General features: G+C 44.5%; 2 protein-coding genes across 2 annotated transcripts in view; both read right to left on the reverse strand.

Annotated features, from left to right (window-relative positions):
• Nucleotides 1–25,264: 25,264 nt before the first annotated feature.
• LOC308156347 (intestinal-type alkaline phosphatase 1-like) lies at nucleotides 25,265–37,833 on the reverse strand (the record flags this gene model as incomplete). The annotated part of the gene is made up of 11 exons (XM_080529685.1): nucleotides 25,265–25,560; nucleotides 25,958–26,074; nucleotides 27,673–27,857; nucleotides 28,293–28,431; nucleotides 28,841–28,910; nucleotides 29,595–29,720; nucleotides 31,232–31,404; nucleotides 31,837–32,011; nucleotides 34,381–34,496; nucleotides 35,650–35,766; nucleotides 37,806–37,833. 11 exons carry the CDS (start codon nucleotides 37,831–37,833, stop codon nucleotides 25,265–25,267), a joined length of 1,542 nt encoding a protein of 513 aa, XP_080385811.1.
• A 14,447-nt stretch (nucleotides 37,834–52,280) lies between these two features.
• Nucleotides 52,281–60,000, reverse strand: part of LOC308156358 (alkaline phosphatase-like) — a gene marked incomplete at both ends in the record, with an annotated part of 24,043 nt that continues 16,323 nt past the window's right edge. The window contains 6 exons of the mRNA XM_080529696.1: nucleotides 52,281–52,361; nucleotides 56,363–56,775; nucleotides 57,505–57,621; nucleotides 58,689–58,873; nucleotides 59,193–59,331; nucleotides 59,782–59,857. Coding sequence (XP_080385822.1) covers nucleotides 52,281–52,361; nucleotides 56,363–56,775; nucleotides 57,505–57,621; nucleotides 58,689–58,873; nucleotides 59,193–59,331; nucleotides 59,782–59,857 — 1,011 coding nt within the window. The remainder of the gene's footprint in view (nucleotides 52,362–56,362; nucleotides 56,776–57,504; nucleotides 57,622–58,688; nucleotides 58,874–59,192; nucleotides 59,332–59,781; nucleotides 59,858–60,000) is intronic.

Below are 60,000 nucleotides of genomic sequence, written 5' to 3' on the forward strand. Positions count from 1 at the left end.
CGCATGCTGCTGAACCACCGATACCAAAGGCTGCTCTCTCAGTGCGATGTTGTTTACCAAAGAACGGTTTCTCTCCGTGCGATGTTGTTTACCGAAGCCAGAATGAGTCAGGAGGACTTTCGAGATGAGTCTTCCTCCGTCTCTCGACCGCTTACCCAGAGCAAAAACAAGATGTTTTGATCTACGATGTCGTCTCCACCCCCCCCACCGCCACCCCCACGCACACACACACGGGATTATGAAAGTGCATGACTGTGTAATGTAATGTCTGTGAAACAATTAAACAAACGTGTTTGGGGTGTTGAAGACTATGGGCAGAATGATTATGAAGGGTAAGCAGAGTGTTGTTGTTAATATCTAATATATCTTCATCGGTGGAGGACAGGACAAAGGGGATGTCGTTCAGCGAGCCGGTAAATTGTGCGTTCACAGTAGGTTTGGACGTGAGGTTAATTTAACAGTATGATGAGGAAATTGCTCTATTAGGAAAAAAAACTTGATATATGATATCTCGTTTTCGAGGGGGTCCTAAATATGTGTAACAACACGTCCATGTTGTTTCATTTTAAATGGTATGTATTACCCAGCACGGGTGTTGTTGATGTATTCATGAATTCAGTTTTTTACCGATCAGAACAGAAGATAATATTTGAATCCTTAATTTTTTTCCTTTGGGACGAAGTGTTCTTTGATTCACACAACTTGTCTGTCTACACCTTCACCACGGAAACCCAATACGGGCTGGTTTAAAATTCATGAATGAATTTATTTATTGAAAAATGATAGAACAGTTTTTTTTTCAGAAATGTGTTTTATGTCGGCAAGTTGTGCATACTCGTCCTTTGAAGACAAAACTAAAATGGAGCAGTCTGACTTAGTTATCATGTATAATGGCCTTGTCTTTGTGGTGTCCTTGTAAATGCTGAGAGACAGATAGAGACTGTGAGAGAGAGAGAGAGAGAGAGAGAGAGAGAGAGAGAGAGAGAGAGAGAGAGAGGGGGGGGTGGGAGAGAGAGAGACAGACAGAGAGAGGGAGGGAGAGAGAGGGAGGGAGGGAGAGACAGACAGCGTGGGAGGGAGAGAGAGAGACAGGGTGACAGAGAGGCAGAGAGAGAGGCAGAGAGAGAGAGACAGAAAGACAGAGAGAGAGACAGAGAGGCAGAGACAGAGAGAGAGAGAGAGACAGAGAGGCAGAGACAGACAGAGAGAGAGACAGAGAGACAGAGAGATAGAGATCGGCAGCCGCCCACCGCGTTCCTTGTCTCCAGTGAATCTTTAAGCAGCCTGTCATCCCGACTCACCATCAGGCCCGCGCTCGCCCCAGTGAACATTCAACGCTGTCGGTGAGTTTGAGCTAAATTGAAAAAACCATCGACCGTTGATTGTACCCTGTGGTCAGCCCCTCGCCGCTCGCTAACTCCCCTCCTAAGTGCACACGGCTAACTGAACACACAGTCCCTCAGCCCGAGCCGAGGGAGGGGACAGAACAGTGAGGTCCTATCTCTCTCTCTCCCTCTCCGCCCCCTCCACCCCCCCGTTCCCCCTCTCTCTGCCCTCCATCTACCCTTTCCTTCCGTCTGAAAAAGTCACAGAACTTCAAGCCCTGCAACCACAACCAAACAAAGGTCACAATCAACATTCATTGCTGTCGGTGGGTTTCACTGTGGAAAAGCTCGCTGAACAATGAATGCAACTGTGTCCCCGATTATCCGCGGCAGACTGTCACAGAGAATAGCATCCGGATATGCTGATTGTATTTATTATTTATCCCCGCCCCCGCCCTCCCCCCATCCCCGAGATGTAGACAGATAACACACTCAGAATGCATCTTGATCTTGGAGCTCGTGGGAGGTTTCTCATGTGGCTGTGGAGAGAAGGTAAATAAAGATGATATTTCAAACGATGTGTCTGATATTCAGAGTCTGTGTGGTTTTCTTTCAACGAGGGTGAAGGGGGATGAACTAGGCAGCCTATCAGCGAGGCTTAGAGGGACCGAATAAACTTCAAAGAATCAAAAGGTTGAAACCTTATTTTACTATTATTAATTTTTTAGACAGATGCTTAAAATCATGTTTGATCGGTGTGTGTGTGTGTGTGTCTGTGAGCGTGTGTGTGGTGTGTCTGTGTGTGTGCGTGCTTATGTGTGTGTGTGTGTCTGTCTGTCTTTGTGTGTGTGTGTGTGTGTGTGTGTGTGTGTGTGTGTGTGTGTGTGTAGAGCTAGGTAGCACATCACATCTCCCCAACGTGGGTGACATATCAAACGTCAGACACATCTCTCAGGCAGCTACTCTAAGATGACACGGTTTGACAGATTGAGAACAGTTTGTATCCGGAGGACAGTAGGCCCAGTGAGTCAGTGAGATACACAGTAAGTACATCGGCCCACCACCACCTCCCCTTTAGCATCATCTCCTTCAAGATGTTATGGAGGATTCTGGGTATTATAAGACACTTCATGACATCCTTAAATGATGACAAGGTCATGTTTAAAGGTGCACCACGCCGCATTGAACAATAATGTAGATTATTGTAGTTTTTCCTTGACCTTTGATGAAAACAATTTATAAACATTTGCCGAAGCTAAGTTGCTACGGTATTGACTGTATGTGGGCTCTGTTGCCTTGTTAGATAATCCTTAGTTTTAGACAAACAACTTTAGCATTACTTTAACATAGGCATAGGAAAGTGTGCCTCTATATTATTTCAGTCTATTTAGGGGACCCCTTTTAGCTCAAGAGCACCCCCAGAGGTGAAACCTCCCTAATGTACAGTAAGTGTAACTCAATAATAATAAAATACAAACACAAACACAAAGTATTATTTCATGGGACACTATGTACCAATGATGATCTTGTATGGTAATCTTCTACATATTGTAATTACAACATTAATTTCAAAATCTATCTCCAAATTGCTGAGGCACAGTCAAAGAAAAAAAGCAACAACTGTTTACTCCTTTGTCTAACGACTTTTGAGAGGCACGGCATGTTTGGTTGTTGTACCAAATGTCTCCACAAGAGGGCACTCATACACAAAGAAACAGTTATGTTGGGGTTTGGCACAGAGGTGCTGTATTAGACAATACCACATTCAAAGAGTCTCTGGCACAATAGACTTGTTGTTACACCTCTACATGTATGCCAACTATCAGTACTACATATAGTATTAAATATATATTATTAATATGGATGGGTTACATGGTAGACTGGTGATGTTACCAGAATAATTTCTATGCACAAAGCACTTTTAGTGCCAGACAGTGTTTGAAATGAAAGATGGCCGACACAGTTAATTGCTTGAAATATTTTCTTAGAAAGAGCACATTGACAAACAGTGAAGGAAAAAGGCAGGCAACAACATAATGACGAATGTCTAATGCTACTCAGGTCATATCATTTACAACGTAAATATACATACTGCTGCTGAGATGAATGGGAAGATGTTCTGGTCTCAATCACATTAATTACTGGAGTATCCACAGTACTTCTCATACACATGGTTAGGGAATTCAGAGGACCCAATCCTCATGTTATATCTTACACAACAATTCTAAACCTTTACACAAATCATTGCTTGACATCAACGCATGATTTGTATATATTCACAGTGTTGTACTACAATATGGCAACCAAAAGGAAACCATTTCTACACAATGTTATACATTTTAATATGGAACATGTTTTCATGAAGCCAAAACATATAAAAACACTTTTTTGAGTGTTTTAAATTGACCATACCAGTGTTTAATTGATGCTCTGTAAGATATTCATATGATAGCTGTGTGTATTGTTTTGGTGGAAACAATCCGTTTTGAGAAGAGATTTGGGAGTGTTGTTAATGGTTAACTCTTTTCAGTTTTGAGAAATTGAGCTATAGTTTCAGGAAATGTGTTTAAACGATTGGGGGAAAAACTGTAATAATCATAAATAAAAACGACAACTAAAACATTAGCTCATACTAGCAGTACATTCTCTAAAACTTTACACAGAATTATCGTTCTGCTAAGATAATGATGCTGTTTATTCCACTAATATAACATTTATTTTCATCATGTGGCTACAACCCTACAGCTCTTCCAAGGAACATATTCTGTGGTTGGTGAGTAAATACTCACAGCCATAAGTATAAAATGGAGAAAAAAAAGGAAAATCTTCTGCAACAGTGAGTAAATATGACTATTTGTGTCTGTACAGAGGGAACCAGTCTCTGAATGATATAATACAGACCCAGTATAAATGTAAGAAGTGAAATAAACATTACAAAATTGGACGTAATACCTGATTGCTCGCAGTTCATATCAAATTAATCAATCAAATTCATATCAACATTTCAATATTTTCATATCAAGATTTTAACATTTGTGACTACAAACACACCATATACAACTTATTTTCATTGATGGGGCTATCAAATGATGGCAATGGCCTACATGGATAAAGATATCATTTAAAAAAAAAAAAAAACATTCTTTATTCTTTTAAAACATTAAAAATGCTTTTACTGTGTTTAATGCTAAAAAAAAAAGGAATCCCTGTAGTTCTTGATGTCTGTGGGTACACTTTGCGCTCGAGACAGTGATTCATACGCCCAATGATAATAACAATCATGACCATGATAATAACAATTAGCGTTACAATCATCACAATTATAATCACCCTCGTCAGAGCAGCTAAGACAGTGGCTTCTCTCTCTCCCTCTTTGTTAGCCTGTCTGTGGCTAGTGGTGCAGTACCCACTGTGGCCACCGGGGGCTCAGTTTCCCGCCCTGATGTCTGCAGGTCGCAGCTGCCTCTCCCCCTCTGCCAGGAAGATCTGCATGGCGCGGTACAGCAGCTGCACACCCAGCTCCCGCCTCCTCTTCATTGGCCACATGGACGCCACCCCATAATAGTCCCCCCGCTTCTGATTGGTCAACATCTTCACCCCTGAGAATATATTTTTGGAGACTGTTATAAATGATAATGTTGTTGTGATATCTCTCATGGACTTTTAACTTGGGTTAGGCGGGAGGTAGAGACAAACAAAGACAATGGTCCCAGTTTATTCATTGTAGATAACGTTTATATAAGGTTTACGGGATATTTTAAAAATATGGATCTTTGTATTTTGGTTTTTCATATAATTTTTTCATATTTTTTTCACATTGTTTTGTTGAGTACATTAACCCAAACACTCATCACTGCTGCACAGGAAGTATAATGCTTTTGAGTTATCATGTTAACCTCTTAACTGTAATGAGCTGGACTGGGGCAGATGAATATCTCATGAAAGACATGTGGGGGGGGGCGTCTGTGGAGCAGGAGGTAGAGCCGGTGTCTAACGATCGCAATATCGGCAGATCTGCGGTTCGATTGTGACGAGGTGTCCTTGGGAAAGACACTGAACCCCAAATTGCTCCCAATAATGAGCGGGCCGGCCGGCGCCTTGCATGGTAGCTTGTCGCCATTGCCGTGTGTGTGAATGGGTGAATAAGATGCCGTTGTAAAGTACTTTGGAATAAGCCGCTATATAAAGTGCATCCGTTTGCATGTCTTTACAAGGTTAAACATATCAAATCGTTAGCCTCATAGCATAATTGCCTAAGTCATGCTTCACTTGTGGTCAGCCGAGACATCTTTGTATGTAGTGTCAAAAATGCCTATATCAAAGAGATGACTTGGGCAGATAGTGATTTTGGAATGTAACAAGCATTCTGATAGGCTGATGGCATAGTAGGCAATAATGCACAGTGACAGTCTTAGGAGAGTAGAGTTAGGCAGATATCTCAATTTGGTCAAAATATGACTTGAGGCAAATATGCTACGAGGCTAACGATATGTAGATGAGGATGACTTAGGCAATTATGCTACGAGGCTAACGATATGTAGATGAGGATGACTTAGGCAACTATGCTACGAGGCTAACGAGGCTAACGATATGCAGATGAGGGTGACTCACCGATGGCGTCCACCATTGCGGCCTCCCGTGTGAAGGCCTCCACCGGGATCACGTTCTGGAAGCAGTGCAGTGAGATGACGCCCTGCTCCGCCCCCCACACCTGCAGGATGTGCTGCACCTTGGAGCACAGCTTCTGTCTCACCAGGGAGAGGGAAAGGGTTTCACAATCAGAATCACGTTTGTATTGATAACTTTGCCCCTTGCTCTGTACATATCTACTGCATATATCTCACTGTACATATCATACTGCATATATCTTACTGTACATATCTCGCCCTTGTCTGTACAAATCACACTGTACATATATATCTGCTTATGGCTTTTGCACTGCTCGGCTAGATGCCGAATGCGTTTCGTTGTCTCTGTACTTTGCCAATGAGTCAATGACAATTAAATTGAAGCTGCTACATTGACATGGCAGCATACATTGACATGGCAGCATACATTGACAAGGCAGCATACATTGACAAGGCAGCATACATTGACAAGGCAGCATACATTGACAAGGCAGCATACATTGACAAGGCAGCATACATTGACAAGGCAGCATACATTGACATGGCAGCATACATTGACAAGGACCCCAATTGAAATAAGCCAGTGGCTTTCTTGGGTTTTTATCCTGTTAGTTGACCTTGTATGTAATATGTACTTTCATGTACCTACTTCTGCAAATCTTCTAATAAAGTTTTCAATCAATTCAATCAAAAAAGGCAGCATACATTGACAAGGCAGCATACATTGACAAGGCAGCATATATTGACAAGGCAGCATACATTGACATGGCAGCAGACATTGACAAGGCAGCTACATTGACAAGGCAGCAGACATTGACAAGGCAGCTACATTGACATGGCAGCATACATTGACATGGCAGCAGACATTGACAAGGCAGCAGACATTGACATGGCAGCATACATTGACAAGGCAGCATACATTGACAAGGCAGCATACATTGACAAGGCAGCATACATTGACAAGGCAGCATACATTGACAAGGCAGCATACATTGACAAGGCAGCATACATTGACAAGGCAGCTACATTGACAAGGCAGCAGACATTGACAAGGCAGCATACATTGACAAGGCAGCATACATTGACAAGGCAGCAGACATTGACATGGCAGCAGACATTGACATGGCAGCAGACATTGACAAGGCAGCTACATTGACATGGACTGAACTCAGTGGCACTAAAAATGCTGACCACGGTTTGAGAAAGTAACTTGATTCCCTTCAATAATGCCGATAAGTGCATCCGTTTGCATGTCTTTACAAGGTTAAACATATCAAATCGTTAGTCATGCTTCCCTTGTGGTCAGCCGAGACATCTTTGTATGTAGTGTCAAAAATGCCTATATCAAAGAGATGACAGGCAGCATACACTGACAAGGCAGCATACACTGACAAGGCAGGATACATTGACAAGGCAGCAGACATTGACAAGGCATCTACATTGATAAGGCAGCCACATTGACAAGGCAGCATACATTGACAAGGCAGCCACATTGACAAGGCAGCAGACATTGACAAGGCAGCATACATTGAAGGCAGCCTACATTGACAAGGCAGCAGACATTGACAAGGCAGCCACATTGACAAGGCAGCAGACATTGACAAGGCAGCAGACATTGACAAGGCAGCTACATTGACAAGGCAGCTACATTGACAAGGCAGCTACATTGACAAGGCAGCATACATTGACTAGGCAACCACATTGACAAGGCAGCTACATTGACAAGGCAGCCACATTGACAAGGCAGCATACATTGACAAGGCAGCAGACATTGACAAGGACTGAACTCAGTGGCACTAAAAATGCTGACCACGGTTTGAGAAAGTAACTTGATTCCCTTCAATAATGCCGATGTGCTCCAACAAGCGAGCATTGGAGCGAGCATTAAATCATTTCTAAGTCATGGACCTTATTTTCTTCTACAACAACAACAACAACAACAAGTTATCCCACCTTAGAAGTCTTGTCCCCTTTATAGTACTCCAGAGCCTCGTACAGGTGGCTGTAGGGCCGGGAGCGCTTGCCTTTCCCCACGTAGAAGATGGCGCTGATGAAGGTCTGGAAACACTCAGAGGGAGTCATGGAGAGGCTCCTGTATGGCAGGTTCTTTGTCACTCTGTAGGAAAGGCAGAAAGCGCATTTAATAATAATAATAATAATAATAATACATTTTATTTGTACGGCGCCTTTCAGAACACCCAAGGACACCTCACAGGGCAAAAGACACAGTAAAATACAGTCAGGTGAAAAACAGTGGAGGTGACAAGGTGTCAAACACAGTTAAAACTAAACAGAAAGAAAAGAAACAACAGAAAACAAAACAAAAGAACAACAAACAACAGGAGGTGAAGGACAAGGACACAGGATACAGATTAAAGTGAGTATGCCAGTTTGAACAGGTGGGTTTTGAGTTGACTGGCATTTATAAACATTTATTAATGAATTGAACAATCAAATAGTATAACAACCTATAACATATACCATTATCTTCTTTTCTTTCTCTTTGTTATTAAATCTAAATCTAAATCGGCGAGTATTATAAGTAGCTAGCATGTTATTTGTCTTATTTTTTAGTAAATACACTGAACAAAAACACAGCTCGAATTTTTTCACGAGTTGAAATCAAAGACTTAAGACTTTTTCTATGTACACAAAAGGCCTATTTCTCTAAAATTGTGTTCACAAATCTGTTTAAATCTGTATTAGTGAGCACTTAATTAGTGAGAACATTAACATTAACATTAACATTAACATTAACACTTCTCCTTTGCCATCCATCTGACAGGTGTGGCATATCCAGATACTGATCAGACAGCATGATTATTGCACAGATGTGCCTGAGGCTGGTCAGAATAAAAGGCCACTCTAAAATATGCAGTTTTATCACCAGTACTCTTTTCCAAAAAGAAAATCAGGGGGATGGTGGATTTTATCATATGGGGACAATTTTTGCATCCCCACAGCGTCAGTGACTTCAGTGTCAGTGACTTGGTAAAAAGGTCATTGCATGTGTGCGTGCCCCCTCGCCCACAGTATTTTACTCAATATGCGTAAAACTAAATGTTGAAATAGCAGTAATACCACGTTCGTTGACAGAATGACATAAGGGATGGAAAGGGGGGATGGCAGTTTTAGAAGGGGGATGCCCCCTCCCCCTCAACTCTAGTGCTGTTTATCACACAGCACAATGCCACAGATGGCACAGGTTTTGAGGGAGCGTGTTGCGTTTATATTTTTGTTCAGTGTAAACAAATAAATGGAAAATCATCCATTTATTTGTCAGTTTTCCGAGGACCACACCTGGGATCCAGGAGCAGGTAGTTGAAGCTGGACTTGATGACGCCCTCCCTCCACTTCCTGTTCTGATCCGGCTGGTCAAACTGTTGGCACAGCGCCAGCTCGTCCGCCTGGCAGGTGGGCAGCACAAACGTACGCAAGGCAGTGCCGAGTTCTGGACTGTGCCCGGAACCTACGTCGCCAAACAACAACACCAAAAAGTCACTCAAGCAAGAAACAACGGCATTCTCAAAACTCATCATTCCACTTATAGTCATTAAAAGTCAAAGTAATAATAATAATATCTTGTTTTTTTGGCCTTTCACAAACCCCAAGGACGCTTTACATATTTTACAGACAGAAAGTCAGACAGACAGAACAGAAAAAACACAGAGGCAGCGACAGCGACAAAACTAAACTAGGGGCCAAAGTTATGTACAGGGTTCCCACACCTTCTAAAACATCAAATTCAAGCACCTTTCAAGGACTTTCAAGACTTAATTCCCTCAAATTCAAAGACCCAACACGGCATAGTTTGAGACAGATCTAGATGAGAATCTATATACGGTAATAGGAACTATCCGCTCACAGACAACAATTAAAAAGAGAGGCTTGAATGTAGCGGCTTGAACATGACTAGATGGTCTCTATAATTACGTAAAACATTTTTTTGAATATATTTATTTATTTATTTTTAGAGCGAGAGAGAGAGAGAGAGAGAGAGAGAGAGAGAGAGAGAGAGAGAGAGAGAGAGAGAGAGAGAGAGAGAGAGAGAGAGAGAGAGAGAGAGAGAGAGAGAGAGAGAGAGAGAGGGGGGAATTCAAGCACTTTCAATGACCCATGTCTATTTTCACAAACTTTCAAGGCCTTGATTTATTTTTCTCAAATTCACAAACTTTCAAGGATTTCAAGGACCCGTGGGAACCCTGTATGTAGGAAATACATTATAGGCCTACATATTTTACGCTGAAATTCAAAGCGAGCGGGAACCTTACCAGTATGTTGCTGATCCGACTGCTGATGCTGTAGTGGTGGTGGTGGTTGTTGTGTGGTGGGCTCTAGCATCAGGCGGTGTAGCTTCTTCAGGTAGACCGGCCTGGTGCGGCTGTTTACCGGACCCGGAGTCTCCCCCATCTCCACCAGCCTGCGCCTCAGCTCCTTGTCCGTCAGCCCTCTGGTCTCAGACCTAACAACCTCCCCCCTCCGCCCCAGGGGGGGTGGCTTCTGGTTCTCCTTCCCTCCTCCCTTCCTTCCCGGGCCGCCGACCTGCTGCTCCTGTAGGGACCGCCAGTCGTACAGTACCGTGTCCTCGCCTGCGGAGGCGCTGCTGCTGGTGCTCATCACGCTGGAGCTGAGCGACGTGTTGGCCGTGGGCGGGACGTGGGTCTCGATGAGCTCGTGGCCCTGCTCCGTGTCCGTGTAGAGGTACTCCACCGGCTCCTCCAGGTCCTGGATGAGAGGCCGTCCGCCGGGGGTGTAGGAGAGGTTGGCCAGCCTGTGGGGGCTCTTGTGGAAGCCGGAGAACCGGCTGATGCTGTATCGCGGCGTGCATCCGGTGCCGCCCGAGGGAGTAGAGGGAGGCGGCTCCCCCCCGCCGGACGCTTTCGGAGAGAAGTAGCAACTGGAGCTGGACGAAGACGAGGGAGGAGGAGTCTGGGAGCTGGACAGTGACGAGGTCGAGGTCGACTCTGGCTGAGAGTCGGCGCCTTCCGAGACCCAGGATCCCTCCTCCTCTCTCGCCCCGAGGCTGCTGCCTGGCTCCACTCGAGCAACACCTGTCTCACCCCGCTTAGTCGCTGCCACACTTGAGCTGGAGCTGGACAAATCGTCAGTTAAAAAATTGCAACCTTCGTCTATTCTTCTCAAATAAGTAGGCTCTACGCTCCGGTTTTCAGAGTCTGTCGTTGAGGTTTCTTCATGTCTCTCCAGGATCACTGTGTCAGCCAAGCTTTGGGGTATGATGACTGTGTCTGCCAAGCTTTGGGGTATGATGAATGTGTCGGCCATGCTGGGAGTGATAATAAGGGTATCTGCTTGGCTGGCACTAACACAGGAACCTCCTCTGAGAGCGCTGGACTGTGTCTCCTCCTCACCCTCCTGAATCACATAGCTTTGCGAGGCGCAGCTACCTGTCCGACGCCCAGAAAAGACCGGAGAGGCACACCGTCCATCCGGCGTGTCATAGAAGACGTTATTGCTGCCGGGAGACTTGGTGTTGCGGCGGGAAGTCCGTGTTGGCGTGGGCAAGGTCCGATCGAACAGGAACGAGGTGGAGGGAAGGCTCTCTGGGGTCATGCCGGTTCTCAGAGAGCAGCGGCTCAACCGCGAACGTGTCCTCCCGGTGACGAACGGACTCGGGGAACGCGGCAGGTCTTCATCCAGCGCTACGGCGGCACCAGGTATCGGAGTGCATCCGGTCTGTCGCGTCGCCTCCTCTTCAACACTTGAAGGCCTACCTCCTGAAACGGTACACGGAAAAGTTTCGAGACCTCCGTAAACTTCAGATAGATTCACTTCAACCGGGGGTGTTTCTTCAGATATCCTATGGTTATCTACCAAGAGCGGGAGCTCTTCTTCCGCCACCGCCACCGCGCCCGTGGACAACTTTTCTGAGACTTTCTCTTTGAGAGTTTCAGCTGAGGCAAGAGGCAGACCTGAGGATTCTGCATTCTGCCTGAATTCGTCGGAAATTCCAAAGACACAGTTACGAGAGTCCGTACGATTTTGTTGTGGCTCTGTACTTCCCGATCTCCTCTCGTCCTCGTCTTCAGGTGGTGAGACCCGCCGCCTGGGATGCCAGGTGGTCTCGAGGGCGCTGGTGTAATGGTCACTTTCACAGCTGCTGTAGTTACTAGTACCACTGCCGCCGCTGCCGCTGCCAGTGCTGCAAGGCGGTTGTTCAGGGACCGTAACCTCATCATCGACACTTTCATCACCCATTTTGTTCTCCTCCTCCTCCTCAAACGGAAAGAAACTAGTTCTGTCCATGTCGACCACGGTACAGTCCTCTTCACTGCTCCTGGAGAAAACAACGACGTGATCAGGGGAGGTGACGTCGATCCCCTGGTGGTGTAAGACAGTGGCCATGCGTTCTGAATCCAGGAAATCCGAGTATTCGGAGAAGTCGAGGGTACTACTACAGCCTGTAGAACAGTGACCACCACCGCCGCCGCCGCCGCCACCCTCGGGCCGGCCGGGAGGTTCTGAGGTAAAAACGGGGAAATACCCGTCCGCGTCTTTGAAGCTCACGCTCTTGCGGCTCGCGCGCCGCGAGGGACACGGCGGATGAGGGAGGGCGTCCGGCGGTTGAGGAGGAGAGGACGACGTGTTTCCGGTCATGGCGCGGCGGTCTACATCCTGAGGCGGTAGTAGCACACTACTGTGAGTCAGCGTTACTCCTTCCTGGAGCACGGGCAGTGCGGCGGACATGCGTGTGCTTGACAACATGGAGGGAGCCCTACTAGGACCCCATTCCGAGTCTACGTCCCAGGCGTAAGGGTTAGGGTAAGCATCGGTCGGCCCTGAGAGAGGTCCTCCCCCTCGCCAACTCGGCCGGCTGTTGGACGATCGCCGTGTGCTGTTCAGTGCGCCTTCCCCAAAGTCACTCAGCATGGACAGGCTGGAGGTGCCAACGACGCTGCAGTCCTCTGATTCAGTGTAGCTGGTCGTGTCAGCTCGACCAGAGTAAACAGCTGTGGGGAATAACAAGGAAAAATAGTTATAGTAAGACTTTATATGAAGTTGGCCCCTGGGCTTGTAGGGCAGGGGTGGCCAACCAGTCGGAGACTAAGAGCCACAAAACATTGTTGGGGTACCAGAAAGAGCCACATCATACATGAGGGCTCACAAAATCGCTCATTCACACACACACGCAATACATTTCCAATAGGCTATGAGACCAGTGGTGTAATTTCAGCAAAAGCCAAGGTATGGCAAGGTCTGAGTGGGGGGGTTGAATCCCCTCGGTGGATTTTTTTTTCAAAACAGTTGTGCAATAGTCCATTTTGGTGAGTTGTTTCTATACAATTTACTTATGTGACATTAAGGTAATGAATAAAGGAGACAACTACAGTGTGTAGGTAGTAGCCTACATCTTTCCTAGCAGGCAGACTGGTTCAATCTCCTTAGAAACAAAACATAACAGATTTAGCTATTCTCAACTCTTAACAAACTGCACTGTTAAAACGCTAGATTTAGACCTCACCTGTGTCCCTGTCCCTGTCACCTGTTTAGACCTCACCTGTGTCCCTGTACTTGTCTCTGCTGCCCTTTGACCAAAAGAGGTCTTTATGTCCATTTTCCTTTTTTCCCCTGGCATATTTGTTTTACCAGCTCACCTAGTAAAAGTGAGACGATTGATAATATCAAAAACATGCTTGCACACACATATAACTTACTCACACACAAGTCAGTGTTACTGGCCCCAATTTGGTACAATTATTACTGAAATTATTGAGAATAGAGACATTGTTGACATACGTAAACTAGCTCTTGTAATCTTTAATGTTCGCTAACTAGCGAACTCACTAAAATAACATTAGAACATGTTTGTACTGACAGAACATGACATGAACTTGTTCATTAATATGTTACATTTGAACCAACAGTATTATGGCATTTATACAGTTTGTTTAACACACCTGAATGAACGAGAATGGTGGACAAGGTTTTAACATTACGTTAACGTTACTCGTGGCTTGTTTATTGAGGAACCGATGTCCCGCTCCAGTGTTGCCAGATAGGCCTACTTTTGGTCACTCTGGACGGGTGGATTCGGCAGCTTTTAGACTGGTTGGGCTTGAAATTGTCAATCCCGTCTGGCAACCCTGCGCTCCACTACAGCGATTGGCTAGTGGGGTGAGATGGAGCCGGGAGGTTTTGAGTTACCGTTGTGTGTAGTGGATAAAATCACCAAAATGACTTAAGATTTCAGATTTTAAAAAATATTAAGCCAGGTATGACGAGTGCCATGAATTGCCATACCAAAACGACGCCTATTGAGACACAGAGAGCGAGCCACGCATTTTAATTAATGGATTAAAGAGCCGCACAGAGACAGGCAAAGAGCCACACTCGCGAGCCGCGGGTTGGCCACCCCTGTTGTAGGGTAATGCTGTAATTTCTGTAGCACAAACATTGAATTAAGATACATGTTCATCAGGTAATTATATGATGTGAGGAGCCACGGCTGGCTATTAGACTGATTTGATTTAAATCAAATCATCGTCAAATTATCAATCTCCTTCATTTACCACTGCCGCCGCTGCCGCTGCCAGTGCTGCAAGGTGGTTGTTCAGGGACCGTAACCTCATCATCGACACTTTCATCACCCATTTTGTTCTCCTCCTCCTCCTCAAACGGAAAGAAACTAGTTCTGTCCACGTCGACCACGGTACAGTCCTCTTCACTGCTCATGGAGAAAACAACAACGTGATCAGGGGAGGTGACGTCGATCCCCTGGTGGTGTAAGACAGTGGCCATGCGTTCTGAATCCAGGAAATCCAAGTATTCTGAGAAGTCAAGGGTACTACTACAGTCTGTAGAACAGTGACCACCACCGCCGCCACCCTCGGGCCGGCCGGGAGGTTCTGAGGTAAAAACGGGGAAATACCCGTCCGAGTCTTCGAAGCTCACGCTCTTGCGGCTCGCGCGCCGCGAGGGACACGGCGGCTGAGGGAGGGCGTCCGACGGTTGAGGAGGAGAGGACGACGTGTTTCCGGTCATGGCGCGGCGGTCTACATCCTGAGGCGGTAGTAGCACACTACTGTAAGTCAGCGTTACTCCTTCCTGGAGCACGGGCAGTGCGGCGGACATGCGTGTGCTTGACAACATGGAGGGAGCCCCACTAGGATCCCATTCCGAGTCTACGTCCCAGGCGTAAGGGTTAGGGTAAGCATCGGTCGGCCCTGAGAGAGGTCCTCCCCCTCGCCAACTCGGCCGGCTGTTGGACGATCGCCGTGTGCTGTTCAGTGCGCCTTCCCCAAAGTCACTCAGCATGGACAGGCTGGAGATGCTAACAACGCTGCAGTCCTCTGATTCAGTGTAGCTGGTCGTGTCAGCTTGACCAGAGTAAACAGCTGTGGGGAATAACAAGGAAAAATAGTTATAGTAAGACTTTATATGAAGTTGGCCCCTATGCTTGTAGGGCAGGGGTGGCCAACCAGTCGGAGACTAAGAGCCACAAAACATTGTTGGGGTACCAGAAAGAGCCACATCATACATGAGGGCTCACAAAATCGCTCATTCACACACACGCAATACATTTCCAATAGGCTATGAGACCAGTGGTGTAATTTCAGCAAAAGCCAAGGTATGGCAAGGTCTGAGTGGGGGGGTTGAATCCCCTCGGTGGATTTTTTTTTCAAAACAGTTGTGCAATAGTCCATTTTGGTGAGTTGTTTCTATACAATTTACTTATGTGACATTAAGGTAATGAATAAAGGAGACAACTACAGTGTGTAGGTAGTAGCCTACATCTTTCCTAGCAGGCAGACTGGTTCAATCTCCTTAGAAACAAAACATAACAGATTTAGCTATTCTCAACTCTTAACAAACTGCACTGTTAAAACGCTAGATTTAGACCTCACCTGTGTCCCTGTCCCTGTCACCTGTTTAGACCTCACCTGTGTCCCTGTCCCTGTCACCTGTTTAGACCTCACCTGTGTCCCTGTACTTGTCTCTGCTGCCCTTTGACCAAAAGAGGTCTTTATGTCCATTTTCCTTTTTTCCCCTGGCATATTTGTTTTACCAGCTCACCTAGTAAAAGTGAGACGATTGATAATATCAAAAACATGCTTGCACACACATATAACTTACTCACACACAAGTCAGTGTTACTGGCCCCAATTTGGTACAATTATTACTGAAATTATTGAGAATAGAAACATTGTTGACATACGTAAACTAGCTCTTGTAATCTTTAATGTTCGCTAACTAGCGAACTCACTAAAATAACATTAGAACATGTTTGTACTGACAGAACATGACATGAACTTGTTCATTAATATGTTACATTTGAACCAACAGTATTATGGCATTTATACAGTTTGTTTAACACACCTGAATGAACGAGAATGGTGGACAAGGTTTTAACATTACGTTAACGTTACTCGTGGCTTGTTTATTGAGGAACCGATGTCCCGCTCCAGTGTTGCCAGATAGGCCTACTTTTGGTCACTCTGGACGGGTGGATTCGGCAGCTTTTAGACTGGTTGGGCTTGAAATTGTCAATCCCGTCTGGCAACCCTGCGCTCCACTACAGCGATTGGCTAGTGGGGTGAGATGGAGCCGGGAGGTTTTGAGTTACCGTTGTGTGTAGTGGATAAAATCACCAAAATGACTTAAGATTTCAGATTTAAAAAAATATTAAGCCAGGTATGACGAGTGCCATGAATTGCCATACCAAAACGACGCCTATTGAGACACAGAGAGCGAGCCACGCATTTTAATTAATGGATTAAAGAGCCGCACAGAGACAGGCAAAGAGCCACACTCGCGAGCCGCGGGTTGGCCACCCCTGTTGTAGGGTAATGCTGTAATTTCTGTAGCACAAACATTGAATTAAGATACATGTTCATCAGGTAATTATATGATGTATGAAGATCAGCAGTTTGTTTAAATACAGACGTGGAGTGGGGAATAGTCCTCATTCCTCTTGTGTAATAACACACTGCTCAACTCAATTATTATTGTTATTATTACTAATATTAGTAGTAGTAGTAGTAGTATTATTATTATTATTATATTTTATAATAATAATAATAATATATTATATTTATATTATTATAATATACTATTATTAATAATTATTATTATTAATAATAATAATAATTATAATAATAACAACAATATTATTATTAACTATTATTATTAACTACAAAACAAACACTAGCCTAATCCTATCATCCCCTACATGACACTGTGGCAGTGCAGGAAAGCTCCTTTAGCAACAGACTACTACAAATGTAATGTCAAATGTAACCGCATGAAATGAAACAGGTGGGTGTGCAAGTGACGGGGTATGAGGACAATGTCTTACAGTACTGGAACTGAGGTAGATCTTCTTCATCCTCTGAGTCAGGTGACTGGGCCTGGTGGTTCTGGAGGAGCAGAGCACACCTGCGGTTGTCCTGCTGCAGCGCTAGCTCACCTGGCGTGTTCCCGTCCTGGACAGACACAGGACACAGTGGGATGAACTAACTACTAACACACTACAAGCCAGTAATACATTACATTACATTACATTACATTACATTACAATTCCAACAATTACTGTGGATCTACGTGCATGCCAGAGAACGTTTGATTTCAAAGTTTAAAGTTTCAGATTGTTTTAATTTTGAGTTATTTAATGAAGTTGAATTTGCAATTATATATAATCAATATTCACAATTAATTAGTTGTGTTCTTATTTGTCGATAATCCAATGTGACAACTTGTGGAACTTGTGGCAGCAGACATTGACAAGGCAGCCGCAGCATACATTGACAAGGCAGCATACATTGACAAGGCAGCAGACATTGACAAGGCAGCATACATTGACAAGGCAGCATACATTGACAAGGCAGCATACATTGACAAGGCAGCATACATTGACAAGGCAGCATACATTGACAAGGCAGCATACATTGACAAGGCAGCAGACATTGACAACGCAGCACACCTCACACCTCACACCTCGGCAGCATACATTGACAAGGCAGCTACATAGACAAGGCAGCTACATTGACATGGCAGCAGACATTGACAAGGCAGCATACATTGACAACACAGCAGACATTGACAAGGCAGCATACATTGACAAGGCAGCTACATAGACAAGGCAGCAGACATTGAATAGGCAGCTACATTGACAAGGCAGCTAAATTGACAAGGCAGCAGACATTGACAAGGCAGCATACATTGACAAGGCAGCAGACATTGACAAGGCAGCAGACATTGACAAGGCAGCAGACATTGACAAGGCAGCAGACATTGACAAGGCAGCAGACATTGACAAGGCAGCTACATTGACAAGGCAGCTACATTGACAAGGCAGCATACATTGACAAGGCAGCTACATTGACATGGCAGCAGACATTGACAAGGCAGCAGACATTGACAAGGCAGCTACATTGACAAGGCAGCTACATTGACAAGGCAGCTACATTGACAAGGCAGCTACATTGACAAGGCAGCTACATTGACAAGGCACCAGACATTGACAAGGCAGCCTACATTGGCAGAACAACGGCAATGGTGCTGGTGTTTTATCCGATGACATTTAGTGCTGTACTTGTCCCGGACAAGCAGACAAGCCTTAATGTCGAGCCCTGGTGTGTGCATCTGTGTGCGTGTGTGTGTGTGTGTGTGTGTGTGTGTGTGTGTGTGTGTGTGTGTATGCGTGTGTGTGTGCGTGTGTGTGTGAATGTGTGTGTAAAATAGCGAGAGGGAAAGACACATGCTGGACTGCACAACCTACAATGGCTTCCCACCAAATAACAACACAAATCAGAACCAGGCGGCTGGGCGACCTCTAACCTCTGACCTCTCACCTGATCCTTTAACTGGGGGTTTCCTCCGTTCTTCAACAGCAGTTTGAGGTTCTGGTAACACCCCCACAACGCTGCAACGTGCAGAGGTGTCAAACCCTCAGACGACCTGGAAACAAACAACAAACAATCAAATAAAAGGAGTCATGCAGCTTTTACAGTTTTTGGAGTGCATTAACTGTGGGCTCATTCCACTGATTCGAAATACAGAATGTGTGATTAATGTATATGTGATATCATAATAATTATTGTTATTTTATGTTTTTATTTAAAGACACTATTGACACTAAAGACACTATTGTTCCATTGAGATACAGCCACGTTTTTGCCCTTCAACTTGGTAATTCAACGTGATATTGGATTGGTGCAAATGAAGAGACTGTCGATTTAGCCAATCAGTCTTTAGATGTCGGTCGGATATTGTCCCTCTCAGAAAGCTGTTCCCGGTGTATGTAAATGAGAATTTCTTCAAAATAAAAGCAAACAAACAAGCAAACTTGATGTGATCCAGGGGTGGCGTAGCACACTAAGGCGTCAGCCATGTAATCTCAGGATCCCCGGTTTGATTCCAGCCGTCGTCCTATGACTCCTATCCTGCATGTCATCCCTCCTTCTCTCTCACCCATCTCTCACCCATTCTTCCTGTCTATCCTCCTCTCTCTCACCCATCCTTCCTGTCAGTCTCTGCTGTCTCCATCCTCCTCTCTCTCACCCATCCTTCCTGTCATGCCTCCTCTCTCTCATCCATCCTTCCTGTCTATCTCTACTGTCTCTATCCCAATAAAGCAGAAATGCCCTAAAAACATATCTTTTTTTAAAGAACTTGACGTGATGCAGACAGGTTGTTCTAACATGGTAATCACACCATGTGAGGAAAACTGTGTCATATTTTGAGGAAACATTCCGCTGGGACAAAATATGCTGAAACATGAATACACTCACTGCAACGTAAGTCGCTTTGAATAAAAGCATCAGCTAAATAGGGAAAGGGGGAAAGGGATTCAAGCGTTGTCATTGCAGAGTACAACGAAATGTATTCATGCTCTAGGCCAGGGGTCAGGGCTCAGAGCCATTGAAGGTGACCCTGGAGCAATTAGGGGTTCAGTGCCTCGCTCAAGGACACGTCGACACGTGGCCAGCCGGGATTCGAACCGCTGCGAGCTGCCGACCTCGCGATCATTAGACGCCGCCAGCTCTACCGGCTGAGCCACAGCCGCCCCCTAAATAGCATTTATTTATTTTCTCTTACCTGACATTCGTGTCGGCCCCATGTTGCAGGATCAGCTTCAGGCATCGCGTACTCTTCTCACTCTCTTTACCCACGGCCAGATGGACCGCTGCCACGCCCTTCCTGCCCACCAGGTTGGGATTCGCTCCCTGCAACAGAAGATCCTGCACAGTCCTACAGGAGGAGGAAAACACTAATAACACTAATAATAATAATACATTTTATTTATGGGCGCCTTTCAAGGCTCTCAAGGACACCTTACAAGACAGTTTAAAACCACATATCAAAACATTAAAATCAACAAAACAAAATGAGATAAAAACAGCAAAATCAGATATAACAACAAACAAAAACACAACAGATCAAACCAAGTAAGCCATTGTGAAGAGGTGTGTTTTAAGACTGGATTTGAAAGTGGTGAGAGTGTCAATATTGCGTATGTTGGGTGGCAGAGAGTTCCAGAGGCGGGGAGCAGAACGGCTAAAGAAGTAGTAGTCAGGCGGGCATGAAGGGTTTTAGCTTAAATGTAAATATGTTTAGGGTTTGGGCCTGATTGATTGCATGGCAAGATGTTTATAAAGAGGAGTGGATTGCATGGCAAGATGTTTATAAAGAGGAGTGGATTGCATGGCAAGATGTTTATAAAGAGGAGTGGATTGCATGGCAAGATGTTTATAAAGAGGAGTGGATTGCATGGCAAGATGTTTATAAAGAGGAGTGGATTGCATGGCAAGATGTTTATAAAGAGGAGTGGATTGCATGGCAAGATGTTTATAAAGAGGAGTGGATTGCATGGCAAGATGTTTATAAAGAGGAGTTGATTGCATGGCAATATGTTTATAAAGAGGAGTGGATTGCATGGCAAGATGTTTATAAAGAGGAGTGGACATTACCTGGGTTCTGCGTCGTTCACAGCTTTGCACAGACTCTTGGTGTTCCCGTTCCGATGCATGGTCATATAACATGGTCAATATTCGCGCACGTCTCGTATAATAAAGGTTCATAGAAATTGCTCGCCTCCAGTTTCATTATGGTGTGCTTCCTTCCACACGGGACGACGGGTAACACCTCCTTTGTTGACAATATATATATATTTTTATTTGATGGCTAATATGTTTTATTGTTTGAAGTTCCCTCCAAGATTGTGTTTGTTTCTGAGCTGTTCCGTTTTGACAACAAGACTTCCGGTTTCGTTTTCGCGACTTCAAAATAAAAGCGCGAGGTAATAGACCACTGTAAAGTAAAATTAAATTAAAAAAAGAAATATGGAAATATTACGTAACAGAAAGTACTTCTGTTACTTTTCTTACTTACTTGCTTACTTACGATCAAATGTTTATTCCCAGACATCATTAGATATGATGACATGGTTATTTCTAAATGCTTAAACAAGTTTAACTTAGCGGCTTTTATTTTGAAGACATTCTCATTTACATACACCGGGAACAGCTTTCTGAGAGGGACAACATCCGGCCAACATCTAAAGTCTGATTGGCTAAATCGACAGTCTCTTCATTTGCACCAATCCAATATCACGTTGAATTACCAAGTTGAAGGGCAAAAACGTGGCTGTATCTCAATGGAACAATAATAGTGTCTTTAAATAAAAAACATAAAATAACAATAATTATGAATTACATTAATCACACATTCTGTATTTGACATCAGTGGAATGAGCCCACAGTTAATGCACTCCAAAAACGGTATACAGTATGAAGACATCTATACAAATAAGTGCAATACAAATACAAGTTATTATTAGTATTAAGTGTGCTTGCAGTAGCAAGTAGTAGGGGGGGGCAAGCACACTTCACAATTTCCACAGGAAGTGTCGCTGTCTTTACTTTTGTTGTCCAAAATTAATGAATTCTGAGGCAGACTGTCAGCTATACCTCAGTTCTGTTTGTGTGTGTGTATGTGAAAGATCCTGCCAGATTGTTGTGTGATCTTTTCACCCTCCAAAGATAATCATATGAGAGAAAGGAACAATATTCCTGAGATATATAGAAAGTATCCTAATTTTACAAAGAGGGGTGTCAAGATGAATGTGTTGCTGTTGCGTTGCGTTCAAGACCTGTTATTAAGCACTCTTCCTGCAACTACTTCATAACATTAAGCACTATCAGCTTTGATCCTCTTGCCGCTCTGTAATTTGAAATATTGAATTAAGTAGGCTATATATTTTGCTTTGCATGTGACAAGTCTGACATTGTGTCAATATATTGGATGTAAGAAATGCTGATGTCGTCACTTGCAATTAAAAGGTATTTTTAAATGTAACCTTGATGCCTGATCTGTCTTGAATGTGGGGTTGAAATGGATATCTACATGATTGTTGTGTAGCCCAATATGCATCTTTCAAGGCAAGCGATAACATTCGTCTTTTGTTTGGAGGGTATTTACATGTAGACGTCAGAGATACACGTATTGATGGACATGTGCTTGCCCAGCAAAGTTAAGACATGATTGCAAACTAGCATTCAATTAAAGCCTCCCTTATACATTCATTGTAGAAAAATAATTGTACCACCCGGCCTGATAGAAGCAATAAGAAAGACAGACATGTTATGCATATGTGATTTCCATGGGCACTTGAAGGATTTATTTGGGTAGTTTCTGTCTCTGCCCAGATGGACTGCAGTGGGCAGGACTGGGTCATGTAGGGATGGGGGGTGATGGTGGGTAGATATGGTGTCAGACAGTAAGGATGCTATTGGAGGTGGACAGTCTGAGCTCCTCCCGGGGGTTCTGCAGGGTATCTCGCGGGGCAGCATACTCGAGCACATTGGGCAGTCCGTGCACCACACAGCAGCTAACGTCACTGCGGAAGATCCCCATGTCATGGGCGTCATACCACTCATCTGTCTTCTCATCGTAGCACTCCACATTGAAGGTGGTGGTGGTGCTATTGAAGCCGCCCACCACAAACAGAAGATCATCCACCACCTCGATGCCAAAGTTGCTCCGTGGGTTGAACATGTTGGGAACTGCGCGCCAGGTGTTGGTCTGGGGATTGTAGCACTCTGCGTTTCGCAGACAGTTGGCTCTATCCCAGCCGCCCACCTAAGAGAGGACAGGAGAAATGTGGGTCAATAACAGAATATCAGAACTTGAGCATAGATTTATTGTGTATTTTTATGTAGGTCTCACCGCATAGACCTGCTCCCCATAGGCGATGACCCCCAGCCCACTGCGTCGGCTTCTCATGGGTGCGATCAGAGTCCATTGGTTGGTCTCAGGGTTGAAGCACTCTGCTGTGAACAGGCACTCATTCCCTTTGAAACCACCACTATGTATACCTAGAGTTAAGGCAACTCGTAAATTCATCCATCCTGGCTTTTTAATAGATTCATTGTACAATAATTACCAAGTTGTGTTCCAGGTACAGTTAGTCTTACCTATTCCTCTGTTCCACTTACCTTTCCAAAAAGTGTGGTGGCACTGGCATAACTTCTCTGCTCATGCATGGGTGAGATGAGTGTCCACTGGTTGGTCTCAGGCTCATAGCGCTCAACAGTGTTGAGTCGCACATAGCCATCAAAGCCGCCCATGGCGTAGATGCAGCCACCCAGCACAGCCACACTGACGCAGCAGCGCCGTGAGTGCATGGGTGCCACTTGGTGCCAAGTGTGTGTGACTGGGTTGAACTTGCGCACACTGTTGAGGTAGTCAACGCTGTCAAAGCCTCCCACGCAGTACACAAAACCATTGAGGTAGGCAGCACCATGGTAGGCCCGTGCGCTCTCCTCCTCTCGAGTCACATTGACCCAACGGTCAGCCCGTGCATCATATGCCTCAATGCCATTGGTGGGGCTGCCACCACTCCTACCACCGATGGCCAGTAAGATGGCATAGGGCAGGCGAGGGCGGGTCAGAGGGTTGCCAAAGTCAGAGCTGGAGGGCCCATTCATGTTCATGTCATACATGGCCTTCAGTGCGTTGATGATGATGGGCTTGCAGTCATCATTGTCTCTCACCAGTGGATTATTCTCGAGTCTAAGTTTGCGTGACATTGGTGAGACGTTTTACATGTTTTTTTCCCAAAAATAACATATTAATACCACATATACATTGTAGCACTTAGCTCCTAGCTCCTAGCTTCACTTAGAAGACACACAACTTGTTTAAAAAGTGTTCTTTCACAAATGTGTTTAATGTTGGTAATAGTAATGGTAATAATGGTCGATACACTGCCTTCACACCAGGCCATGAACACGTAACGGTTTGGCTGGATATTAACGCACGCACAGTCCTTTGTATCGTTGCATAATTAAAATGGTTTATTGTCCAAATATCCAAACTTAATGAAAAACAGCTTACAAAAACAGACAGTAAGGAAGAGTGTGATAAGGAAGTGTGTGATAAGGAAGAGTGTGACAAGGAAGGGCATCATAAGGAACAGCGTGTGGTCAAAATAGTGTTTGTGACCAAACTACCAGTTTCCATCGACCCACCTGCAACTAAATGTCTTCCTATGCCGTCACCTCAAAACGTGACAATCATTTAGTCATACAAACATTAACCATGAAAATCACGAAAATATAAATATAACTCAAACGTGTTCCACATAAATCATCCAAAAGCAAAAGTCCAAAGTAAAAATGGCTGGAAAGCGAGAACCCACCCCTGTTTACAAATCACAATATGTGGCAATATTTCCATTTCCTAACCCTAACCCTTTTCCATTCCACCATAACAAACATGAATATGTACAGGGTTAGCAGTTAGCGGTTACAGTACAGCAAGGAAGACATGTAATCACAAGAGAACATAAACAGGAGAATAAAGTGTTTGAGAGATTATTAAAGGACACAAGAGGGAGAGAGCTATGTGACACAGTCTGATCATTTGGTCCGTATGTCGGCAACCAATCAAAATGTTCAGACTTTTCTTTTGAAACACGGAACTACGTTTCAACGTCGTTGAGAATCACAACACAAACTCTCTAGTCAATCCAAAATACCGCGACAACGCAATGGATTGGGTGAGTAATCCCCCCACTGCTACCTAGTTAACTATAACACTACTTCACATTATTAGCAGGCTCACAAAACAAGCTGTGTTAGTTAGACTAGCGATGTGTGTCACTGATTTTCAACAACACGGAAACGACTTGTTCGCATTTTCTGAAAGAAAAGTCACGTCACAAATCTCACAATCATTACATCAGATCCCGACATGAGGGCCAAAGCATTAGAACGTGTCACATGTCACAGTTTCAGTACTGTATATAAGGTCCAGGCAGGAATCGAACCCATGGGCCCTCCATGAGGTCTGTTACCAGACAGATATGAGAGTGTGGTGGGCAGCCCCTCCCACCAGCCCCAGCAGCAGGACCCCCAGGCTGGGGAGGAGGGCCCCGGAGCGGCTAGGGGGAGGAGGCTCCACCAGGAGGCAGTCTGTGTAGGGCTCGATGCAGCCGGCGAAGGCCATGGCGTGGGCGATGTAGCTCTGCTCCTGGACCCCGTGGAACAGGTGGCTCATGGGGCCTTTGGCGAAGATGGCCACGTCCTCCGAGGCGTGGCTCTCAGTGTCCAGGTACACGGCGGACTGCTGCCTGTAGTTGATGTCCGCTGGAGGGAGGCAGAAGAAGAAGAATTTAGAATTTAGAATTTAGAATTTAGAAGTAGACATTTAGCAGACGGCTTTTAATCCAAAGAGATTTACAATGAGAGATTACAGGGACATTCCCCCCTGGAGTAACTGAGGGCTGAGTGCCTTACTCAAGGGCACACTAGTGGTGGTGTGGTTCCCAGGTGGGATTTAGAACCTTCCGGAGGAGATCTGATATGTATTTTGGTCCAAGACCATCATTTTATGATTTGTATGTAATTAGGAGTACTTTGAATTCAAGTACCCATAGGTACTCTCACGATACTCTCAAGTGAGAATAATTTTTACACCACAAGGGGGTGCTGGTGGTGTATTACTGTTTTGTGGCAATGAACCCTTTTAAAGAACAACACTTACTTTGAGCTGAGGCATCAACTGCTGGTCGAGATCCGTTCACCAGCACGTAGCCTGGTCCGTTTCCATAGAGGATAGTGGTAAAGTTCTTACCCTCGTCAGTCAACACACGTGTCACTCCTTCAAATCACAACAGATCCCAGCACAGTACATTAGCTGTTGTCACTGACCTTGCTCAAATAAATTGATTTAAAAGCGACTTTTGATATATATATAGTCTGTGTATCTGCTCTTGCTCTATGTGTGTGTTTTTGTGTGTTTGTGTGTGTGTGTGTGTGTGTGTGTGTACCTAAGACAGGGTTCCCCCTCTCTGCGTAGTATATATATATATATATATATATATATATATATATATATATATATATATATGTGTGTGTGTGTGTGTGTGTGTGTGTGTGTGTGTCTACCTAGGACGGGGTTCCCTCTCTCTGCATAGTATATACAGTGGCGGGCGGTGCATTTCACACCTAGGCCTTCAGTGATGTCCGACACATTCCTACCTGAATTATTCTACCTCTTAATACCATCGTTATGACGCCATGGCTCTAGAAACTAGACAGAAACACAGTATAATCGGGCGTTGCATCACCTTAACATAGTCAGACAAGTACAACAGAGTTATATTAATATTTCCGAAGCATTTTTAATCAATAAATCCGCATTTACAATGAAGAGTGTTAAACTAACATCTTTAAGATCGCTACGTTACCCACGTCTGTCGTCTCGTCCACCATAATAGCGACAAAGGGTGCCTTTTTAATCTCCATTTTGATCTCTTCTCCCATCACTTAAGCAATAGCAAAAATCAGGTCGTTTTGTATTTTGCCTGACGTCCCAGTAAACACTTTGTTTGTGGACAGGTGGTAATGTAAATCTGGGTTGTTTTCAGCCAGAAAAGAACGAAGCTCAACGTAGTTTCCTCTGTTTGTGGACTCGGTGCTTTCATCGTGTCCCCTAAATGAAAGTTATTGTTTACCCAAAAACAGGACACAATCGATCAGTATTATCGATCAGTCAACGAAAGCTTTCGTTGTGATGCTCTGTTTCCCTGCGCACTTTCAAAAGTTTCACATCTACCGGCATATACGCATCTCAATAGTGAATATCAATAGTGCGTATCAATAGTGCGTATCAATAGTGCGTATCCAATCAAAAGACGTGCTGGGTGCTGACATCATTGAGCCTTCCAGCAGGCGCCGTTGTTGCTTTTGCTCGCATCTACGTAGGTTTACTAGGAACGCCACAGGTTTTCTCGTTCCAACGTTAAGTTACAGGTCGAATCCGCGGCACCGTTTTTCGTGCAGGCTGGGCAGATTTTGGAGCCCCCTAGCAACACATTTTGATTGGATAAAAGCTCTAACATAAAGGCCAGCCCTCCAAATCTCAATCGGAGACTGGAAGCAGCGCAACCAAGAGGAAAGCTATGAAATGAAGAGAATAGACTATGGGGAATCATTAATACATATTTGTGGAAAAAATATATTAAAATAAAATGTATATTCTGATGATGTTTAGGCCAGCAGAGAAGGCCTTGCTGGCCCTGACGGCACACCACTGAGTATATATATGTGTGTGTGTGTGTGTGTGTGTGTGTGTGTGTCTACCTAGGACGGGGTTCCCTCTCTCTGCATAGTATATATATGTGTGTGTGTGTGTGTGTGTGTGTGTGTGTGTGTGTGTGTGTGTGTGTTTGTGTGTGTGTTTGTGTGTGTGTCTACCTAGGACGGGGTTCCCCCTGGCTGCGTAGCCCCCGAAGGTGAAGACGTGAGAGTGGTCGGCGCTGACCACAGACAGCGTGTCCAGCTCGTTGGTCAGCTCGGCCGCCCGCTCGATGGCCCGGTCGAACTGCACCGCCTCGGTCAGGGCCTTGTGGGCCCGGCTGCTGTGGTGGCCGTGGTCGATTCTGCCTCGTGTCGGTCAGAACACAGAGACTGACAAGTCAGTAGATGTTACAGTGTACAGTTGCTGACTACCAACTGCTGCTGGAGGTCCCAAGAACTAGACTCAAAACCAGAGGGGATAGAGCTTATTCTTCAAAGTAGCCACCTTTAGCTTTGATGACACCTTTGCACACTCTTGGCATTCTCTCAATCAGCTTGCTGTGTGTGTGTGTGTGTGTGTGTGTGTGTGTGTGTGTGTGTGTGTGTCAGGGGAAAAAGGAAATTGTGAACACCGCCCAGCATTCTCTTCTCTAGAATTACGAACACAAAAGGTGGCTACTTTGAAGAATCTAAAATATAAAACATATTCTGGTTTGTTTAACACTTTTTTGTTTACTTCATAATTCCTTCTCAATGTGTTCTTTCATAGTTTTTCTCCGAACCCTTTTCATAAATACTCATCTTCAACAAAGAGGTAGAACCCCTTGGGGTTCCTACGGAGGATCTTGATGGCCTTGTCCACCATGTCAGTGAGGGAAGGGTCCGTGGTCGCGTCCCGTTCCACCTCGTACTGGAGGTCACTGGGCTCAAACAGTCCTGGAGGAGGAGGAGTGCATAGAACAGACTTACTTATACAGCGCCTTATTCCCAAGCGCTTTACAACGGCCTCTCATTCACCCGTTCACACACACATTCACACACCAACGGCGGCCAAGCTACCATGCTACGGCGCCGGCCCGCTCATTGGGAGCAATTTGGGGTTCAGTGTCTTGCCCAAGGACACCTCGACATGTGGCCAGCCAGAGTTCGAACCACCGATCTGCTGACTTTGCGATCATTAGACGCCAGCTCTACCTCCTGCGCCTCTCAGGAAATTAGGGGCGCCTCTCAGAGGCATGTTAGGAAACATATCAATATGACAACAATCTTATAATCTGCACAACTCTGTGCAGAATCAGGGGATCTGGAATGCACCCCAAAGTCTACAGGGTCCTAATCTTCTTACCCATTAGGAAGTCTGTGTTTTCGGGGTTCACTGCGTCAAAGTCTTTTTTGTTCCACACATACTTGGCATTCTGTGAACGGGACAGACGTGGGTAGGATTAGTTCATAATTCACTTCAGACAAGAGGCAACATTACATTAATAACAAGCACATTGCAATTATCAATCATTGAGAATCATCCAAATCAATCAATTAATCTAGAAAATCAAATACCATTATCCATTAACTATTATCTTATTACATGTTTTATCTATTTATATTAGCTTTGCATTAATTGTAATTTTTATTTTCTTACTTCTCCATCTCTTTATTATTATTTTTTTATAATGTATGTAAAGCACTTTGAATTGTCCCTGTTGTGTGAAATGTGCTATACAAATAAACGTTGCCTTGTCTTGTGAGTAAAAAATGTTTTATATCTTTGCACTCGATAACATTTCAGGACCCTCCTTCCATGACTTTTCCTAGATATGTGCGTTCTACCACCCAGTATCCTTACATTTTCAAAATCACATCAGAATAACCTAGTATAAAGCTATTTTGCAGTTTTTCTGTGTAGGAGGCAGGCTAATTTACAAGCTGGCCAACTAGTGGTCTTTGTGTGTCAGAGCAGCTTCCCATTGTAAAGACTATGGTCATTTGACCCCTGAGGCAACTCTTATAGTAGGTAAAAAAAAGACACGGCTGTTCTAGTGTTAACAACTACTCATTGCTGTAATCATCCATATTGAGTCACTGCAGGCGGTATTATTCACCTTTTTGTTCTTCAGCCATTCGGCGGTGAGGTCTGTGTTGTCAAGGCGATACCCAAAGAATGATGGGTACTCTGGGTCCACGGTAGTTTTGGGGAACATGTACCTCCTTCCCCCGCCGAGGACCACCTGTCACAGGAGACGTGGGGTCAACCCTACAGACAGCATCTCCTTACCCTAACCATCTATCTATCTATCTATCTCTATATCTCTATATCTCTCTCTATATATATATGCCATTTAGCTGATGCTTTTTTTCAAAGCGACTTGCATTGCAGTGTGTAGAACAAACAATGTGTTAACTATATCTGTATTAGTCTAAACTATAGTCTTAACTATATCTGTATTAGTCTAAACTCTAGTTAGGATGATAAACTGAAGAGGACATTCCGTGGGAGAGCAGACTGCAGACTGTCTCCCCTTGGCTCTCATGCCCTCAGTCTGTCGATCTGTTTACAGAGCAGTGCTTTCTGGGATTCTGGTGGTATACTGAATGTTAAAAAGAGTTTTGGAAGTGTGGAATCACGTATTAACTCTCACCAGCACCTCCGTATCGAACACTCAATAATCTAACTTTATAAATAAACAAGTTATTTTATTTTATATCTGATAGATAGGCCTAAAGGTTATAACTATATAATGAGACTTCTTGACATTCAGAGCTACACCCATCATTGTCCCACACCATCCTTCTTCCTGAGCCTGGTTAGGAGGGATCTAACAGACTGTCTGAGTGGGAGCTAAAATGGTAGCCAATCAAAATCAGAATTGCATTTATTACATCCCAATGTACAAGGACACAGGAGTGAACATTCTTTGGCTTAGGTTCTTCAACATTGGCATTGCAGCAAGATGCAAAATCACGATTGTGATCAGTGATAATAAAGTAGTAACAGAGTGATAAAATGATGAAGGGGTTGTTTACATTGATCTCAGTGTTGTGGCCCAATGGATCTATCACTAAGCCACGCCCCCTTTGAAAACTCCGACAAACAAACAACGCTTCACTGACAGTGACTGACTGACCGACCGTGACTGAATAACATTCAATGACTTACAATGGCGGGAGTTGGCAAATTTCTGATTTCTGATTTACCACAGCAAGTAAAATACATGTTTTTTAAAAGATGACAAGAATATTTAGTCTAGAAGCTTTTCACCATCAGATATCAGCGAGTTGTTTGTCCGAGTTTTCTGCCTGTCGTGACTTTTGCTGTGATATGATTGGACAATTTCTATTTTGGGGCGTGGCTTAGCGATAGGTCCATAATCCGCTTGTTAAATCGTGACGTATTTCCGGGTCCAACGTTGGCTGAGGCGCTGTCTTCGAAATGCCGAAATAATAATAATAATTCATTATATTTATATAGCGCTTTTCCGAGGCTCAAATACCCTGACAATATGGAGAAAACGGGAAAGTGCTGCTGTGTCCCTTGTTGTATGAATAGATCCGAGTCTAAAAAACGATTAAACTGTCATTCTACCACTGTAGTTCACAGGTACTCTGGTGCGGGGAATTTCTGGTTTGGACTCGGAAATGGCTAAACGACACTTTTGACGTCAGACTTAACAAGCGGAGTAAAGTAAGTAATAATAAAGTAGTAATACTAGTGTGGTAAAGTGATGAAGGGGTTGTTTACGTCGATCTCAGTGTTGTGGACCAGCTGGTAGGCGATGTCTCGGCAGCCATCTCGGGCAGCGTCCGCGCTGAGGTCGGCGTCGCCGTACCATCCTCGGTCGGCGGTGTGAGCGTAGTTAGCCCCGGGCGACGCGTGCTGCACGCGCGTGGTGGTGACGATACCCACCGACTTCCCTGAAAGGCACAGAGAAGCACAGAGGTTTGATTTGATTTGATTTATTTGGAAGTTAAAAAGAGACACATACATAAAATGACAGTGTGACACTCGATAACTAACGAGGATAAAAGTAAACACAGAAAAGTCAGAGACTTATTTCCACCGTGGTCCTCTTCGATGTGACAGACCTGACGGACCAGGCATCAACATACACAGCGGCAACGATCAAAACAACAATATAAAACACAATATGAAACAATATAAAACACTATAAAACAATATAAAACACTATAAAACAATATAAAACATTATGAAGCACTTTAAACAAGGCCTCCAGAAAACAAAAGCAGGCTCTCCCATGGAAGGTCTCTACTGCTCCAGGCTGCCAACAGACACCTTTTCACTGCCACTTTAAACTGATTTGCAGGGCCAATAATAAAAATCTTTACCTGCCATCTTGGCGCGGTGCAGCACGGACGTGACCTCGTTGCCGAAGGTGGAGTTGCAGTCGTAGCGGCGTGCGGCGGCGCTGATGCCCATGGTGCCGTAGTTAGCCTTCACACCACACAGGTACGCCGTGGCGGTGCAGGCGCTGTCTGGCATCTGCTGGTCCACGCTGTAGGTCTGCAGGGGTCACACACACGGACGCACGGACGCACGCAGACACACACACATACACATACACAGACACACACGCGCGGACACACACACGCATGCACGTGGACACACACACATGCACACACACGCGTGGACACACACATGCATGCAAGCAGAAACACACACACATACACACACGCACGCACGCAGACACACACAGACACAGACACACACAAGCACACACACATACATACGCAAGCAGACACAGACACACGCACACGCACAAGCACATGCACACACACACACACAGACACACACACGCACACATACGCACGCAGACACAGACACACGCACACACACACAGACATACACAGACACACACAAACACACGCACGCAGACACACATTTTAGATGCTTTATTTATGTCCACATACAAAGTACAATTCTAAAGGACATAAATACTAACAGTGCATTTTGATATCATAGAAACAATCTGTTACAGTAATGCTGAGCCAACAACCAGTTCTGCCACACACAGGATGTTATTCGCACCAGATGATACCAGTGGGTTGACAGATACAGTATCAATACAATAAGACAGACAGTATCCCGCTCATGGGTACAGGAAGCACCGCCTTCTCCATATTGAGCGGCTACCAATAATAGCGGATATTGAGCAGTATTTTGCTAACTGTTTGGCCCTTCTCTTAGGAAGACCAGCCATATGAAGGCCTCTAACAACAGACTTATGAACATGGCCCAGGCTGCCAAATATAAAAACTAAAAGTTGACATCTGTAGCCCAGTTGTGATATGGCCTGCTCCAGCTGTTGGTATTTTAAGATTTTGGTTAAAAAGGCTTCCTCTAGGCTATGGTCAAAGGTGCAGCCAACTTCTAAAATAAGCACCTCTCTGTGGTTTTCGTTGACAATTACAACATCAGGGGTGTTTGCTGAAATATTGGAGAACACTCCTACTGACTCTTCGTCGCTACACAAACTGAACATGTGGGGCTTTACAGTGGAGTGCTTGTACAGCGTTGCGGCAGGCCTGAATATGGAAAAGACACCCTCTGAAATCAGATCCACAATTCGATCATGCCTACATATGTAGAGCCCTTTATACGCATGACAACCATTTAAGATGTGGGGCATGGTTTCAGTTATCTGCTGGTGACTGTGATGTATGCAGTGTGAGCTATGACTGTCAGGAAGCCAGATGGAAAGGTTTAGCTTCGTTGGTAAAACCTGCAGCCTAGCTTTTAGAGTGAAGGTGACAATACACTCGTCAAGAGTTACGCTTTTGAACACTGCGTGAGAGACAGAGTGATCAGCAGCAGGGAGACATGCCAGCTTCCCTTGCAATTTCAGTTCAGTCCAATGCTGTCGTTGTCTTTGTCGTAGCGCCATCATAAGGTGTCCCCGGGTATTGACTGGTGGGAGAAGATGATCTGTCCCACAGATGTTAATGGTTGCCCTCACTGAGATGCTGGGGTCAGTGATGATCCCCTCAGAGACAGCCACCGCCACTGAGTTTGACCCCACCCACTCCAGGGCCACGTTGTTCCAGCCGCAGAGATCGTTGAGGTCAGGCCAGTCAGACCACACTCCGAATCCAGGGGAGTGAGTGTCCAACTTTCCACTGGCTTTCCTCTTAAATCCCAGGAAACTAGACTCTGATGGACGCGCCATGGGGACCTTGCGTCTCCGTAAGTCCAAGAACAGTGAGGCTCTAGCCATCTCCCTCACACACTGGTCGTCACTGTTCAGCATGTTCAGGAGATGGCTGAGTCTGGTGGCAAAATAAGTCCACTCAAAGTTAGGAACTCCGAGTCCGCCCTCCTGTTTGCTGTGGAATATGATGTCACGTGTGGTATGAGTGTTCAGTCCAGTCCATTTTCTAAACAAAAGTACGGTCTTATCGTTCATTTCACGTAGAGACTTGCGTGGAATGTGTACATTAGAAAACAGATGCTGAACCTTGACCAGAGCTATTTGTCTGACTGCTTCTAGTTTCATGATGAGTGGCACACACACACACACACACACACACACACACACACACACACACACACACACACACACACACACAGGTATGCATCAGATCAATAGGTGGAGGCCTCTCCTGTTTAGGTGTAGCCAGTGTACACTAGCATTGTAATTCAGGTCATGCGTAATCAATTGGAGTAGCCACTCAGTATTGGAATCGTCGAAGGGGAGACCTTGGAACCTTGAAACAACGGTTGATAAATATCTCTAGTAGCCTACATTGTCAAAGGGAAACCTTCCTTGTCCCGCCGTGCCTAGTCACACCGCTATCTACAAACATGAACCGACCGTGACGGGTTCACCTGATAAAACAGACTAGAGACGAGATAATGGACGGGTCGGCGCTGACCTTAGATAAGGCCAGGTGAGGGAAGGTGTCCATAGCCAGGCTGGTCTCCTCTCCCGTCTTCCCCGCCATCTGCCCTTTGAGGATCCGCGCCGCCGTCACCGTGGAGATGCCCATGCCTGGAGATGGGTAGAGCCAACACAATCTTTATATACGACCTCTGACCCCTGTACCCCTGCGTGCGTGCCTGGCACATGTTGGCTAATCAGCTATACGACAGCTATGAACGTCGTTTTTAGGTCGATCTAAATTCAGGTCATTTGCATCTGTCTTACGACAATAAAGAAGATGATTCGTAGATCAATCACAGATAGAACATAGATACTAACATAGCTAGATACTGACATAGATACTAACTTAGATAGATACTACATAGATATATACTAACATAGATAGATACTAACATAGATATTTAGATATATCTATCACAGACTGTAACATAGTTACTACATAGATATATACTAACATAGATACATAGATAGATACTAACATAGATACTACATAGATAGATACTAACATAGATACTAATATACTAACATAGATACTAACATAGATACTAACATAGATACTACATAGATACTAACATTGATAGATAGTGTAACGATCCTGTATGAGGCCCCGTTAACAGCTCCTCCAAGGGAGTTAACTCTCTTGGTCTGATGGTTAGCGCGGCCGTCGGTTATGTGGGAGGTCGGGGTTCGACTCCCGCATGGGGCGAGTTACACTAGAAGATTCCCGTTCGCTACACTGGTGTCAGAAAGTTGGGATGGAAGGAAGGCCATCAGAGAGCGTGTCCACGTGAGGGACTTGACATAGTGAAGCGTGAGGGCACGCTTTCCCGAACGGTGAGGATAGTGTAACGATCCTGTATGAGGCCCCGTTAACAGCTCCTCCAAGGGAGTTAACTCTCTTGGTCTAATGGTTAGCGCGGCCGTCGGTTATGCGGGAGATCGGGGTTCGATTCCCGCATGGGGCGAGTTACACTACCAAGTCTCCGTTCGCTACAATACTAACATAGATACTACATAGATAGATAGATACCACATAGATACTTAGATAGATCTATCACAGACTGTAACATAGATACTAACATAGATAGATACTAACATAGATACTACATAGATAGATAGATACCACATAGATACTTAGATAGATCTATCACAGACTGTAACATAGATACTAACATAGATAGATACTAACATAGATACTACATAGATATATACTAACATAGATACTACATAGATATATACTAACATAGATACTCTCACTCACCGTCCCCCAGGAAGAGGATGAGGTTCTTGGCCTTGTGGAGGTTAGGCTTCATGTCCAGGGCGGTCTTCAGGGCCTGCATGCCCTTGTTGTTCCAGTAGCTTGGGTACTGCTCCTCCTCTGAGGAATTAGCATTAGCATTAGCATTATATCACATTATAATATTATAATATTATTAACAAAGACACAGCAGGCATACTGTATACCATGAACTGTTAGGGCTTTCACACCGGCAAAGAACCGCTCCGGTTCGCGTTCGCGTTCTGAAATAACTGAAGGAACCAGAACGGTTCTTTGCCGGTGTGAAAGCCCTATCTATGGTCTTGTTTAATTACTATTAATTACTACTTAATCTATTTTTCCTCATCTCCTACCTGTTGTTTTATTATGTCTACAACAGTTTGGTTACTGGATTCTGATTGGCTAGCAACAGTGGTAAATACCCCAACTGCCTTCAGTTCAGCTCCAACTGCATTTCCAGTATCAATGCGCCTCCCAATCAATCTGATTAAGAACACCTGTGCTGACTCCGGCCTAGCCTACAATGCAATTGTTGATCTTGTTTATGGGACTATATTCTGTGGCGGAAGGATATATGTATTCTGAAACGATTCATGATTGTAAATAAATGAATTTAATGTTACAACTGTGTATTTTTTATATTATGTGGTAGCTTTTGGAGAAAAGCAATTTACCATTCGAGGGCGGGGGTTGTGGAGACATTTACCACTGGTACAGGGTTTTCCCGGCACTCGGCTTCGTCCTGTACCAGTGGTAAATGTCTCCACAACCCGCTTCCTCTCTTGGTAAACTGCTTACTTGTTCAGCACTTGGGGGGTATTCCATCAACGTCGCTAAAGGAAAATCCAGGCTTATTCTGATAAATCTTGCGAGATTATAAAAAACAAGCCTGGGTTTTCCTTTAGTGACATTGATGGAATACCCCCTTGGAGCTGCATTCAATGTATGACTTGTGCTATGTAAATAAAGTTTGATTGATTGATTGATTGATTGATCTTTATTGCGGTGACATCCCATAGCAGATGCAGAGAGAAAACAGTGGTGTAGTCTATGTGATACGCAGGACTACTCCGTATACCCACTAAGAAAGGCCAAGGATTTCCGTATACCCACTTAAAAATGTGTGAGGATACGTAACAGTGTTTTGTGACAGAACTTTCACACTTTCATTCATAAAATTCACCCTGTCTGTGTTACAAAGCACTTGACTTTTGGACCATTGGGATATGAGGCTGGGAGGGAAAAATCACAGTATACCCACTAGAAAAAACTAGACTACACCACTGGAGAGAACAGGAGTCATAATGGGAAATTAGAACCATCAAATGTTCACTACAGCAAGTGCATATTTCCTGCTGGAGACTATCTGGGTCTATCTAAGATGTTATTTCTGTATCTCAATGGGACCAACAGTGTTAAAAACCGTGAAAAAAAGGCCAATTATACAAAAGAAGTATGCCACTTACCCGGAATTATAGATAAACTCCATTCCACTGAGATAATGAGAAGTAGTCCAATAATTATCTGATTGAAGGTAAGATGCATGGCCGTGGTGTGTGTGTTGTGTGTGTGTGTGTGTGTGTGTGTTTGTAATCTCAAAATCTGACCAAAGCGAGTTAAGAAGGTGTTGAAGTCTTGTTTATAGCTGTACGGGGGTTCAAAGGGCTCATATATAAACTTTGCAGCATGCCCACAAACACACACACACACACACAGAAGCACACACGCACACATGCACACACACACAAACGCACACACACAGAAGCACACACGCACACATGCACACACACACAAACGCACACACACAGAAGCACACACGCACACCCACACACACACGCATACACAAACGCACACACACAGAAGCACACACGCACACACACACACACACACATACACAAACGCACACACACAGAAGCACACATGCACACACACACACACACACGCGCACACACACACAAATGCACACACAGAGAAGCACACACGCACACACACACACAAATGCATACACACAGAAGCACACACGCACGCATGCATGCACGCACGCACGGGCACACACACACACACACACACATCTAACCTGGAAATTTTACCCTGGTGATGAAACAACTTCTGGACAATCATAAACAGGAGCGGTTCACGTTGAATGTCATCACAGAACAGATCCATGGAAACATAAAGAGATTACGCCAGGTTTCACGTGATGTTCATGAGGGCTTTATGGTGGTCTCATGATGGATACCCCACCACTGGAAACACTCATAGAGGTTACACAGACCTAGGTAAAACAGCCATCTCATACCATGCACCCTGGGTATGGAATGCTTTACAAGGCCTCATTAAATTAGACATAGTCACACTACAGGAGTTTAAAAAACGGATTCAAGTTGCCATGCAGGACAAATGTCATTGCTTCTTATAGATAAGGATTCCTCTTTCCCCATCTGATATGTTTGTAGGCATTACTGTTTATTATAGTGTTTTAAATGTATTTTATTGTCATTTATAGATGCTGCTATCTTGGTCAGGTCTCTCTTGGAAAAGAGATATTGTATCTCAATGGGACTTCCTGGTTAAATAAAGGTTATAGGTCTGTAAGGGCACCTTAGCCTTCAACACGAGGAGTCTGAGGAGTTATATTAACATGCTTGTCAGGATCATTTGGAGTGACATTTTGAGAAATCGCTTTTAAGATTTTTTTTTACCATTTTTTTTAATCTCTCCTCAGCTATAATTCACAGCTTTAGTTTAGTTTAATCGTTTCATGTCGAGTAGCCACAGATGCTTACACCAATCGGTAGGAGTACCTGATTGATTGACAATAGTTAGAGTATATGATTGACAGACTGACAAATTGGTTGCTAGGCCAATGATTGATAGGGTGTAATACTACGCTTACTGCATTCCTTATATAAGAGGTTTTATAAGGTTGGCTTGAACAACAAAACACAGTGGACATGAAAAGGTGTTACGGTTGGACTCGCCATTTCCTCGGCTTTAAGGCTGCGTTCGTAAATTTGCTCTGGAAATCTGATCAGCACTCATGCAATGCCTCTTGTCCAATCAAATTACTTGGTTGTACCCCACTGAAACCACTCTCATCCACTTAACCAACCAACTAAACCACTCTCAACCCCTTAACCAACCAACTATACCACTCTCAACCACTTAACCAACCAACTATACCACTCTCAACCCCTTAACCAACCAACTATACCACTCTTAACCATTCAACCCTGTACCCACTCCACTAAACTGCCACAGTTTACTTTTTTTACAGAAATTTTTCAGCGTGTGTAAATACTGTCGAAAATCCTGTAACCTTCATCGCTAACACACACACACGCACACAGGCACAGGAATTCATCGTAGACTTCAGGAGGAAAAAGTCCGAGATCCAGCCCCTGCTCATCGACGGAGAGAGCGTGGAGAGAGTCTCAACCCTCCGATTCCTGGGACACAACATGCGGGATGACCTGGCCTGGAAGGACAACACAAAAGGCACCATCAAGAGGGCACAACAGCGGCTATACACCCTGAGATGCCTCAGGAAAGAACACAACAAGCAGGGGATACTGGTGGCCTTCTACAACGGCGCAGTGGAGAGCATCCTCACCTTCGGCATCTCCAACTGGTTCCACAGCTGCACAACAGCGGAGAGAAACGCGCTACAGAGAGTCGTGAGAACAGCACAGAAGATCACCGGCGCCCCCCTCCCCTCTCTGGAGGAGCTGTACAACACACGCTGTCTCAGGAGGGCCTCCAAGATCTCCAGGGACCCGACCCACCCTGGGCACGTACACTTTGTCAAGCTGCCCTCGAACAGGAGGTACAGGACCCCGGCCGCTAAGACAAACAGACTGAAGGACTGCTTCTACCACAGGGCCGTCAAGGCCCTGAACACAGAAAAGGTTTAAGTTCTGGGCCCAGGACAGTCCGGACGGATTGTATGGCAGCTAGTGCTGAGGCACAAACATGTACATTTTCAAGCCTGCAAACTGTGAAAATAATGTGAAATAATGTGAAAAAATACTCTTGTGCAATATGACAACCCTAGTTGACTATCTGTGCAGTATAGTACAGTGGATTGTGTACATAGCCTTTATTGATGTAAACCAGCTCCTTACCTTCTTGTGATTTTATGCTTTTATGCTTTTTCAAAAAAAAAAAAATTAAAAAAAAATATTTCCTAACACCAGGGGAGCTGTCAGGGCAGAACCTTCCGCTGGGCAAAAGCTACCGGGGGTGCGGCCTAACGCGTCACGACCAGCTGGCACGCGCACGCGTCACGACCTGGCGACTGTGACGTCATTCTAGTGCGCTGTGGAAACACCTGCTACACGACACACCTGCTACTACAGAGAACTACTAGAGAACTACTACAGATAACCCTATCATTTCCTTTTAATATATATATATATATATATATATATACACACAATGGCATCCTATACTAGCCACAGTGACATTTTCTTATATCTGTCCAAAGACCAGTTCCAGGAGGATATGTCTGCAGAGAAGAAGCGTGTTCTCCGGAGAGCAGCTGAGAAATACATGCTTCAGGGTAAGATTTGTTAAATTAACCCATAAAGCAATAAAGTAGTGTACTACTGTAAAAAAACAACAACAACAAAAAAACATTATTTAACAAGTCCTGGTCTCTTTTCTCTAATCCTTTTGATGTTGTAGATGGTCGCATGTATTTGAGGCCCAAGAAGGAGGGACAGCCACCAAGGAGGGTCATCATGTCAGACGAGGAAAGGGAGGCAGTGCTGACCGAGGTCCATGCCGGTCACTTCGGAAAGAAGCGCATGATTGGCAAGATTAATCAGCGCTTCTTCTGGTTTGGCATTGTGAAGGATTGTGAAGACTGGGCAAGCAAATCTATTATTTCTTTAGTTAGTTTTTATGTTTTACAAACAGTAGCAAGATTGTATTTTACACACAGATAATATTCATTCATTCATTCACATTTCATTTCAACTTGCACTTTACTGTTTGTTTCAAGGTCCGTACCTGCGTGGCTTGCCAGAGGTTTGAGAAGGTGAAGACTGAAGCCCCTGAGCTGAAGAGCATCAAGCCTGTTTCACCGTGGTACATGATTGGTGAGTTCTACACTTTTATATCCCAATTAATTTTTTGGGTTTTGACTTGTTTCCCACCATGCTTTCTTTCAGTATGCTCTTTTAGTGTGAATGTTTTACTTCCGCTTGTCCAATGTTAGAGTATGCCAACACATTTTTCTTGCTAGGTGTGGACCTCATCGGACCGTTCAAGGCCTCATCCAAGAATAGCAATCGCTACTGCCTCACAGCGACAGATTTCTTCACCAAGTGGGTGGAGGCCATTCCTATCCAGGTGTGTTATATCTGTGTTTAGTGTTGTTTTCTCAAATATAATGATCATGACCATGCTTTTTAAAATACTTGAATGTATTGTACTTGAACAGTTCATCACCATGTATCCCAATTTTCATCTTAAAATTAACATTATAAGTATTAATATAATAGTACCATATCCTGTGTGTATACACTGCTAGGACAAGACGGCAGTGGCAACATCCCAGGCCCTGATAGACATCTTCCACACCCATGGTGCGCCGGAGGTCATCCTGACTGACCAGGGCAAAGAGTTCTGCAACAAGGTCATGTACTTGCTAAAACATATGATCTTGTAACAGTTATGGACATACTTGTATGGACAAAACTAATGACTTCTGTCTTACTACTTTTAGGTCAACCAGATTTTGTTTGAGAAGTGGGGGATGAAGCACCGGATTACCTCTGCCTACCATCCCCAGACCAACGGACTGGACGAGCGGACCAATCAAACACTCAAGAGGGCTATCGGGAAATCTCTGGAAGGGCACCAGGAACGGTGGGAGGACAACCTTAAGTTAATCCTTTTCGCACATAACACCAGCGTCCAGGCCTCCACCAAGTACTCGCCCTACCGCCTGATGTACGGTCGGGAGCCACGGCTGTCCTGTGAGGTATGTCAACTCTTGATATTATTGTTCTTATAATATATAATTTGTTTTGCAAATTGATTCTCAATATAAACAAAAAATAAAACACTAACTCTATGCAAATGTATGTATTGCGTATCTCTATTTGCCTCTCATTTCAGATCACAGGCGACCGTCCTTTTGTGGAGATGGACGAGATTAATGAAGACACCGCTGCAGACTATCTCCACGCCAGGGCTGAGAAGGATGAGGAGGTCTTTGGCGAGGTGAAAGATATTACACAACTATATACTGAACAACCACCTGAGTGATGCTAAGTAACTGCTAAAGCAATAACAATGCCTCAGCAATATACAGAGCTATACTGCACAACAGAGAATTACAATCTCTGCTGCTTCGCTTTTTCTTCAACGATCAAGGTGCGACTCAACGTGGAGAAGGCCCAGGAGAAACAGCGGGAAAGCTACCGGAAGAGGATCAAGAAGGGAACCAAGCGGTTTGAGATCCTCCCGGGCATGGAGGTCCTGAAGAAGAATGAGAGGAAACGTGGGAGACCTGGTGGCACAATGGACCCAGACTGGCCAACTACGTACCGGTAAATGTTAGACTTTTAAGAATATTCAGAATGAGAGGGTGATGTGTGATGTCCAATTTTGCCATTATTAATACATATTTTCTTCAGGGTGACTGAGGTTGGGGACAACAATTTGGTGCAGTTGGAGACCTTGGATGGCCAACAACTGGGAACCAAAACCCCCTATGCCTCAGTGAAGCCTCTGCGGACGAGTAAGTGTAACATACAGTTCACATTTTAAAGTTAATGTAATGTGAAACTGTATTTTTTTTACCACAAGATGTCATTCTAAAATTGTTTTGTTGATTGACTTAAGGATTCCGAGCCTGCCCGCCCACTCAGAAAGCTGTGTCCCATCCACCGGAGCCAGTGTGTTCTGATGACCCTGAACCGCTAAACTCTGAGCCGGAGTGGGACTCACTTCAGGTACACTTAAAAATCCTAGCTTCATTCATTTTAAATAATCAAAATTCCAATGGCTGAGTACTGTAACATGACAGTCCCTTTAACCCAACATCATTATGTTTTTTAGGCACCATCTCAGCTGCTAGATGTCACCATCACAGATGTTCAGCTGGGGCGGGCCTGTCCAGCTTTACGTAGCGGGTTGGAGGTGCTTAGGCCTTTCTTTCTGGATCCCAATTGTTGGCTGAATGATCTCTCCATTGACCATGCTCAGGCTCTTTTACAGGCTCAACATCCCCATGTAGGAGGCCTCTACGCCACAACGTCCCTCTCCCTCCTCTCCTCCGTGCCTGCATCAACCCAGGGGTTTGTTCAGATTTTAAATGTTTGTTCAAATCACTGGGTTACGGTAAGTAACATCAACTGCGAGGTAGGTACTGTTAACATTTATGACTCCGCTGGTCACGGGTCGACCGAGGAGTTCATTTCTCAAATAACAGGTCTCCTCTCTTTTTCAGGTCCCAAGGTCCTTCTGCAGTGGCCTGATGTCCAGCAGCAGAGAGGCAGCTCAGACTGTGGGCTGTTTGCTATTGCGAACAGTCTCACATGCTGCAGAGGTGAGGACCCAGCAAGCAAGGAATTTGATCAGTCTGATATGCGTAAGCACCTCTTTTCCTGCTTTCAGGATGAGTACCTGAGACCATTCCCCAGCTCCATACGGTGTCCACGCACGGCCCAGTCAGTGTACACTATGGACGTTAGTGTGCACTGCATCTGAAGGAGGACCATCCGACCAGAGCTTCAGGTATCCTGCAGGAGGTGTTCCAAGTTTTTCCATTCGTCTTGTGTGTCAATTAATATTATGTTTCCTAATGAATTTGTTTGTACTGCTTGTAAAGTTGTTTTTTAAGTATTTTCCAGATTGTACACAGATAGCCCTGCTACGTCCTCCGTGAGGGCCCGTTCCCCTGTACATAAGTCCCTGTCCAGCCCTGCTACATCCTCCGTGAGGACCACCTCTACCACATCCTCCGTGAGGACCACCTCTACCACATCCTCAGAGAGGACCACCTCTACCTCAGGCTACTGCAAGTATGAGCCACAATTACATCATTGTTATTTTTAAATGTTCATATTGATTGTTTCATTACTAATACATTACATGTATGCTCATTCATTCACACAGCACCAAGATGTTTTGGACAAAATTACATCTGGACAGTTACCTTTCATCCCCATCCACCCAGTACACTGGTAAGTCACATTGAATAGGGATTATTTAGAAATGTGTTTACTCACAAAATGTTATTTTGACTGTACATATCTGTGCTTGTTTGTGTGTTTACACTAACAAGATGGTTATTGCTTACCTCAACAGGAGAGCTGATTGGTGTGATGTTACCTAACCCCCCAGATGTTACCCACCAACCCTCCAGATGTTACCCCCAACCCTCCAGATGTTATCCCCTAACCTCCCAGATGTTACCCCAACCCTCCACCACCACCTCAGACACACCACCACCACCTCAGACACACCACCACCACCTCAGACACACCACCACCACCACCTCAGACACACCACCACCACCACCACCACCTCAGACACACCACCACCACCTCAGACACACCACCACCACCTCAGACACACCACCAGGATGTGGTAGAGGTGGTCCTCACGGAGGATGTAGCAGGGCTGGACAGGGACTTATGTACAGGGGAACGGGCCCTCACGGAGGACGTAGCAGGGCTATCTGTGTATTTATCTGTTCTATTATTGTTGAATTTGTGAATGATATGTTACTCCCTAACTATTATTATATACCTGATTGTAACCTGTACAGTTCTTTTGCAAACGTTAGCCCCCTGAAGTGTTGTGTATTTATATATAAAGTTTATTCTGTTTTCTGAATCAGTGTGGACTCGTGGTGTGTTTGTTCATCGTCTGACATTGGCACGTTTTATTACAATATCAACTACTATACTAGTCCAAAAGTTACATATGACTGTAGTTATCATAACTGTACATGTCCTACTCTAATGGATCTTGAACGAAACGCGCATTTTTTAAATTAAGTTGAATTGCTGAGTTGCGTTTGCAACTTTATGAGAAAATGATCTGCTGATCAGACCACTCTAACAGGAGTGTTTGTCCGTGAATAACACCGGCTATGCCCGGGGTAGAAACACAAGACTATAGCTGGATAAGGTCTACACGGTCTACACGGTCATTTTAAGCCGTCGACCAGCCCTCTACGACCACGGGAAGTCATGTTAAAAGTGAAGATACTTCTGTTAAACTAAGCTAAGCTAAACATCGCTAATCGCTAACTCCCTCCTGGGCTTAAAGTGACAAGTAATAACGTTGTGAAAAAAACCGTCAGATCAGATAGATATAAGGGTTATTTTGATAAACCGGATACATTTTGTGAATATATATGGTTACTTTCTCGCCTGAAAACATATTAAAACTTCATAAAATGACATATTAACACTTGTAGAGCCAAATTAAAGCTTTTCGCTAATGGCGGCCAAAACGGAGGTTTCAAAAACACTCGCCAGCTGGTCGTGACGCGTGCGCGTGCCAGCTGGTCGTGACGCGTTAGGCCGCACCCCCGGTAGCTTTTGCCCAGCGGAAGGTTTTGCCCTGACAGAGCCACCCCTCCTAAATTTCGTTGTTTGGTACCTGTACTGTAGCAATGACAAATAAAGTCCATTCCATTCCATTCCACATGCACACACACACACACACGCACACACACACACACACACACACGCACACATGCGTACGCACACACACACACACACCAGTGGCGTAGCGCAAAATCCCGGGGCCCCCCCGCAAGGTGGCGGTGGGGGCCCTTTCGCAACGGAGTAAAAAAAAAAAAAACCTGCGTTTTTTAGAGGCCGATGCGTTATTGACGTTGCGAAATTTCGCAATATGCACTCTACATTCTAAATGCTTGACTTAGCAAAAGGTACAAACAAGTGAGAGCAATAACTAAAACCAAATGGTAGACTACATCAGTAGAATGTATTATAAGTAGAAAAGCTTTATTTCTTTTAACAAAGTGTGGTGTGCACAGCAGCGCGATATCTGTAAACATACAAGCTGTAGACTCTCCGCTAAGGGTTGCCAGATGGGATTGAGAATTTCCAACCTAACCAATCTAAAAACTTCTAAATCCACCAAAAACCAGCCCATCTGGCAACCCTGTCTCCGCTGCATCAGAGTCTACTTGTTGCGTAAAATTGGCCAGGGTTAGTCAAATCCTTTGTTGGACATCTCGTTTCTTAAGTCCTGGTATATTGTGGCATTTCTTTAATGTTTGCCATCTGGTCTAGGAATACCCAGGGAGACGCAGACAGCAGAAGTAGAATAGAATAGTAGAATAGAAAAATAAACAGCTATATATAGCCTAACCATGCTGAATTATGTACCTGTATGATGCACTGACAGCCTGTGACTGTGAACCTGGCCGGACCCTGCCCTTCTGCTTGAGTTTGAGTATGATGCTGCCCAAATAAATGTTATTGTTTAGTGCTGTACGCTTTCGTGGTATTATATTGTGTGAATTATCATCTGTATGTTGTTTTTCTTTCACTCGACTAACCGCCGAGATAATACTTGAGACATGTACTTCCGTAAACATATTTTATTTTATTTTATTTTTTACAATATCGGACCGACAGTCCCACATATAGCGGCTATAATGTCCGAATAGAGAATCTACCACCACCTAAAGAATGCTTATTGTACTTTGTATTGTATTTTCGCTTGCTCATTTTCCTTGTGTCTCACTGCCTACGTGTGACGTCAAAGTCATGTTGCTATTGGATACGGCTAACTATGTATATCTTTTTTAATATAGGCCTATATATTAAAATTAAGGTTGACACAATGAAGGGCCACTTATTTTCTTTGTTTTATATTTTTTTAAATTATATATATAAAAAAAAAAAAAAAGAAGTTTGGATCCAATGTTAGGGGGCCCCCTAGTGGCTGGGGCCCCCCCGCGGTGCGTCGCTTGCGGGCCCGTCCGCTACGCCACTGACACACACACACACACACACACACACACACACACACACACACACACACACAGGTACATGTGCGTGTGAGAGGTATAAGCGGACACACGTCGGGGAACAGTGGGAGGCAGAGCTAAGGTAAGGATAACTAATAGTTATCTCTGTCTCTCTCTCTCTCTCTCTCTCTCTCTCTCTCTCTCTCTCTCTCTCTCTCTCTGTCTCTCTCTCTCCTCTCTCTCTGTCTGTCTCTCTCTGTCTCTCTCTGTCTCTCTCTCTCTCTGTCTCTCTCTCTCACACACTCTCTACTATACCACTCTCAACCACTTAACCAACCAACTATACCACTCTCAATCCCTTAACCAACCAACTATACCACTCTCAATCACTTAACCAGCCAACTATACCACTCTCAACCCCTTAACCAACCGAATTATCTCTATTATTATTATTATTATTATTATTATTATTATTATTATTTCTTATCTATTATCTATTATCTATTATCTCTATTATTATTATTATTTCTTTATTTTCTTTAGGAAAAGTTAAAGAGTTCTTATTTGATAACAATGTATATAAATATGTTTGTTAATATTTGATGTAGTGACACCACTTCCGGTTTACCGCAAATATACTTCCGGTTTGGGAAATCGTCCTTTGCCAGAGAGAGACCGAGACTTTATGTGTGTTCTCCATTCATCATCCAACATCCATGTTCAGATGTACACAAAGCAATGTTGTAAGTACGAAATATCAAGTGTTGGACTGGTAGCTTTATATATTAGTCATCATTTGTTGGGAATATTATGTTTTTAGTTATTATTTTGTAGCTAGATTGTTAGGCCAAAAAAGCGGACTTTCTAGCTAACCACTGTTTGTGTACATCCTGTTGAAACATGTGTTGTGCTGTTTGTCTTGCAGTTTTTACCAGTTCAATTCACCTGATTTGAAAAGCCACTCTACGCCTCTTTCTTTGATGAACTTTATTGACAAGGTTTAGCTAGATGTTACCAGAGAACATCATAGTAAAAAAACATTGCTTTGTGTACATCTGAACATGGATGTTGGATGATGAATGGAGAACACCAGTGTTTCCTCTACATGCATTTCATCGTGGCGGGTCGCCACGATGGAATTTCCTCCGCCACCATTCAGATTTCTCACAACAACAACAACAAAAAAAGATTTAGGCCGCTTTTCAGACCTTCACAGCGCTAGACACACCCACAAGCGCGAAGCGACGCGCTTGCAAAACTGTTTTGTGATTGGTCGAATACATCTAGGCTGCGTCTAGTCTACAAACTACGATCCTCCACTCCTATCACCGTGGACACAGCAAGGAGCGAATTCCCGGGTAGAAATATTTCCTCTCCCCGCTGTCAGCGGTAAGCGGTACTTTCCTCCAGCAGCGGTAAATGAGGCACCCTTTGCGGCTTAATAACTTTGGTTCTCCGGGGGTTACGGTAAAAATTCCAATGTGTCCGGAAAGAGGACAAGCCATGGAATCGAAAAGTTTTTGAATGGAGTCTATCCTCCACTCCTATCACCGTGGACACAGCAAGGAGCGAATTCCCGGGTAGAAATATTTCCTCTCCCCGCTGTCAGCGGTAAGCGGTACTTTCCTCCAGCAGCGGTAAATGAGGCACCCTTTGCGGCTTAATAACTTTGGTTCTCCGGGGGTTACGGTAAAAATTCCAACGTGTCCGGAAAGAGTCGTGGGAGACGATTTTTTTATTGACAACGGAATTACATGCTGGAAAAACATGCAGACACAGACAATAAGAGACACACGGGAGAAGTACAGGAAAACATTTTATTTTTTTGGGCCATCCTCGAGTTTTGGCTGAAATTACGTCGTTGTTTTGAGCGCGCGTGCGCGTTTCATGCGCGCGCGCGGTCAGCGCTACCCGCCACCATTGTAAAAATTCCTGGAGGAAACACTGAACACACATAAAGTCTCGGTCTCTCTCTGGCCGTGAGTTGAGTAACAGTGCCATCAATTCTTACTACCTTGAAACGCTTGTTGACTAGAATCCGTTCGATGATGTCCAACATCTTCCTTGACTGTGAGAAAACAAGTGTGCGATGGCCTTCTTGCTGCAGCTTCTCCAACAGTGCAATAAGAAACAGAAGTTTCCCAGATTCTGACATAAGGGTTTCATCAGAAATGTTGTCAATTCTGTTGGCAGCGGTCTCATTTTCATCTTCTTGAAGGTTTGTGCCTGTTCCTTCTTCAAGGCCTAACTGAGCAACCGCCCTAGTTACTCTCTCTGAGAGTGGACAACTTCAAGTATCTCGGTATCCAGATCACCAAGAACCTGACATGGTCAACACACATAGGCACTGTGGTGGGGAAGTCACGACAGAGACTGTACCACCTCAGACGCCTGAAGACATTCAGAGCGTCCCGCCAGATTCTTCTGAGTTTCTACTCATGCACAATCGAGAGCATCCTGACGGGGAACATCACAGCTTGGTACGGGAACAGCACCATGCAGGACCGCAAGGCCCTTCAGAGAGTGGTACGGGCAGCCGAACGCACCACAGGAGGACCACTCCCTCGCCTTCAGGACATCTACACCAGGCGGTGCAAGACCAAGGACAAGAGAATCCTGAAGGACCCAAACCACCCTGATAATGGACTGTTCTCTCTGCTGCGGTCAGGGAAAAGGTACCGCTCTCACATGGCGAACACGGAGGGACTCAAGAACAGCTTCTTCCCCCAGGCCATCCGTGACCTGAATGACACCACCTAGGCCACAGCCAGGCATCTGCCCCTGCCCCCAGCAGGATGCCCCCCCCCCGCAATATTGACTAACTACAGCACTTTATATTTATGATAGATGTTAGTATATTAATAGTATATTATATATATTTATAAAACTGTACATATTGATTTGTAAATTGACCTGTACACACTGTTGCATCTCCATATAGTCCAACCTAATAGTATAGTTTTTACCCAACCTGCAAATGTCATCTGTGCATATCCAATCTACTGTACAAAGCCTTTGTTTTTCTGTGTGTTTTTGAGTGTGATTTTGTGTGATTTTAAACCTGCTTGTGTAATTTGTAAATTCTTGTAGCACTTCTTAGGAGCCGGCAGTAACATTTCACTGTACATTGTACCTGTACGATATGCATGTGACAAATAAAATTAACTTGAACTTGAACTTGAACCGATGACCTTCTAAAAATAACTAGTTAGATTAGATTAGATTAGATTCAACTTTATTGTCATTGCAGAGTACAAGTATCAGATAACGAAACACAGTTTAGCATCCAACCAGCAGCAGTGTAGACCTTAACTGTCCTCACTGTTGGTTTCACACGTTTAACACTAGAACAGCCATGGGTGGGGTCATTAACACTAGAACAGCCATGGGTGGGGTCATTAACACTCGAACAGCCATGGGTGGGGTCATTAACACTAGAACAGCCATGGGAGGGGTCATTAACACTAGAACAGCCATGGGTGGGGTCATTAACACTAGAACAGCCATGGGTGGGGTCATTAACACTAGAACAGCCATGGGTGGGGTCATTAACACTAGAACAGCCATGGGTGGGGTCATTAACACTAGAACAGCCATGGGTGGGGTCATTAACACTAGAACAGCCATGGGTGGGGTCATTAACACTAGAACAGCCATGGGTGGGGTCATTAACACTAGAACAGCCATGGGTGGGGTCATTAACACTCGAACAGCCATGGGTGGGGTCATTAACACTAGAACAGCCATGGGTGGGATCATTTAACACTAGAACAGTCATTTGACCATGTGAGTATTTTTGTTTTGTCCCAGGTGGGGGAGGGGAATGGCCTTGTATCCCTCTATGTCTGTATAAACATGATCTAGAGTTAGTCACCTCTGGTAGGGCAGGAGACATTCTGGTGGAATTGACCTATCGCTAAGCCACGCCCCAAAATAGAAATTGTCCAATCATATCACAGCAAAAGTCACGACAGGCAGAAAACTCGGACAAACAACTCGCTAATATCTGATGGTGAAAAGCTTCTAGACTAAATATTCTTGTCATTTAAAAAAAAACATGTCTATTACTTGCTGTGGTAAATCAGAGATCAGAAACTCCCGCCATTGTAAGTCATTGAATGTCATTCAGTCACGGTCGGCCAGTCAGTCACTGTCAGTGAAGCGTTGTTTGTTTGTCCGAGTTTGGCGTGGCTTAGCGATAGGTCCATTGTTTCCTATACCTGTTCGTTAATACTGTGTTCTATGTACTAATGTTATCTGTTGTTCCCTGGTTCATATCAGCCCAATAGAGCTCTCAGGTCTTGCTCTGTGTACCACATGTACAAAAGAAGAGATTTGGTGAGGCTGCATTCTCATTTTAAGCATCCAAATTGTGGAATGCACTGCCAGTTTATATTAGGGATGCAACCTCAGCAAATATTATGTTCAAGTCAAGACTAAAAATCCATCTTTTTAATATTGCCTTTAAATGACTAAATAATTAAATGATGATTATATAATGATCAAAGCACTTTGAGCTGCAATGTTATTATGAAGTTATTATTATTATATTATTATTATTATCATGTGTTCCAGATTGGCAGAGCAATGACTCTCAATGAGTCGTGTCTATACACAGAAGGTAAATGGACTGAATTATATAGCACCTTATTCCAAAGCTCTTTCCAACGGCCTCTCATTCACCCATTCACACACCCATTCACACACCAATGGCGTCAAGCTACCATGCAAGGCGCCGGCCCGCTCATTGGGAGCAATTTGGGGTTTAGTATCTTGCCCAAGGACACCTCGACATGTGTTTTGATCATTCCATACCTCCCCTCTCTCATCTATCCATCCTGTCTTTAATTTATCCATTCTTCCATCCAACCAACCATCCAACCAACCTATCTCACTTTCTTTCAACAGAAAAAACCTTCATTCATCCTAAAAAAATTAAAAAAAGCTGTCTGATATGCATTAAACTGATTAAACTGTCAAGCTTTTTTAACTCCAAAAACTCATCTGGTTCTCATCCAATTTCACTTAAGTCTGTCTCTCTCTCTCTCTCTCTCTCTCTCTCTCTCTCTCTCTCTCTCTCTCTCTCTCTCTCTCTCTCTCTCTCTCTCTCTCTCTCTCTATATATATATATATTATTATTTTTCTTTTGGATTTATTATTATTATATATATTATTTTTTTTAGCTCTGTAGCACCCAACATCATTGAAACAGTAGTTTTTTGTTGTTCTTTTCTAATAGCAGTTATAAATGTATATGCACCTAATAAATAAAACTGATTGTGCTTCAGGCACTAAGTACATTTACAAAGGCTGTAATTACATTCTAAGAAACCTGTTATCTTCCATCGGTTCCTAGGTCCAGTACACACCACACCTAAATGCAACGGTTCACTTTGTAGTGAGTGCTTAATCCTATCAGGGTCACACAGAGTCCTAGGGGAAAGGAAAGGGATTCAAAGTTTGTCATTGCACAGAGTTCAACAAAACACATTTATGCTCTAGAGGGGGCATCTAGGCAAGGGGTCACAGCCATTATAGAGCAATTAAGGGTTTATTGCCTTGCTCAGGGACACTTCCGGGGGTATGAACCAAATGTGTACATTCTAAAAAAAAGCAGCTGGTGACTAAACAAAGTTGACTCCAGCTACTCTGCAAGTGAGCCAGGCACGTGGCAACCTGAAGAAACTTCTGGAAGGTAACGCACCGTGGCTATCTGTGCAGGGATCTGCACCACACCCACAGAACAATATAAAGAAGGCTATCTGGGGGCGAGGCCTGGTTATCAGGCAGTGATGTCTTGTCTCTGATATGCCTGTACAGAATAAGAATGGGGTCGACTACAGGTAATAACGTGCCAACGCTTGGTAGTGTGTACGAGTCTTAACGAATTCATTTATTTTCCACATAACGCAGTGTCACCGAAGGGACTAGTATGCTGCGCTGCCTTATCTCTGGGGATTAACCGCACGAAACAACTCTTACAGCCGCAATAAATCAGTAATTAAATCATTGATCACATCGCTAGGGGACTGAAATGTTTTCCAGAGGACAAACAGTGCTATGTGTTGAGCATTGTGTTGCTGTACGTAGTGAACTGGTATAAAAAGGATTCAAGCTAATGTTTGTGTATATCTGGTAAACATAAACACATGCAGTACAGTTTGTACAATTGCAGAGCGAAATCTAAATTGGTTCCATGTGTGAATAACATGAAATTCAGTTAACTTAAAGGAATGTTCAACCAAATTCATTTTTTCCTTCCTGGTTTTTGGCCTGACGTCCTCTGCAGTTGATTAACCCAGACAGTCTTTAGTTACATGTTTTGCTTCCTTAGATACTGAGCAGTCGTATGTTTTAGGCTCCGTCAGGCCCCATTCATTCTGGAAATGACGTCCAAAACACTTTGCAGACACTCCAAATCACCTCATAACCATAAAACAATCCTGGTCTGAAGACAGGGCCTGCGTTTGATTGTCGCAGCACAATAGTCGCCGACGAGCCAACTGTGACTTTTTTTCTCCACGTTTTATTTGAGATAATTTCACCTCGACAAAACAACCAACAGGAGGCGTAGTTAAGCAGTCTGTGCTGTGGTGCATGATGGGTAGTGGTGCATGATGGGTAGTGTTGCATGATGGGTAGTGTGCTGTGTTGCAGGATTGGTAGTGTGCTGTGTTGCATGATGGGTAGTGTGCTGTGTTGCATTATGGGTAGTGTTGCATGTTGGATAGTGTGCTGTGGTGCATGATGGGAATTGTGCTGTGGTGCATGATGGGAAGTCGATGTGTAATTGTTGTTTGTTGTGGTGTTGTGTTCTAACAGCAGACTGTATCCTATGTACTGTCTGTGTGTGTCCAAGAACATTTTCCTCAGTACAATACAATCTTATTTTATCTTATCTAATCTTATCTTATCTAATCTTATCTCCTCTTACTTCTAAGGGGTTATTAATAACTGGCTGCCCGTAGCGGGGCTGACTGATGCCAGGCTAGTACAGGTCAAGGCCAGCTGGTTCTACACCGTCACTCCCGGCAATAGAGGCGCACGCCAGACCTGTTAGGTGCTTAAAACTCTGACTTTTTTCTTCCTCCTTCTTCTTCTTCTTCTTCTTCTTCCTCTTCCTCTTCCTCTTCTTGGTGGGTGGCAAGCATAAACCAAGTTAAACCAAGTTAGCTCGCTGTAACTGCACTAACAAATGGATTCGAAAGGCGCTTTTTACAAATGCTTACTGGACACTGTAACCGATTTAAGCATTTTGTTACCATTACAACACAATGCTGAAGTGTACTTCAGCGCAAGTGCATTTGAGAAATTCGCTCAGCATGATGCTGATGAATGATGGATGACTCATGGAATGCCTCTCGTCCAATCGATATTACTCGGTCCCTTTATGACTTTGAACCCAGTGTGCGCTCCGGCACTCTCAGAGCTAATTTACGAAAACAGTAAGCGTTTTTTTTTTTTTTTTTAATAATGCAGACAAAAGATTTTAGAGAGAGAGGAATTGTGTCATAATGTGAGTTGAATTGTGAGACAAGAAAGTACGGAGGGAAAGGTAGACAACATAGTTTTTATTATTGTAGATATATGTACACAATTTTGTATTAAAAAAAAAGAAAAATTAAAAGATTTATAAAAATACATTAACAATGTCTGCATACAAAATACATTCATTTTCAAAAAATCAACAATGAAAATAGAGATATAGAGTACATTATATAGTATACTGGTGACCGTCATGTGAGGTACAGTAAACGCTGCAGCACGCAGCCACACCAGACAGGTCATAGACAAGGTTGAACTACGACCTTTATTGACCCTGAAGCTGACATCCTTACCCTCAGCAAGGCTGAGCAGAGAACGGTTGGCTTTAGGCCCTCATGTTGGCTTTAGGCCCTCATGCAAAACCGCAGATTGAAAAGGAGGATCTTACGCTCCTGTTTAGAGGAATGAAAAGTCCTCCTTTTCTTTTGCTGCCTGTATGTTGTCCTCAGAACAGACTCAAAGCCACAGGCCGTTTCTTGTCTCAGGTTTGACATACATAGGCCTCCGTACTTGTAAAACTGTGTTCGTGAGTACATCACAGTTCAGTGCAAACTGACAAAGGCTTAGTTCACACGGCAGGTCTTGATGCTCAATTCCGATTTTTTTACACAGATCCGATTGTTTTGTTTGGCAGTTCACATTACTTTTAAAATGTGACCTATATTTGACCTACATTGACTCCTGTGTGAACATTCCACGGCCCTGAACAGACCCGCATGTGCAGAAGGACAATAACAATGACGTCAGGACATCACGCGCAGCGCACTGTTTACGGAAGTGATTCATGTTCATGTTCATTCTGTAGTTACCGCCAAGGAACCGGCGCAGAATTGTGATGATTGTATCTCTGTCGCTCTAGATAGAGTGACGTAAAAGTCGCATTAAACGCGACATGACAGTTCAGACGGTGCTAAATATCAGACATGTATCCGATATAATACCACCTCTGAACGCGACCCAGGTCGGATTTAAAAAAGTCAGATTTCATGTGACTTGCGCTGTTCACACGGTCATGAATAAATCAGACCTGAGTCGCATGTTGGGAAAAACGTCGGATTTGGGTCACATCTCACTGCCGTGTGAACGAGGCCAAAGTGATCTAAACAGAAATGTGACACGGTCTGAAGAAAGGGGGGAACAAGTCGGCAGCCGAATTAATGTTCAGATTTAATTTTGAAAAATGTGAATACATTTCAGCGTTGTTGAAAATCAACGACACACTCGCTAGTCAACTAACACAGCTTGTTTTGTGAGCCTGCTAACAATGTAAAGTAGTGTTATAGTTAACTAGGTAGCAGTGGGGATTACTCACCCAATCCATTGCATTGCGATATGTTGGCTTGACTAGCGAGTGAGTATTGTGATTTTCAACAACGTTGAAATATATTTCCGTGTTTCAAAATAAAAGTCTGAACATTTTGATTGGACTTGTTCCCCCCTTTCACCAGACCGTGTCACAAGCACCACCACATGATGCTGCAATGTGACTGGTAATGTCCCGTTTACACCACTAGAGGCTCTTTGGTCACCAATGATCTCTCATTGGCTCTAGTCAGCTGATGATTGACAGCAGGTTAAGACCCACCCCCTTTTTTAGGGTTGAAAGTTGAAAACCCATTTTCTTTGAGAGTCATTACATAATACTCCTAGTTCCGTTGTTTCCTGGTGGATATATCCCTCACAACGCCTAATAATACGTCTCTAAACCTAAACCACTCACGTTAGTAGACTGTGGAGTGATCTTGAATACTCCCCCCCCCCACTGCATCCCCCCCCACCCCCACCCCACTGCATATACCACTTAGTCGACGTTTCTTACCCAAAGCGACGTACGTTGCAGTGAGTGCATACATTTGCCGGTATATATGGTCCCAGCGGGAATCGAACACACAACCTAAGAGTTGTTAGCACCATGGGAGTAAGTGTGTGCGTGCATGTGTGTGTGTTCGTGTGTGTGTACGTGTGTACGAGTGTGTGTGTACGTGGGTGTCATGTGTGCGCGGACATACATGTGTGTGTGTGTATACGTGTGTGTGTGTGTGTGTGTGTGTGTGTGAGTGTGTGTGTGTGTGTGTGTCGTCATCTACACACCTCCCTGAGGAGGCCGACCGAGACCGAGGTCAGAGAGAGCAGCAGCAGCGTGTGTGTGAAGGAGGAGGCGTGTGTGTGTGTGTGTCCAGCCGAGGAGGGGCCCCCACCACCGCTGGGCGGTCGGGGTGACGATGGTGGTGGGTGGGGGGGGCAGTCTGAGTGGGGCTCCAGGCAGGGTGGGGGTGATAGTGATGATGGCGGGGAATGGGGGGTGCAGTCTGAGTGGGGCTCCAGGCAGGGTGGGGGTGATAGTGATGATGTTGGGGGGTGGGGGGGGCAGTCTGAGCAGGGTGGTGATGGTGGGGGTGGGGGGGGGTGGGGGGGACAGTCCCTGTAGGGCTCGAGGCAGGCGGCGTAGGCCATGGCGTGGGCGATGTAGTTCTGCTCCTTCACGCCGTGGAAGAGGTGCGCCATGGGACCGCGGGCGTAGATGGCCACGTCCTCCCCGCCGTGGGTCTCTGAGTCCAGGGGCACCGCCGCCTGCTGCATGTACTCCTCGTCATCTGGGGGGGGGAGGAGGGAGAGGCATTGATGCGCGACGCATACACTCGTACGCACAGGCATGCAAACACATACTGTAGTAACCCCCACGTAGTACCAGCCAGGTAGATCAACACCTGCCCCACGTTCCCCCGATCAGGTGGACGACCAGGGAGAGAAAACCACAGGCTCGCTAGCCCAATGTACCACACCTGCGCCTCCACACACACCTGCGCAGGCACAGACACACCTGCGCAGGCAGGGGAGCTGACACAGAGTGGGTAGAGCTACGGAGGGACAGGACGCTTCGACTGGGTGAGAGCCGGTCTCCAGGCAGAACAATTCTGAGACAAAAGTATATTGATGAGGCCTCCGTTTGTCGTCACCAAACACGGAGAGAGAGCCCGACAGCCACTGAGGGGAGCCGGTAGGCCCCTCCAACCAACGACAGAGCCCCCCCCCCCGGGCACAGACCGACCCTGCCCGCAGCCCCAGTACTGGAGCCATTAGTGGAGCCATACCCCGCCCCCCCCCTGGACATTTTAGGTGCCAGGCGGCCATTTGAGTTATCTTTATCCCCTGTGCTAATTATTCTTTATTAAACACGCCGGTGAGGCTGAACTGCTCCCTGTTGCCGGTGTCTGTTCCTAGCCTGGTTGTGCTTGTTACACCTGGTCCTATGTAGTGGTTACTTCAATATACACACACACACACACACACACACACACACACAAACAGAGAGTCTTACTTACAGTAATCCACCTGACTGATGTTTCCTCTGGTGCCGTTGACGTGCACGTAGCCAGGTCCGTTAGCGTACAGGATGCTGGTGAAGGGCATCTTGTCATCAGCCCTCTTAGGTGCCAGACCTGGACAACATGACAAGATGGCCGACAGGAAAGATCGGGGCGTAGTGAACATAATGTAACATGGTGGACATGAGTAGTTTAAAGTTCTTAAACTGTTTTATATAGGTGACAACAGCTGGTGAAAGAGGGAACAAGTCGCTTCATCGAACGAATCAAAATGTTCTTTTGACTTTTATTCTGAAAAATGTATATAAATGTCAACGTTGTTGAAAATCAATGACACAGTCTGTAGTCACGTCAAAATATTGCAATGCAATGGATTCGGTGAGAAGTCCTCCACTACTCTACACTAACTAGGTAGCAATGGGCATCACTCCATTGGATTGCAATGTTTTGGCTTGACTAGCGAGTGTGTCATTGCTAGTTCCAACAACATTGAAATGTATTTACATTTTTCAGAATAAAAGTCTGAACATTTGGTCGGTTGCCAACTTGCTCCCGCTTTCACCACCTTCTATCACATCATGTAACATGGTGGACGTGAGAGATTTTTTATTTTATTTTTTACAAAAAAAGAAGAAGAATGTTTTATACATCTGTTTACAGCTACAGGACCTGGGTGAATGAACTATGCAGGGTTCCCACACCTTCTGAAACATCAAATTCAAGCATCTTTCAAGCACCTTTCAAGGACTTTCAAGACTCAATTCCCTCAAATTCAAGGACCCAACATAGTTTGGCATAGTTTGAGACAGAACTAGTTGACGAGCTAAGTATTTTTTTTTTGAATATATATATTATATCAAACATTTTAGAGAGAGAGAGAGACAGAAAGGGGGGAATTCAAGCAATGACCCATGTCTATCATCAAAAACTTTTAAGACTTTGATTTATTTTTCTCAAATTCACAAACTTTCAAGGATTTCAAGGACCCATGGAAACATCATTAAACACACCAGCCACCCTGCCTATGCACTGTTCACTATGTTGTTGTGTGTGATACTACAGAGAGAGACGAGGCTGAAGAATTTCATTGTATTAATACATACGACAATAAACTTGAACTTGAAACTTGAACTTGAACTTGAACCCTGCCTATGACCTGGGAGTCGTACGGCGGGCCGTACCAAAGATGGGGTTCCCGCGGGGGGTGTTCCCTCCGAAGGTGAAGACGTGGGAGTGGTCGGCGGTGACCACGGTGAGGGTGTCGGACTCCCTGGTGAGGTGGGAGGCGCGCTGCACCGCCCGGTCGAACATCACCGCCTCCGTCAGAGCTAGCTTAGCGATTCCGTCATGGTGACCGTGGTCGATCCTCCCTCGTAAAGACAGAAGAAGAAGAAGAAGAAGAAGAAGAAGAGGAAGGTTGTTGATTATGCTGATTCACATTCTGCTGCTATCACCTGTTCTGTTATTGACACTCTGACGCTATTGTATATACAGCTATTGTCGATTGTTGTTTATATCCTGCTTATTCTTTATTGATTGTTGTTTATATCCTGCTTATTCTATTAGTGATTTTGTATTTCTGCTGCAATGCCAATGTCTAATTGAACCTGTACCCAAGAATTGTACTCCTTGTATCCGTACATTGATGTCATAAAAGCAATTCTGATTCTGATTCTCAAAGGTACTCATCTTCCACAAACAGGAAGTAGCCTTTGGGGTTCTTGCTGAGGATCTGGATGGCCTTCTCTGTCATGTCCACGATGGAAGGGTCCCGCGTGCCGTTACGGAACACCTCGAAGCGCATGTCCTTAGGCTCAAACAGGCCTGCGGAGAGAGAGAGAGAGAGAGAGAGAGAGAGAGAGACACAGTACAGAGAGGGAGAGAGAGAGACACAGTACAGAGAGGGAGAGAGAGAGAGAGAGACAGTACAGAGAGGGAGAGAGAGAGAGACACAGTACAGAGAGAGAGAGAGTGCTTAAAAAAAATAGAGAGAGTGCTTATGTGTGTATGTGTGTGTGTGTGTGCGTGTGTGTGTGTGTGTGTGTGTGTGCACGTGCATACATATGTGTGAGTGTGTGTGTGTTTGTCTATGTCTGGGTGGATGTGTGTGTGTGCGTGTGCACGTGCACATGCATTGTGTGTGTGTCTATGTCTGGGTGGATGTGTGTGTGTGTGTGCGTGTGCACGTGCACATGCATAGTGTGTGTCTATGTCTGGGTGGATGTGTGTGCGTGTGCGTGTGTGTGTGTGTGTGTGTGTGTACAACCCCATTACCCATAAGACGGTCAGTAGTTTTCACGTTGATCGCATCAAACTGCTTCTTGTGCCAAACATACTTGGAGACCTTGTTCTGCAACACAGACCAGAGGATCCACTCACTGTTAATAATAATAACAACAATAATAATAACAATAAAAATAACAATAATAATAACAACAATAATGATAACAATAATAATAATAACGCTGATGATGATGATGACGACAACGCCAA

The sequence above is a fragment of the Nansenia antarctica genome (genome assembly GCF_963989245.1).
Source record: "Nansenia antarctica genome assembly, chromosome: 1".
Classification (NCBI taxonomy): Eukaryota; Metazoa; Chordata; class Actinopteri; order Argentiniformes; family Microstomatidae; genus Nansenia; species Nansenia antarctica.